Below are 72,089 nucleotides of genomic sequence, written 5' to 3' on the forward strand. Positions count from 1 at the left end.
GGAGTAGGCCATTCGGCCCTTAGAGCCTGCACCACCATTCAATATGATCATGGCTGATCAAGCAACTTCAGTACCCCTTTCCTGCTTTCTCTCCATACCCCTTGATTCCTTTAGCCATAAGAACCACATCTAACTCCCTTTGAATATATCCAATGAACTGGCCTCAACAACTTTCTGTGGAAGAGAATTCCACAGGTTCACAATTCACTGAGTGAAGAAGTTTCTCCTCATCTCGGTCCTAAATGGCTTACCTCTTATCCTTAGACTGTGACCCCTGGTTCTGGACTTCCTCAACATCGGGAACATTCTTCCTGCATCTAACCTGTCCAATCCCGTCAGAATTTTATATGTTTCAATGCGATCCCCTCTCATTCTTCTAAATTCCAGTGAATATAAGCTAGTCGATCCAGTCTTTCATATGTCATCCCGGGAATCAGTCTGGTGAACCTTCGCTGCACTCCCTCAGTAGCAAGAATGTCTTTCCTCAGATTAGGAGATCAAAACTGTACACAGTATTCAAGGTGTGGCCTTACCAAGGTCCTGTACAACTGCAGTAAGACCTCCCTGCTCCTATACTCAAATCCTTTCCTATCAACAGGAAAATGTTTAATTCAGTGCATGGAAGGAGACAAACTGGATCAGGTAAATTAGATATTTTCTAATCCGAATCCGGAGACCACAGGGTGGGAGCACAGCAAAGTAGCTAGGACCGAAAATGTAGGCTTCGCAGCGTAGCAAAGCAACATTTTTTAGCAGCCTATATTTTAACAGTTGCACATATACACTACAAATGCAAAACAAATGTGCATATATTTACTACAGATGTGATGTCACACTATTGAAGCGCATTCAGACACCTGACCCCTCCCACTCAGTGACTGAGGTCAGACATGACTCTTCCCTCAGTGACCGAGGTCATACCTAACCCCTCCCCTCCCCCAGTGACACAGGTCACACCTGTCCCTGCCCCCAGTGACCGAGGTCACACCTGATTCCTACCCTTCCCCCCCAAGTGACTGACGTCACACCTGACTCCTCCCCCAGTGACAGAGGTCACACCTGTCCCTGCCCCCAGTGACCGAGGTAACACCTGACCAATTTTCGTGATAAGGTACACGGCTGCGCAGTAATCTCAAAGGTCCCACGCAGGCCGCTCACTGGCTTCTCCATTGCAAATATGGCAAATGCACAAAAATTTAAAGGGACTGCGTATTAAAAGAAGCAGGCCGCGCGGAACGAAGCAATGCTTACAAGGAACATTGCACCTGACCCCCCCCTCCCCACAGTGTCTAGGATTAGCTCGCGCCCCCTACCACCGATAACTTTGACCAGGCCCTCCCCCATGGCCTCTCCCTCACCCACTCCGGTTGCAATGTTCCCAGGCACTTCCGACGCCAGTAATCCAATAACACGAGCCTGGCCGAAAACTCAGAAATAACAAATGGCAGCACCAAGGAGGTAGTATATCTACGGTGAATTCAAACCCAACAAAATAATCCAAGCAGTGACGTCACAGGATAACGGGTAGGTGATTGGTTGGTGAGCATTCACGTTTTTTCTCTCCAAGCTAGGACAGTGCTTTAAACTAGGACTGGGAAACTAGAACATACTTTATGAAATTAAAATCTTAACAAGATAAACGAATTAATATAACTATATATCTATCGTTGAATAAAGATTTTAACTAATTCAATAAATAAAACAAAGTTAGAGTAGGATATGACAGAGCAGGTTATGTGTCTGGACTGCAGTATGTGGGAATTTGCGGACAGCAAGACTGCCCCGAGCTAACATGTCTGCAGTAGATGATGTGGACCATGGCACTTTGGAGCAGGAGGCTATCCTAAAGGGAGGGGAAGGGTGGCGGGCAGGGGCAGGGGGCAGTGGTGGGGGAAGGAGGAGGAGAGAAAGCATAATGTGGCGGTCGTAGGGGATTCTATAATTAGCAGGACAATTATAGCAGCAAGATCGAGAGTCCCACATGTTATGTTGCCTACCTGGTGCCAGGGTGAGGGATATCTCGAACTGGCTTGAAAAGATATTGGAGAGGGAGGGGGAGGATCTAGTCATTGCAGTCCATGATGGGACCAACAACATAGGAAAGACGAGGCAAGAGGTCCTGTGTGGGGATTCTTGTGTATGGAGAAAGAGTCAGACTGAACACTGTGAGCTCAAAGTAAAGTGTGACCTTAGTATTTTATTGCCTATCTCCAGAGTGCCTCTCCAACCAGTGAAGCCAGTTGTCGCTCACCAGGACATTGGGTAAGCCGTGTGTGGCAAACATGGCCCGCAGGCTTTCAGTAGTGGCAGCGGACGTGCTAGCCAACATTATCTCACATTCAATCCACTTGAAGTATGCGTCTACAACCACAAGGGACATTTTACCCAAGAACGGGCCTGCATAGTCGACGTGTACCCTAGACCACGGTTTGGAGGGCCAAGACCATAAACTTAGCGGCGCCTCCCTGGGTATATTGCTTAACTGCGAGCATGTATTATATCTGTGAACACAGGACTCTAAGTCTGCATCGATACCGGGCAACCACACGTGGGATCTGGCTATCGCTTTCATCATTACGATGTCTGGGTGGGTACTGTGGAGGTCATTGATGAAGGTGTCTCTGCCTTTCTTGGGGACCACTACTCGATTGCCCCACAGAAGGCAGTCTACCTGTATAGACATTTCATCTTTGCGCCGCTAGAATGGCTTTCTCTCTTCCTGCATTTCCACTGGGACACTGGACCAGCTCCCGTGAAGCACATAGTTTTTGACTCGAGATAATAAGGGGTCCTGGCTTGTCCACATTTTGATCTGCCGGGCAGTGACGGATGATTGCTCACTCTCAAATGCTTTCATAACCATCACTAGATCTGCGGGCTGCGCTATTTCCACCCCCATGGTGGGAAATGGCAGCCTACTGAGAGCATCGACGCAGTATTCTGTGCCTGGCCTGTGGCGGATGGCATAGTTGTATGCAGACAACGTGAGCGCTCATCTCTGGATGCGGGCCAATGCGTTGATATTTATCCCTTTACTCTCGGAAAACAGGGATATAAGTGGCTTATGGTCAGTTTTCAATTTGAATTTTAGCCCAAACAGGTATTGATGCATCTTCTTTACCCCATAGACACACACTAATGCTTTTTCAATCATGCTGTATGCTCTCTCAGCCTTAGACAGACTCCTGGATGCATAAGCAACCAGTTGCAGTTTCTCGAAATCATTAGCTTGTTGCAATACACACCCAATGCCATATGACGACGCATCACATGCTAGTACCAAACGCTTACATGGATCATACAACACAAGCAATTTGAGCATAACAATTTTCTCGCTTTTATAAAGGCATTTTCTTGGCTGTTGCCCCAAACCTATTCGCCCCCTTTTCGTAGTAAGACATGTAGTGGTTCTAGCAGTGTACTGAGACCCGGTAAGAAGTTACCAAAGTAGTTCAAGAGTCCCAGAAATGACTGGAGTTCCCTCACGTTCTGTGGCCTCGGTGCATTCTCGATTGCCTCCGTCTTCACGTTGGTGGGCCTGATGCCGTCCTTCCCAAGAACTCCACTTCAGGCGCCAGGAAAGCGCACTTCGAGCATTTTAACCTGAGCCCCATGCGGTTGAATCGACTAAGAACCTCGTCCAGGTTCTGCAGGTGCTTGACTGTGTTCCGACCTGTGACCAAGATGTTGTCCTGGAAGACCACGGTGAGTGGGACCGACTTCAATAAACTTTCCATGTTTCTCTGGAATATCGCCGCCGCTGATCGGAGTCCAAATTGGCATCTGTTATAAAATAAAAGACCTTTGTGCGTGTTGATGCAGGTGAGGGCCTTCGATTATTTCTCCAGTTCCTGCGCCATGTAGGCTGAAGTCAGATCCAGCTTCATGAACGTCTTTCCTCCTGCCAGCGTTGCAAAGAGGTTGTCAGCCTTTGGTAGTGGGTATTGGTCCTGCAGGGAGAAACGATTGATAGTTACTTTGTAATCGCCACAGATTCCGACGGTGCTGCCTCCCTTGAGGACTGGGACAATAGGACTGGCCCACTCGCTGAACTCGATCGGGGAAATGATGCCCTCTCGTTGCAGCCGGTTTAGCTCGATCTCTACCCTTTCATCATGTATGGCACTGCACTCGCCTTGTGATGGATGGGTCACTCCCCCGGAATTAGGTGGATCTGCACTTTTGCTCCTTGGAATTTCCCGATGCCTGGTTCAAACAGTGAAGGAAATTTGTTTAAGACCTGGGCACACGAAGTGTCGTCAGCGGGCGATAGCGCTCGGACGTCATCCCGGTTCCAGCATATCTTTCCCAGCCAGCTCCTGCTGAGCAGCGTGGGACTATCGCTCGGTACCACCCAGAATGTTAGCTTGTGCATCGCTCCATCGTAGGAGACCTTTACGGTAGCACTGCCGATTACAGGAATTAGTTCTTTTGTGCAAGTTCTTCGTTTCGTGTGAACCGGTGTTAAGACTGGCCTCAAGGCCTTGTTGCACCACAACCTTTCGAAAGTCTTTTTGCCCATGATGGACTGGCTCACACCCGTGTCCATCTCCATTGACACCGGCAGTCCACTTAGTTCAACATTCAGCATTATCGGGGGACAATTCGTGGTGAATGTGTGCACCCCATGTACCTCTGCCTCCTCGATCTAAGGCTCTGATTTGTCGTGATCCTCCGTGGATCTGTCCTCCTCTGCAACATGGTGATTTGCAGGTTTAACAGGCTTTGCAGCTCGCCTGCACACTCGTTGGAGGTGTCCCATTGTTCCACAGCCTTTGCAAACGTACCTTTTGAATCGACATGAATGGAAACAATGTTCACCCCCGCAGCGCCAACAAGGTGTTAATGGCCTTGCATTCATCACCCTTGATGATGGACTCTGAGTCATCTGCGGACGTGCAGCTGCAGGTATGTGTGACCTGCCCTGTATGTTACATTTCGAAAACAACATCACTGTTCACAGTACTTGTAGCAGCACTTGTGTGCTGAGAGATTTGCTTCGTATTGTCACTGGTGGCTATCGCTAAGGCCTTACTCAAGGTTGGGGTCTTTACAGTCAAAATGTTGCGAATGCCAAGTACGAATAAGTCTCTGAGCATGTGCTCCAAATGTCCTTCAAATTCGCAATGTCCTGCAAGGCGTCTTAGCTCAGTGACATAACTCGCCACTTCCTGGCCTTCAGATCTTTTGTAGGTGTAGAACCGGTACCTCGCCATCAGAACGCTTTCCTTCGGGTTCAAATGCTCTTGGACCAGTGTGCACAAATCATCATACGATTTCTCCGTGGGTTTCATTGGAGTGAGCAGATTCTTCATGAGGCCATACATTGGTGTCCCACAGATTGCCCTTCATTTGGCAGCGCTCTCTTCTCCATCTAGCTCGTTGGCCACAAAGTATTGGTCGAGTCGCTCCACAAAAGTGTCCCAGTCATCTCCCTCCGAAAATTTCTCCAGGATGCCCACTGTTCTCTGCACCTTTTGGTTCGCTATCTGTATTTCGTCGTCAGTTGTTGTGTATGGAGAAAGAGTCAGACTAAACACTGTGAGCTCAAAGTAAAGTGTGACCGTAGTCTTTTATTGCAGGTCTCCAGAGTGCCCCTCCAACCTGTGAAGCCTTCTTAAATACCTGTGCTCCCAAGGGATTATGGGATCCCTTGGGACTCTGGGGGATGAGCCCTCTGGTGGCTTTACAGAGTAAATACAAGTATACATATATAACAGGGAGTACCAGGAACTGGGAGCTAAATTAAAGTGCAGGACCTCAAGGGTTATAATCTCTGGATTATTACCTGAACCATGTGTAAATTGGCATAGGGATAAGATGATTAGGGAATCACGTAGAATAGCACAGCAGAGAAGGAGGCCAATCGGCCCACTGGCCCATCAAATGTGCGCCAGCCCTCAAAGAAGAATCCAGTCAGTCTCACTCCCCCGCTTTTTCCCCATATCCCTGCAATTTTTTCTCCTTCAAGTATTTATCCAATTCCCTTTTGAATTTCCTCAAGCAATGCATTTCAAATCCTAAACATTCATTGCATAAAAAAGTTTTCCCTCAGGTTTGCTCTGGTTCTTTTGTCAATCACCTTAAATCTATGTCATCGCCTTATTGACCCTTCGGCCATTGGAAGCAGTTTCTCTTTATTTACTCTATCTAAACCCTTCATAATTTTGAACACCTCTATCAAATCTCCTCTTGCCTTCTCAGAAGTGAACAAAGTGGCTAAAGTAGTGGTGTGGGAAAGAGGGGTTCCATTTCATTGGGGCACTGACACCACTATTGGGACAGGAAGGAACTGTACCATTGGGACAGGCTCCACCTGAACTGCTCTGGGACCAAGGTCCTAGCAGAAAGGATACTTGGGTGGTCACAAGAACTTTAAACTCGTAAATGGAGGGGGCGGGATGGGGCGGAGGGTTCAGGTGGAAGTTGTAGTACAAATAGTAGTTCAAAAACAAATGGAAGGGAAGAGAGTAAAGTAACAGTCAGAAATTGCTTTAGGCACTACATGTAAAGGGAAAACTAAAAGATGGAAAGTGATTAAACCAGGAGAGAGAAATAAGAAACAAGTGAGTAACATATTAGAGCTGAAGGACAGGCCAGGGTGTGTGGCCCAAATAAGCGTTCTTTATACAATCGCACAGAGTATAAGGAATAAATTGAATGAACTGCAGGCGCAAATTTAAATTGGAAGGTATGACATGGAAGGTATGACATGGTAGCCATTAGTGAGACATGGCTGCTAGACGGTCAGGACTAGGAAATAAATAACCAGGTTATAAGGTCTACAGGAAGGGTAGGGAAAATGGCAGAGGAGGAGGAGTAGCCTTACTGGTTAAGAATGAAATCACTTCAACGATAAGAGAGGATATAATGAGAAGTAAGCAGGCAGTGGAGACTTTATGGGTTGAATTAAGAAATAGGAAAGGATTTAAGACTGTAGTGGGAGTTGTATATAGACCCCTGGTAACAACTGTGAAGTGAAGTGCAGAGATTATACAAATGTGTAGTAAAGGCAGAGTGGTTTTAATAGGGGATTTTAGCTTACATGTAGATTGGGATAAGCAGACTAGCACTTGTCAGAAAGGTAGTGAATTTCTTGAGAGTGTCCGGGATAGTTTTCAACAATATGTCCTAGAGGCAACCAGGGGGCAAGTCATATTAGATTTAGTAATGAATAATGAGCCAGATTTAGTTAACAGCCTAACTGTGCGTGAACATTTATCCGAGTTCAACGCAGCATTTGAAAGGGAGAAATGCGAAATAGCTACTAGGATTCTAGATTTGGGTAAGGCGGACTTCAGCGGGATGAGACAGAGGGGCAAAAATTGCCCTCCGTCCGAAACGGGGCGCACCTACCGATTTTTTTGTGTGCATTATCGCCCCAATGGATGGGGCGGACATTAGAGCAAAATTCGGGACTTAGAGCAAAAAAAAAGAGCAGGGTGGCGGGAATGGGCCCTTTACAGCGGTGTGGGGGCGGACTGACCGATTACACCTATTAATTCAGTTGATTCCCATTGAGTGATGACAAGGCAACTGCTCCGCGGCCTTCTTAAAGGGTAGGTTTTTCAGCTAGGCCCAGAGCATTGAGTTTGTCTTTGATGTTTCTGACGGAATGGCTAAATCAGGGAGGGTCAGCCGCTTCTCCGATGCAGAAATTGAAACCCTCATCCAAGCTGTGGAGGGAAGGTGGTGCATACTATATCCGGACACAGGAAGACCCAGTCGCACCGTGTTTGTCAATGCGTGGCGAGAGATAGTTGTCGAGGTGTCAGGGACCTCAGTTCATGACCACACCACCACCCAATGCTGCAAAAGGTTTAATGACATCATTCAAATGGTGAAAGTGAGTACATGTTCCTCCAACTCCTGACGTTCTATCTCGGAGCCTCTCATTCACCGACTCTTATTACCCACCTTCACTATATAGTCACTGAAGCATCATTTGATTGCTGAGGCATCTATATCGATGTGTGCATACTCACAATGGAGGGTCCCTTTCATTTGCGAGTCACCTGCATATAATGGACCAACACTTGCACTAATTGCCGAGGCCTCATTACACTGCTACTCAGCAACCCTTCTTTGCTTCCACCAGCCTGTCCTCGCCGCACAGCACTGCCCCCCCAGTCATCAAGATCCACGGCGCAGCCCTGGACAACGTGGACCATTTCCCATACCTCGGGAGCCTCTTATCAACAAGAACAGATATTGACAACGAGATTCAACACCGCCTCCAGTGCGCCAGTGCAACCTTCGGCCGCCTGAGGAAAAGAGTGTTCGACGTCCAGACTCTCAAATCTGTCACCAAGCTCATGGTCTACAGGGCTGTAGTAATACCCACCATCCTGTATGACTCAGAATCATGGACCATGTACAGTAGACACCTCAAGTCGCTGGAGAAATACCACCAACGATGTCTCCGCAAGATCCTACAAATCCCCTGGGAGGACAGATGCACTAACATTAGCATCCTCGGCCAGGCCAACATCCCCAGCACTGAAGCACTGACCACACTTGATCAGCTCCACTGGGCAGGCCACATAGTTCACATGCCAGACACGAGACTCCCAAAGCAAGAGCTCTGCTCGGAACTCCTTCACGGCAAACGAGCCAAAGGTGGGCAGAGGAAACGTTACAAGGACACTCTCAAAACCTCCCTGATAAAGTGCAACATCCTCACTGATACCTGGGAGTCCCTGGCTAAAGACCGCCCTAAGTGGAAGGGCGCTGAGTACCTCGAGTTTCATCGCCGAGAGCATGCAGAAATCAAGTGCAGGCAGCAGAAAGAGCGTGTGGCAAACCTGTTCCACCCACCCCTTTCCTCAATGACTATCTGTCCCACCTGTGACAGAGACTGTGGTTCTCATATTGGACTGTTCAGCCACCTAAGGACTCCTTTTAAGAGTGGAAGCAAGTCTTCCTCGATTCCGAGGGACTGCCTACGATGATGATGATTTGCTTTGCAGGCCAAGGTGTCACACAACCATTTGGAGCAAGAGAGAATTGGTGGGGGCGAGGCCAATATCCAGCAGCTCACTGACATTGAGGAGAGAGTGCATCAGATAGTAGGCCCACATGTTGTCTTCCCTGTGGCCGTAGGCTGTGTGGATCCTGCTGGGGGCAGCATCGGTAAGTGAAGGCCTTCCTTTAATGCCATCTCTCCCTGAAAGTCCAAACACCTACCAGTAACTTGGTGATGAATGTGTGCAAGTTGCTTGCTGGATGGTGCAATACGCTACCTCACCCTCACAGAACCCTTGTGCCATTTATGATTGCAGATGATACCCCAAGTGTGAGCCAGAGTCAGACCGAGAGCCTTGAGCCAAGTGCAGAGATTAGTGGCATGTCCACTGAGGGCGATGAAGAGGGGGACACTGCTGTGAGCACTGCGTCACTACTTCCTACACTCACATGCGCCAGCTCAGATATTGGGAGTGTGCATTCGTTGCCGTTAGATTTAGGAGAGGAGTCTGCACTGGGTGATGCACCGGGGCCTAGTGGGCTGCAGCATGGTGAAGGGCAAAGGCAACCTCGGATGCCAGCTCTCTGGGGGGTGAGGTCGCACACAAGTTTTGCTGGAGAGGACTCAGATAAGCCCATCGATGTGGCGGCTTTTGAAACAAGAGTGGAGGCCATGTATTCGCAGATGTTGGAAGCAATGGCAAGGATGCCCGAGACTCTGTCGTAAATAGTCCGGAGCGTGGAGGAGTTCGCCTCCCGCATTGTGGACAGCTCTGTGCACACCATGGAGCCCATCATTGCCAGCGTACAGACGATGGTAGACTCCCAGAGTGATCATGTGGATCTAGATGTGACGAGGTGTGTCGTGGCCAATGTGGCAGCTGCCAGTACAGCACAGGCGGAAGGGAACCAACATCTCAGTGCTGTATTGGAGAGGAAGGCTGCTGGACTGGAAGCTCAGAATGCTCTCACCCACTCTCAGCAACAGGCCATGGAGCATCTTACTGCTGTCGTGTCTGGTGGCATCAAGACTGTGTCTGCTCTCATGCTGGATGCCACGCGAGCTCTGATTGCAGCCATCGCGTCCACCACAGTTCACCAGGGACCTACTGGTGTCGCCCCACCCCACCGACCTGTGCTCCCTCAGATTGGTGGCGATGGTGAGGTGCTGCCCCAGGGGAGTGGCGTTGAGTCATTGGAGCAGGATCGTGGTGTGCTCTCTCACGATCACAACAATCCTGAGCCAAGACCTCCCACTCCGCCATTGCTGCCAACCATGGCTTCGCCCCAGCCGATCCAGACTGATGGTGCAGAGGAGGATGCAGCCCAATCGGCAGTCGGCAGTCGGCTGGTCGAGGGTGTCTTCGAAGGACATCTGTAGCTTCTACATCTGAAACATAGCAACCTTCCCAGTGCCATGATGCGGCCATAGGCGAAACACTGCGGCATAGGTGCAGAATAGGTAGGCGTAAGAGGGGTTGTAAGGAAATGCACAAGGGTGAGAATTGATAATGTGGATGTTTTTTTGCACTATTATTTCTTGTGTAATAAATCTTTATTTTGCGTTTGAATATCTGTGCAGGTCTCTCATTTCACTGTGGGGAACGATGTGTTAAAGGGCTCATTGGTTTGCCCATGGAGATGCACAGATGAAGGTTAAAGTGCGCATGAACTCAGCAGAAACGAGCAGCAATGAGAAGGTTTAGGACTTCCCTTGCAGGGTCCGGATGGTGACGTCGCCTCTTGCGTGGCCATCAACCCGCATCCTGGACCTCCTCCTACGCCTCCGCTTCATCCTGTGCATCGTGCTCCTGCGCCTTCTCCTCCTGCTTAGGTGGTACAGCTTCCTTGTTCTCCAATGGTTGTGCCCTCATTATTGCCAGGTTGTGAAGCATGCATCAGACGACGACAAATACGGACACCCGCTCAGGCGAGTACTGCAGCACTCGTCCTGAGCGATCCAGGCAACGGAACCTCTGTTTAAGGATTCCGACGGTCTGCTCAATGATGCACCTGGTGGCTGAATGACAGTTATTGTACGATTGCTGCGCGGCAGTCCTGGGGTGGCAAAGGGGAGTCAGCAGTCAAGTGCGGTGTGGGTAGCCCTCGTCTCCAAGGAGCCAGCCGCAATCTTGGTTTGGGGCAGTAAACACGCCTGGCACACAGGTCTGCCACAAGATGAAAGCATAGTGGCTGCTGCCAGGATACTGGGCATCAACTGCCAAGATTTTGCAGTTTCAGTCGCACACCAGCTGGACATTGAGGGAGTGGAATTCCTTGCAGTTATGCACCACCTCGGGATGGTTATGTGGTGCCCATAATGCGACGTGGGTGCAGTCTATGACGCCCTGAACCCCGGGGAAGCCCACAATCCTTACAAATCTGGTCTGCCGCTCCAACTGCTTCTTGCTGCTCATAGGAAAGGACATGTAGTCCCTCCTCTTATATAGAGCATCCGTCATCTGACGGATGGAGCTATGCACGGCAGATTGTGAAATGTTAGACATGTCTGCTGTTGCAGCTTGAAAAGATCCAATCACATAGAAATTTAGGGCAATGGTGACCTTTGATGCCACTGACAGAGCTGTCCTCAACGTTATTTGAGGCTGCAGGTCTGGCTGCAGGAGATTGCACAGCTCCGTGACGACGACTTTGCGGAATCGCAATCTCCGGAGACATAGGTCATCAGTCAGGTCCATTGTGATATATCCTTTACGACATCACTAACACACACATTCTTCGAGATGGCTCCAATACATCATCATGAGCCTTTTATTATAATATAACAGGAGTTGCATTACAACAGTAGTCCACTGGGTGGAGCAATAATCCACTAGGTGGTGCTCTATATTACACTTCATCCTCCTTAATGAAGAAGTAATCATAACAAAATAATAATTATAGATAACTTGCATGGTTATACACAACAAAAGATATTGACTTATTTTGACATATTTACAAATCAAACGTAACCAATGATATTCTGTTTCGAAGAGGATACCTTCGCTCTCGAACAGAACTTTCCAAACTTGGTGTCAAACTTAGACTCATTCTAGGCTGGATGAGCTGGAGGAGAGTTTTTCTCCAAGGGCAACCCTTGATCTACATTTGGAATCTCCATAACTTCAGACTGTTTGTCTGCCTGACTCGGACTCAGACTTAAATTCTGACTTTCTCTTGGACTTGTTTCTAGTACATCTGATGTAAGATTTGCTACTGGTAATCTACTTGTAACAAGATTATCTGACTCATCAGAAACAATTGAATCATTCCAACATTCAACTCCTTCCACATCTGCAGGTAAAATATGATCAATGTGAACAAACCTAACCTTTCCATGATCAAACATCTTGATCAAATCTGTACGAGGGCCACATATCTTCACCATTCTTCCTGGTAACCACTTTCACCAATTATGGTGATGGTTCTTCACTTTCACCTTCTGATTCAATTTCGCACTTCTTTCTCTTACTCTACCTCTATCATGATTCTCTTTCTGTCTTAATTATTTATCTTCTACTGACTATGCCAAGTTTAGCTTTAACAACGAGAACCTGGTTCGTGGTTGTCGTTTGAGAAACAACTCTGCTGGTGTTCTACCAGTTGTTGTGTGAGGAGTATTATGATAAGTAATTAGAAAATTTGCCAATTTGTGGTCCAACGATAACTGCTGGATTTGGATCCAACACTTGCTTTATGAGCGCACGTTTTACAATTTGTACTCTGCGCTCTGCTACACTATTTGAAGCAGGGTGGTACGGTGGAACTTTGGTATGATTCACACCATTTATGCTCATGAACTGTGCAAATTCTTCTGAACAAAATTGTGGCCTATTATCAGACACAATTTCTTCTGGGAGGCCGTAAGAAGAAAACAATCTTTGCAAATTGTCTAGTGTTTTTACTTGTTATTTTCCGCATCGGAAACATCTCTACCCACTTCGAATGGCTATCAATCACAATGAACAATTGTTGTCCTTCGAGCTCAGCAATATCTGTATGTAACCTTTGCCACACCCTGGGAAGCCATTTCCATGGCTGTAATGGTACTGATGGTGGTTTCTTGCTTACCGATTGACATGTTGTACACTGATTGACAATGTACTCTATATTTTTATCTAGACCTGGCCACCATAAGTAACAGTGCAAAACTCTTGGTCAAGACATTCCCAGATGCTGGTCATGAAGATCTCCTAATAGTTTGGACCTGAATTTATTTGGAATAACTACTCTTGCACCCCACATGATATAATCTTTATCCATTGATCATTCATTCCTACGAATGAAGTATGGATGAATATCTTCCTCTGATACCTGGTTTGGCCAGCCATTTGCTATGTAATCATACATCTTTGTCATAACTAGGTCATGTTTGGTTGCTCTCCCAATCTCTTCAGCTGTGACTGGCAGTTCATCAATGTATGAAAAATAGAACACTTCTTCTACCTTAGAGATAATGTTCTCAGTCTCTAGTCTTTTGAGTTCTTGCTCAACTTTCTCCTTGAGTGCATATGGTACGGGACGGGGCTTTCAGTAAACTGGTCTAGCATCCATCTGTACTCTGACACTCGCCTTGAAGCCTTGGATTGGACTGCCTGTTTCGCGGAATACCTTTGGATACTGCTCGATGACATCCTCATTTGACGCAAATTTAGTTTCTACATGAAAAATCTCATTCCAATCCAGCTTCAGTGATCCCAACCAATTTCTACCGATCAAAGCAGACTTGTCACCTGCCACTACTAAGAGAGGCAAGCTCTGAAACGCATCCTTGTATTTCACTGGTACGGTGATACGTCCTACCACAGCGATTTTCTCTCCTGAGTAGCCTCGCAGCTCTATCTTTGATTTCTCTATTGGAAAATCACTCAACTTGTTGAGATATAGCGATTCCGGTATGTATATCCTGGTTCCTGCAATGTCTACTTGGATGACGATACATTGTTAAATACTCTCATGCTCCTGATGATGTGTATCTCCAAAACCTCCTCATCCCATTGCGTTTCTTCAATGCTATGCAGTCTCTGGTGATTTCTACTTCCAGCATTGAACATCGGTTTATTCTTCAGTTGGCACGACTTCGCAAGATACCCTGTTTTCTTGCAGAAGAAACACTCAGCTTTCACATATGGACAGTTTTGAGAATGTGTTGTCCTAGGCACTGATAGCATGATTTCAATACACTGTTACCTTGGCCAGTTGCTGAGGCCTTGGGGCCCAACTGCCTTTTACTTCTAACCTGCAGGTGATTCACTTCAGTTGTCTGACGACTGAAAATGGTACGAAATTCTTGGGAGTACTGGTTGGCCATATCCATTGATATATCTGTTTGACAAGCTAAATCAAAAGTCAAATTAGGGGTTGTCAACAATTTTCTTCTGATTGCTTCATTTTTCATCCCACAAAAAGCGGCCATGCAATGCTCGGTCCTGAAAGTTTCCGAAATGACAGTGAATTAATAGCTTTTTTGAAACATAGAAACATAGAAACATAGAAACATAGAAAATAGGTGCAGGAGTAGGCCATTCGGCCCTTCTAGCCTGCACCGCCATTCAATGAGTTCATGGCTGAACATTCAACTTCAGTACCCCATTCCTGCTTTCTCGCCATACCCCTTGATCCCCCTAGTAGTAAGGACCTCATCTAACTCCTTTTTGAATATATTTAGTGAATTGGCCTCAACAACTTTCTGTGGTAGAGAATTCCACAGGTTCACCACTCTCTGGGTGAAGAAGTTCCTCCGCATCTCGGTCCTAAATGGCTTACCCCTTATCCTTAGACTGTGACCTCTGGTTCTGGACTTCCCCAACATTGGGAACATTCTTCCTGCATCTAACCTGTCTAACCCCGTCAGAATTTTAAATGTTTCTATGAGGTCCCCTCTCATTCTTCTGAACTCCAGTGAATACAAGCCCAGTTATCCAGTCTTTCTTGATAGGTCAGTCCCGCCATCCCGGGAATCAGTCTGGTGAACCTTCGCTGCACTCCCTCAACAGCAAGAATGTCCTTCCTCAGGTTAGGAGACCAAAACTGTACACAATACTCCAGGTGTGGCCTCACCAATGCCCTGTACAACTGTAGCAACACCTCCCTGCCCCTGTACTCAAATCCCCTTGCTATGAAGGCCAACATGCCATTTGCTTTCTTAACCGCCTGCTGCACCTGCATGCCAACCTTCAATGACTGATGTACCATGACACCCAGGTCTCTTTGCACCTGCCTTTTTCCTAATCTGTCACCATTCAGATAATAGTCTGTCTCTCTGTTTTTACCACCAAAGTGGATAACCTCACATTTATCCACATTATACTTCATCTGCCATGCATTTGCCCACTCACCTAACCTATCCAAGTCGCTCTGCAGCCTCACAGCATCCTCCTCGCAGCTCACACTGCCACCCAACTTAGTGTCATCCGCAAATTTGGAGATACTACATTTAATCCCCTCATCTAAATCATTAATGTACAATGTAAACAGCTGGGGCCCCAGCACAGAACCTTGCGGTACCCCACTAGTCACTGCCTGCCATTCTGAAAAGTACCCATTTACTCCTACTCTTTGCTTCCTGTCTGACAACCAGTTCTCAATCCATGTCAGTACACTACCCCCAATCCCATGTGCTCTAACTTTGCACATCAATCTCTTGTGTGGGACCTTGTCGAACGCCTTCTGAAAGTCCAAATATACCACATCAACTGGTTCTCCCTTATCCACTCTACTGGAAACATCCTCAAAAAATTCCAGAAGATTTGTCAAGCATGATTTCCCTTTCACAAATCCATGCTGACTTGGACCTATCATGTCACCTCTTTCCAAATGCACTGCTATGACATCCTTAATAATTGAATCCATCATTTTACCCACTACCGATGTCAGGCTGACCGGTCTATAATTCCCTGTTTTCTCTCTCCCTCCTTTTTTAAAAAGTGGGGTTACATTGGCTACCCTCCACTCCATAGGAACTGATCCAGAGTCAATGGAATATTGGAAAATGACTGTCAACGCATCCACTATTTCCAAGGCCACCTCCTTAAGTACTCTGGGATGCAGTCCATCAGGCCCTGGGGATTTATCGGCCTTCAATCCCATCAATTTCCCCAACACAATTTCCCGGCTAATAAGGATTTCCCTCAGTTCCTCCTCCTTACTCGACCCCCCGACCCCTTTTATAACCGGAAGGTTGTTCGTGTCCTCCTTCGTGAATACCGAACCAAAGTACTTGTTCAATTGGTCCGCCATTTCTTTGTTCCCCGTTATGACTTCCCCTGATTCTGACTGCAGGGGACCTACGTTTGTCTTTACTAACCTTTTTCTCTTTACATATCTATAGAAACTTTTGCAATCCGTCTTAATGTTCCCTGCAAGCTTCTTCTCATACTCCATTTTCCCTGCCCTAATCAAACCCTTTGTCCTCCTCTGCTGAGTTCTAAATTTCTCCCAGTCCCCAGGTTCGCTGCTATTTCTGGCCAATTTGTATGCCACTTCCTTGGCTTTAATACTATCCCTGATTTCCCTTGATAGCCACGGTTGAGCCACCTTCCCTTTTTTATTTCTATGCCAGACAGGAATGTACAATTGTTGTAGTTCATCCATGCGGTCTCTAAATGTCTGCCATTGCCCATCCACAGTCAACCCCTTAAGTATCATTCGCCAATCCATCCCAGCCAATTCACGCCTCATACCTTCAAAGTTAGCCTTCTTTAAGTTCTGGACCATGGTCTCTGAATTAACTGTTTCATTCTCCATCCCAATGCAGAATTCCACCATATTATGGTCACTCTTCCCCAAGGGGCCTCGCACAACGAGATTGCTAATTAATCCTCTCTCATTACATAACACCCAGTCTAAGATGGCCTCCCCCCTAGTTGGTTCCTCGACATATTGGTCTAAAAAACCATCCCTTATGCACTCCAGAAAATCCTCCTCCACCGTATTGCTTCCAGTTTGGTTAGCCCAATCTATGTGCATATTAAAGTCACCCATTATAACTGCTGCACCTTTATTGCACGCACCCCTAATTTCCTGTTTGATGCCCTCCCCAACATCACTACTACTGTTTGGAGGTCTGTACACAACTCCCACTAACGTTTTTTGCCCTTTGGTGTTCTGCAGCTCTACCCATATAGATTCCACATCATCCAAGCTAATGTCCTTCCTAACTATTGCCTTAATCTCCTCCTTAACCAGCAATGCTACCCCACCTCCTATGTACAATGTACTCACCGATACCCTCGTCATGTAATTGATCTCATTTTCCAAAATGATAACTTTCAGCAATTTCCAGGGCTCAGGACTGTAGTGCTGTCCTAACTTGGTTAGAACTTTCGTCAGTGGTGTGTCCTTTGGCTTGACGGGAACAAGCAAATTATTCAAGGTTTCATACACGTCTGGGCCTGCTTCAGTCAAGAAAATAGCCCGTTTCCTTTCTAATACTGCCCGGTTATGATTTTCATCATCGGGGACTTCGACAATACTATTTGTGGTGAAAAACATGTCTAGCCGCTCCACCTATGATCCGAATGTCTCTCGGTCATGATGGAACTCACCCAAGCACCCTAATATTCCCAGAGGCGCAGCCATCTGGACTTTGACAGTTCAGCCAAATGTGCTTGTAATTTACCTTGGATTTTTAGCTGTTCTGAAAAACAAAGAACCTCTCAAAGTCACTCTGTTGGTTGGCTGCAATCATCCACCAACAAAAATTTCAGCTAGAGAATCTGATTATCCCATCCTCATCGCCAATGTGATATATTCTTTATGACAGCACTAACACATACATTCTACAAGATGGCTCCAATACATCATGTGACTTGTCACATAACTCTTATTATTATTATACATCAGGTGTTGCATTACCACAGTAGTCCACTAGGTGGAGCAGTAGTCCACTAGGTGGAGGTCCATATTACATCCTTTGACAATAGGGCCGTCTGCCACCAAGGTTGTGTAAGCATCTTCCTCTCTCAGCTGTCTGATTGCCTTCTCCCTCCTGCACCCTCTGCAGCCTGGTGCTGACAAACATGTGCCTCCTGTTCATGCTGCCTCCTCTCCATCTGCCTCATTCTGTGGTGCTGCGGGTCTGCGTAGCTGACCCTTCTCCTAACGGCAGGCCCTTCCTGATGTCTTTTCTGGTGCACCTCTCTGTTTTGTGCATGATCGCTATTTCCATGGCCTTCAGCATCTTGCTCACCCATGTCATCTGCATCCCTTACCCGCTGCCAACCGTTGAAGCTGGCGCCGCCTTCTCCTGCGTGCCTCCCAGACTCAAACAATGTGCAGGAGGCGTTCTGCTGACAGCACTGACCCCATTTCTTTTACACAGCTTCAAGCATAGCCTCCTCAATCAGCGCTCAATGTTGTTGACTATGAGGGGCCTGGCCCACTACTGTTCAAATCCGGTCTCACCATGCAACTCTCAATGCTTTTATGTGTCAAAGAAAATCTGGCTAACAACAATGGTGGTAGCCGCACCATACCTTTAAATGCCGCTGGCGGTCTTCAGCCGGACCCAAAAACCTGTCGTTGGCCTCGCCAAGTGGCCGGAAGCCAATTTAAGGGCAATTTGGCTTCTGGGGCGGGTCCAAGGTGGTGCGCGCTTTGATTACATCGTTACCGACGCATACGCAGGAGTGGGGCAGAAGTGGGGGGAGCGGGGCGGTGACGTACACTGCCGTAAATATCACTGAGGGCAATGTCGCGAGCGTCGGTTAATCTGCACCGACTGGACGCTCAGTCCACACCGACCCGTGATCGCTGTTTTCAGGTGGCCACGGCTCTTATTGAAAGGGACAATTTCGGCCCCAGTGATTGTCCACAGTAACCTGGGCAAATCTGTTAATGGTTAAAACAACAGAAGATCAGTGGGAGATGTTCAAAAAAGAATTTAAGGTGATACAGTACCAGTTTATAGAGCAAGAACTCTACTTGTCAAAAAAAAACAGCCGTGGATGACTAAAGAGGTGAGGGGCAGCAGAAACCTAAAAGAAAAAGCATATAAAAATGCAAAACCGAACTGATATCCTGACGAATGGGAAAGATACAAAAAACAGCAAAGGATAACAAAATAGGCAGTAAGAGCTACAAGAAGTGAGTATGAAAAGAAACTTGCAAGGGATATCAAAATCAACACAAATAATTATTACAATTATATTAGGAAAAAGAGGGTAGTCATGAGCAATGTTGGCCCCTTAAAAACTTTTTAAAAAAGTCATTCATCAGATGTGGGCATCGCTGGCAAGGCCAGCATTTATTGCCCATCCCTAGTTGCCCTGGAATGGCTTGCTAGGCCATTTCAGTGGGCAGTTAAGAGTCAACCACATTGCTGTGGGTCTGGAGTCACGTATAGGCCAGACCAGGTAAGGACAGCAGATTTCCTTCCCTAAAGGACATTAGAAAACGGTAATATTGTCAATGATAATAAGGAAATGACGGACATGTTGAATAATTACTTTGCATCAGTATTTACAGCAGAGGAAGAGGATAGCATGGCAGAAATCCCAAGGAAACTAATATTGAATCAGAGACAGGGACTCAATAAAATTAACGAAAGTAGTGAAAAAATAATGGCACTAAAGAATGACAAATCCCCAGGACCAGATGGTTTCCATCCCAGGGTTTTAAAGGAAGTAGGTGAGAACATTGCAGATGCCCTAACTGTAATTTGCCAAAGTTCTCTCGATTCCTTTTGATTGGAAAATTGCGCATGTCACTCCGCTATTTAAGAATGGCGAGAGAGGGAAACCAGGGAATTATAGACCAGTTAGCATAACATTGGTTGTTGGGAAATTTCTGGAGTCTATAATTGAGGATAGGTTCACTGAACACCTCGAAAATTTTCAGTTGATCAGAGACGGCATAGATTTGTGAAAGGTAGGTCATGCCTTACTAACCTGACTGAATTTTTTGAGGATGTGACTAAAGTAGTGGACAGGGGAATGTCTATGGATATTATTTATATGGACTTCCAGGAGGCATTTGGTAAAGTCCCACATAGGAGACTGTTAACTAAGGTAGAAGCCCACGGAATTGAGGGCAAATTATTGACCTGGTTCGGACATTGGCTGAGCGGCAGGAGACAAACAGTAGGGATAATGGGTAGATAATCAAATTGGCAGGATTTGACTCGTGGTATCCTGTGTTGGGGCCTCAACTATTCACAGTATTTATTAATGACTTAGATGATGGCATAGAAAATCATATATCTAAGTTTGCCGATGACACAAAGATAGGTGGAATTGTAGGCAGTGTAGATGAAAGCATAAAGTTACAAAAGGATATTGACAGAATAAGTGAATGGGCAAAACTGTGGCAAATGAATTTCAATGTATGCAAATGTGAGGTCATCCACTTTGGACCTTAAAAGGATAGAACAGGGTACTTTCTAAATGGTGAAAAGCTAAAAACAGTGGAGGTCCAAAGAGACTTGGGGGTCCAGATAATAGATCATTAAAATGTCATGAACAGATAAAGGATATAATCAAAATGTTTAATGACCTTCTCTATCTAGAGGACTAGAATACAAGGAGGTGGAAGTTATGCTACAGCTATACAAAAACCCTCATTAGACCACATCTGGAGTACTGTGAGCAGTTCTGAACACCACACCTCAGGAAGGATACATTGGCCCTGGAGGGGATACAGCGTAGGTTCACCAGAATGATACCCGGACTTCAAGGGTTAAGTTACGAGGAGAGATAACACAAATTAGGGTTGTATTCCCGAGAATTTAGAAGAGTAAGGGGTGATCTGATCGTAGTTTTCAAGACATTAAAGGAAACAGATTTCTGCTGGTTGGGGATTCTAGAACTAGGGGGGATAGTCTAATAATTAGAGCCAAACCTTTCAGAAGTGAAATTGGGAAACACTTCTACACATAAAGGGTGGTAGAAGTTGGAACCCTCTTCCGCAAATGGCAATTAATGCAAGATCAATTGTTAATTTCAAATCGGAGATTGATAGCTTTTTGTTAACCAAAGGTATGGGCCAAAGGCAGTTATGGAGTTAAATCATAGATCAGCAATGATCTTATTGAATGGCAGAACAGGCTCTCAATGGCCTACTGTTCCTATGTTCCTATATTTCATAGCAAGGTCCCACAAACAGAATTGTGATAATTACTAGATAATGCTTTAGTGATGTTGGTTGAGGGATAAATATTGACCAGGACACTGGTGAGAACTCCTCTACTTCAAAATAGTACATCCACCTTAGAGGGCAGATGGGACCTTGGTTTAACATCTCATCTGAAAGACGGTACCTCTGACAGTGCAGCATTCCCTCAGTACTGTACTGGGAGTGTCAGTCTAAATTTTTGCACTCAAGTCTCCGGAATGGGACTTGTCTTGAACCCACAACCTTCTGAGGAGGGAGTACTACCCACTAAGCCACAGCTGACACCAAGGTCCCCTTTCCCAATCGTGATCCACTGACCCTTGCTAGATGGTACAAGTCAAGGACCCTGCGATGATGGAATCATGGATCGACAATTAAACAGCCTACTGATATTCAACAAGGCCCACCTGTGAAAAATTACCATTTGGGTTAAGTACTGCGAGAAATTCTTTCCTATCACCTAACATTTACACATGCACTTTGCAGCAGGAATCACCAGATAGCAATCAGGAGCAGGAACACTGACCAATCTTTCTTTTCCTCCCTGGGTAGCTTGTGGGTGCTGAGGTCGATTGTGGTGCTCCAAATCCTGCTTGGATGAGAGTTGCTAACTCACCATAGATTGAGCCTTGAATATGGAACCTTCTGATCAATTTTTTTTTTATTCGTTCACGGGATTTGGGCATCCTTGGCAAGGCCAGCATTTATTATCCATCCCTAAATGCCCTTGAGAAGGTGGCGGTAAGCGGCCTTCTTGAACCGCTGCAGTCCATGTGGTGAAGGTACTCTCACAATGCTGTTATACTTATTTGTAGCGGTTTGGTACAACTGAGTGACTCGCTCAGCCATTTCAGAGGGGAGGTTAAGAGTCAACCGCATTGCTGTGGGTCTGGAGTCACATATAGGCCAGACCAGGTAAGGATGGCAGATTTTCTTCCCTAACGGACATTAGAGAACCAGATGGGTTTTACAAATTACAAAATGATAGGCAAGGAATGAAAAGCTGCTCCATCGAGCCTGCCCCATACTCATGATGGCTGGAGCATCATGACTAGACACTACCCAATCCCACCCCTGTCCCTGCATCCTGCCTGCACCCATGTAAAAAACTCAGGGCCAAAAATTGAAAAAAAAAAATCTGGAAAATTCCTCTCTGACTCCCTCAGGTGATTAAAATCAGTCCTGGAGATTAAATGGACCAAGTAGTGCCACTTACATTCTATATGCTGCCATCTCTGCCCCAATCAAAACCGGTCCAGCTCTCTCTTGAAGGCATACAGTGAGTCACCACACCAGCAGGCAACAGTTGTTTGATAATGCACACAATCACGAGTTCATTAATTACTATTACTTAATTCTACCTTTGTATTATCCTGTTTACTAACCCGATTTAAAGGGCCTTTGTGTATTGGCTTGCCACCTGTCTGATTTTCAGTCAGACAGTCCATTATTTGAGGATGCTCCTTTTTTTTTGCACAGTTAGCTCAATTTTCATTAGGTTTTCCAGGGCCATACTGCACCTCCCCAAAGGAGCAGGATTGCGGCAGCATTCACCCCCACGTACCCATTATCCTTAGCCATGACACAGTGGTAGCAATCTGGCCTCTGAGTCAGCAGGTTGTGGGTTCAAGTCCCACTCCAGAAACTTGAGCACAAAATCTAGGAGGTGATGCCTTTCGGATGCGACGTTAAACTGAGGCCCCATCGCCCTCTCAGTTGGACGTAAAAGATCCCATGGCACTATTTTGAAGAAGAGCAGGGGTGTTCTCCCTGGTGTCATGGCTGTAAAGACCTTTGGGACAGCCAGAGGAAAGGTGCTGTAGTGTCAGCTGTGGCTCAGTGTTGCTCCACTCCAGGGACTTGAGCGCATAAATCTAGGCTGATACTCCAGTGCAGTGCTGAGGGAGCGCTGCATTGTCGGATATGCCATCTTTCGGATGAGACGTTAAATTGAGGCCCCGTCTGCTCTCTCGGGTGAACGTATTTTACTATAGCACATTCATCTCATCACTTTGTATCAAACAGAATAGTTAAAGGGTTTATGACAACCGAAAGCTTGTGGGGCCCCAAAGCAGTTCCTGAATCACCAGGATTGCTGCACTTTAGGAGGTGGACATAATAGATCCCACGACACTATTTCGAAGAAGAGCAGGGGAGTTATCCCCGGTGTCCTGACCAATATTTATCCCTCAACCAACATTATTGAAACAGATTATCACATTTCTGTTTGTGGGAGTTTGTTGTGCGCAAATTGGCGTTTCCTACATTACAACAGTGACTACACTTCAAAAGTACTTCAATGGCTGCCATCATATCATAGGCAGTCCCTCGAAATCGAGGAAGACTTGCTTCCACTCCTGAAGTGAGATCTTTGGTGGCTGAACAGTGCAATATGAGAGCCACAGTCTCTGTCAGGTGGGACAGATAGTCGTTGAGGGAAGGGGTGGGTGGGACAGATTTGCCGCACGCTCTGTCAGCTGCCTGCGCTTGATTTCTGCATGCTCTCGGCGTTGAGACTCTTAAGTGCTCAGCGCCCTCCAGGGTGCACTTTCTCTACTTAGGGCGGTCTTTGGCCAGGGACTCCCAGGTGTCAGTGGCTGTAAAGTGCTTTGAGACGTACGGTGTCGTGAAAGTCACTATATAACTATAAGTCTTTCTCTAAACATTCCTCGAAACACTAGAGGGGTGGGGAGGAGTAATTAATCCAACATTTAATCTGATCCAAGAATTTAAAATAAAAAACCACAGAGCATGAACTGTGCAGGAGATCTGAAGAGGGATGTGAATGAACAGCAAGCTGAAACCCCACCCCTGTGGGCTGGTGAGATTTGTAAAGCTGAAGAGACTCCTCCTTTAAAAGGGGGAGGGCGGGCTGATAACCTCTCTCCCACTGCAGGCCTCAGTGCAGCGTCAGCCTCCTTCCTCAGCGGCTGTCAGCCTCCTCTTCCCTTCTGACTGCGTCACTCCGGAGCCGCCTCAACCTCCAACTCCCGTTTGAATCCCTCCTTGCCTCGTACAGGCCCCACAGCCTGGGGACTCGCAGTGCAGCGCTCCCGGCCCGCAGGCCACTCGACTCCCGCCTGAAGGTCTGCACCTCGTGCCTTGAGCTGGGGACTTCTCACTCTCTGAGGGGAATTGTTCATTTTTCGCTCAGATTTACAATCCAAATTAGCAACATTTCGAATTTTAATTGCAGTTGATTTCTTTTAGCCAATAATAATTATAATTTTAATTAATTCTGGGGTCCACATGTACCCAGAACTGGTTGAATTTGGTAAAAACAAATAGGGATTGATTAAACCACGTATTGTAAGTTTGGATTTTTGGTCAATGGATAGAAGTTGAATAATATTTAATCATTTTACTTAATAGTTAAACATTTCAGTCTAAATGTGCATCAGTCAATGATTTCATCAAGATTTTTAAAGGGACATCATCACCTCAAGACAAAGACACATTATCTCCACAGATTTTGGTAAACTGCTTATTCTTAATGAAAGTAAATACATTTCTAGTGTGTCTTAAATAAAACCAAAAAATGCTGGAAACACTCAGCAGGTCACCAGCATCTGGGGAGAAAGAATCCAAGTTAACTTTAGCGCTCAATTCTGGCCTCCATTATTGTAAAATGGTGCAAAAAAGATTTACAAGGATAAAACCAGATCAAAGAGGTTATAACTATCAGGAAAGGCTGAACAGTTGTTTTTTTTTAGCTCTGATAAAGAGAAGGCTGAGGGGGTGACCTAATTGAATGATTTAAAATTATGAAGGGGTTCGTTGGAGTCGACGTAGAGAAGATAGTCACTGATAAAATCCAATCGGGAATTCAGGAAAAAAACTTTTTTTAAACCCAGAGAGTGGTTAAAATGGTGAACTGGTGACCAGAAGAAATAGTTGAGGCCACTAGCATAGATGCATTTAAAAGGAAGCTAGATAAACACATGAGAAAAGAATAAAAGGATATGCTGATAGGGTGAGATGAAGAGCTGGCTTGTGTGGAGCATAAATCAGGTTAGACTAGTTGGGCCCAATGGCCTGTTTCCGTGCTGTAAATTCTATATAATGTTAGAGATGAACAGTTTTTAAGAAATTGCAGATGCAGGAGCAAGGGCACGGAACGAACTAAATGGAAAGATCTGTGACAGGGTGGCGGGCAGGAGTGATTGAATGATAAAAGGGATGATGGTGCAAAGCAGAAGAGGGTGGTAATGGAACAAGTATAGAAACAAAAGATGGATCCAGGGGAGGTGCAAATGGTTACAGCAGAATAGCAGACAAGGAGGGAAGCATGGAAAATCTTGCTGTAACCTGGGAATGTGGTGGAAGATTTCCAGCATCCACATTATTTTGCTTTTGTTCTAATGTTTCTTGTGCATAAGCTTCTTTGCGCAGCTGTCTGGACGTCCCGCATACCTGGTTTCCGCTCCTGCCACAGTACTGAAACGACAAAAGTAAATCATCCCTTCTCGACCTGTCTGCAGCCTTTGATACGATTAACCACTCCATCCTCCTCCAACATCTCTCCACCATCGTCCAGCTAGGTGGGGCTGCACTCACCTGATTCCATTCTTATCTATCTAATCGTAGCCAGAAAATCACCTGCTATAGCTTCTCTTCCCACTCCCGCATCGTTACTTCTGGTGTCCCCCAAGGATCTATCCTTGGCCCCCTTCCTATTTCTTATTTATATGCAGCCCCTTGGGGATATCATCTGAAAACATGGCGTCAGTTTCCACATGTACACTGACGACACCCAGCTCTACCTCACCACCATTTCTCGCGACGACTCTATGCTCTCAAGTTGTCAGACTGCTTGTCTGACATCCAGTACTGGATGAGCAGAAATTTTCTCGAATTAAATATTGGCAAGACCGAAGTCATTGTCTTTGGTCCCGCCACAAACTGCGTTCCCTAGCCACCGACTCCAGCCCCCTCCCTAACATCTGTTTGAGGCTGAACCAGACTGTTCGCAACCTAAGTGTCATATTTGACCCTGAAATGAGCTTCTGGCCACATATTCGCAGCATAATTAAAACCACCTATTTCCATTTCCATAACATCGCCCGTCTCCACCTTTGCCTCAGCTCATCTGCTGCTGAAGCCCTCATCCATGCCTTTGTTACCTCTAGACTTGACTACTCCAACACACTCCTGGCTGGCCTCCTACATTCTGCTGTACGTAAACTTGAGTTCATCCAAAACTCAGAGCCCGTGTCCTAACTTGCACCAAGTCCCGCTCACCCATCAGCCCTGTGCTTGCTGACCTACATTGAACAGTGATCACACATCAAAAGTACTTAATTTACTGTGAACTGCTTTATGATGTCCTAAGGTCACGAAAGGCCAGTCTTTCTTACTTTTGTAGACTGCATGAAAGTCCAGGTTGGAAAATAATGGCTTTACTGCCGTATGATGGCGCCATGATACCAGAACTCCGGAAATTCCACGCGGCATCAGCAACTTTCCACTTTGCCAAGCGGGACATAGTGATCAGACAGGACTGGAAGCAGCTTGGGGTAGCAGCGGTTGTGTGGGATGCAGTAAGTATCAGACTATCATTTCACATCTCAATGAGTTTCCGAGGCCTCAACCAAGGAGGGGCCTGGTTTGGTAACTTCATTAACGATTTATCTTCAGTCTTAGCTTTCACTGATGTGAAACTGATATACAAAAAGAGTTGTATTTACATAGCGCCTTTCACCACCTAGATTATATGCTCAAGTCTCTGGAGTGGGATTTAAACCCACAATCTTCTGATTCCAAGGCGACGCACTGAGCCACAGCTGACACCATTATGCAAAGAAATACGAGCATGTTGGAGGACAGTGCCATGCCTCACCCAGGGTATATTTTGGACCTCATGATTGCTGCATTAAATAGGTGGAGGGTAGGTGAGGCTAATCATAACAGTAGAAAAAACATTATTTCAATACGACAGAAGCAAGAGAGAAGAGGTGTAAACCATAAAACAGGTTTGAAATTAAGGTTCAGCACAAAATATTAAAGAATCTGAATGAATATATCCTCCCCAGTATTCTCAAGGTAAGACATGAGCAACCTGCCCTCTCCAAACAAAGATATTCTAAGGAGAATCAATTACTTCATTATAAATGAGATGAAAGTTCTGGATAGGCTAATTGGACTCAAAACAATGGCATTTATCCCAGAGTGCTGAGAGAGACGAAGGAAGAGATTTGTGAGGCATTGGCAATCATTATGAGGGACTCGGTGGACACTGGGGAGGTGCCATTAGATTGGAACAGACAAATGTGGTGGTCACATGCAAAAAAGAAGCCAAAACTGACGCTGTCAACTGCAGATCCTATAAATCTTTTTTTCATTCCATGCAAAATAATGGAATCAATTATCAGGAATAAAGTTGAGGATCATCTGTACTACAATAACCTAGTTAACATCGACCGAGAAAGGGAAGATCCCACCTGATCTACCTCCTCACTTGTTTGAGACAGTGACAACCCAAGTGGAACCCAGCAGAAAGCCCGATGATATGGTGTTTGGAAAAGCAAAATTCGGTCAGGCAGAGTCAGCATGGATTTATGAAGGGGAAGTCATGTTTGGCAAATTTGCTGGAATTCTTTGAGGATGTAACAAACAGGGTGGATAAAGGGGAACCAGTGGATGTGGTGTATTTGGACTTCCAGAAGGCATTTGACAAGGTGCCACATAAAAGGTTACTGCACAAGATAAAAGTTCATGGGGTTGGGAGTAATTAGCATGGATAGAGGATTAGCTAACTAACAGAGAACAGAGAATTGGGATAAATGGGTCATTCTTGGGTTGGTAATTAGTGGAGTGCCGCAGGAATCAGTGCTGGGACCCCAACTATTTACAATCTATATTAACGACTTGGAAGAAGGGACTGAGTGTAATGTAGCCAAGTTTGCTGACGATATGAAGATGGGAGGAAAAGCAATGTGTGAGGAGGATACCCAAAAATCTGCAAAATTACATAGGCTAAGTGAGTGGGTGAAAATTTGGCAGATGGAGTATAATATTGGAAAGTGTGAGGTCATGCACTTTGGCAGAAAAAAATCGAAGAGCAAGTTATTATTTAAATGGAGAAAGATTGCAGAGTGCCGCAGTACAGTGGGACTTGGGGGTACTTGTGCATGAAACACAAAAGGAGAGTATGCAGGTACAGCAAGTGATCAGGAAGGCCAATGGAATCTTGGCCTTTATTGCAAAGGGGATGGAGTATAAAAGCAAGGAAGTCTTGCTACAGTTATACCTGGAATGCTACGTGCAGTTTTGGTTTCCATATTTACGAAAGGATATACTTGCTTTGGAGGCAGTTCAGAGAAGGTTCACTAGGTTGATTCTGAAGATGAGGGGGTTGACTTATGAGGAAAGGTTGAATAGGTTGGGCCTCTACTCATTGGAATTCAGAAGAATGAGAGGTGATCTTATCAAAACGTATAAGATTATGAGAGGGCTTGACAAGGTGGATGCAGAGAGAATATTTCCACTGATGGGGGAGACTAGAACTAGAGGGTATGATCTTAGAATAAGGGGCCGTCCATTTAAAACTGAGATGAGGAGAAATTTCTTCTCTCAGACAGTTGTAAATCTGTGGAATTCGCTGCTTCAGAGAGCTGTGGAAGCTGGGACATTGAATAAATTTAAGACAGAAATAGACAGTTTCTTAAAGGATAAGAGAATAAAGGAATTATGGTGAGTGGGCAGGGAAGTGGACCTGAGTCCATGATCGGATCAGCCATGATCGTATTAAAGAGCGGAGCAGGCTCGAGGGACCATATGGCCTACTCCTGCTCCTATATCTTATGTTCTTATGTAATCGAGAGAGAGCTCACACCGACCAAGAGAGAGAGACCGACACACACCGATCGAGAGTGAGAAAGCAAAGCGAGAAAGAGCTGCACACGTCCGAGAGCGAGAGAGAGACACACCGACAGAGAGAGAGAAGGAGTGACCTAGACGGAAAGAGTGACCAACACACCAACTGAGAAAGAAGAGCGAAAGAGACTGACACACCGCAAAGTTGAAGCCTGTGGACTAAAAGGGACAGTGGCAGCATGGATAAGAAATTGACTAAGTGACAGGAAACAGAGAGTAGTGGTGAACGGTTGTTTATCAGACTGGAAGAAGGTATACAGTGGTGTTCCCCAGGGGTCATTACAAGGACCACTACTTTTCTTAATATATATTAATGACTTAGACTTGGGTGTACAGGACACAATTTCAAAATTTGCAGAGGATACAAAACTTGGAAGTATAGTGAACAGTGAGGAGGATAGTGATAGACTTCAAGAAGACATATAGACAGGCTGGTGGAATGGGTGGGCACATGGCAGATGAAATTTAACACAGAAACATGCAAAGTGATACATTTTGGTAGGAAGAATGAGGAGAGGCAATATAAACTAAAGAGTACAATTCTAAAGGGGGTGCATGAACAGAGAGTCCTGGGTATATATGTGCACAAATCATTGGTGGCAGGGCATGTTGAGAAAGCGGTAAAAAAAGCATACGGCATCCTGGGCTTCATCAATAGAAGCATAGAGTACAAAAGCAATGAAGTTATGGTGAACTTGTATAATGACATGTTGGCCTTCATAGCTAGGGGATTTGAGTATAGGAGCAGGGAAGTCTTACTGCAGCTGTACAGGGCCTTGGTGAGGCCTCACCTGGAATATTGTGTTCAATTTTGGTCTCCTAATCTGAGGAAGGACGTTCTTGCTATTGAGGGAGTGCAGCGAAGGTTCACCAGACTGATTCCCAGGACTGACATATGAGGAGAGACTGGATCGACTGGGCCTGTATTCATTGGAGTTTAGAAGAATGAGAGGGGATCTCATAGAAACGTATAAAATTATGATGGGACTGGACAGGTTAGATGCAGGAAGAATGTTCCCGATGTTGGGGGAGTCCAGAACCAGGGGTCACAGTCTAAGGATAAGGGGTAAGCCATTTAGGACCGAGATGAGGAGAAACTTCTTCACTCAGAGAATTGTGAACCTGTGGAATTCTCTACCGCAGAGAGTTGTTGATGCCAGTTCGTTAGATATATTCAAGAGGGAGTTAGATATGGCCCTTACGGCAAAAGAGATCAAGGGGTATGGAGAGAAAGCAGGAAAAGGGTACTGAAGTGAATGATCAGCCATGATCTTATTGAATGGTGGTGCAGGCTCGAAGGGCCGAATGGCCTACTCCTGCACCTATTTTCTATGTTTCTAAAACACTGGTTCGGCCTCAACTGGATTATTGTGTCCAGTTCTGGGCATTGCACTTTAGGAAAGTTGTGAAGGTCTTAGAGAAGGTGCAAAAAAGATTTACAAGAATGGTTTCAGGGATGAGGAATTTCAGTTATGTGGATAGAATGGAGAAGCTGGGGTTGTTCACCTTAGAGCAGAGAAGGTTGAGAGATTTGATAGAGGTGTTCAAAATCATGAGGAGTCTAAACAGAGTAGATAGAGAGAAAGTGTTTCCATTGGCGGAATAGTCGAGAACCAGAGGACACAGGTGATTGGCAGAAGAGCTAAAGGCGACATGAGGAAAAACTTTTTTACATAGCGAGTGGTTAGGATCTGGAATGCACTGCCTGAAGGGATGGTGGAGGCAGATTCAATCGTGGCTTTTAAAAGGGAGTTGGATAAGTACCGGAAGTGAAAAAAATTGCAGGGCTATGGGGAAAGGGCGGGAGAGTGGGACTAGCTGACGTGCTCATGCAGAGAGCCGGCTGTAACCATTCTATGATTCTATGACTTCCAAAAGGCTTTTGATAAAGTACCACATGAAAGGCTATTAATTAAAGTCAAAGCTGTATAATTAAGGGGAAACCATGGGACTGGATAAGAAGCTCTCTGATGGGTAGGAAAGCAACAAATTATCATTAGAGGAGTTTTGTCGGCGTGGACAGGAGCAGGGGAGGGGAAATACTGAGTGGGTTGTATCAGGGCTCGGTTCTGGGACCAACACTTTCTAATTTACATAAATGACCTGGATTCATAAATTCAATGCACAGTGATCAAATCTGTACAAGACACCAACCTAGGAGGGACAGTGAACTAGGAGTAGGCAACTCAGAAATTAGAGTTGGACAAAATGTGTAAAATGGACAGAACAATAGCAAATGTAATTTAATGCAGAAAAGTGTTAAGTGCCACACAAGGGAAGGAAAAACAAATGGTACACGTGCTGCATGTATGGTGTTCTAATAGCTCAGGATCAAGCTGAAAGAGATCGAGGAGTCTTATGGATTTAACACAAAATATGTCTAACTGATATAGAGCAACAATCAACAAAGCCAAAAGGATGTTGAACTGCATCACCAAAACAGTAGAATATAATTGGGAAGAAGTAAACGAAAAATTGCAAGACTGTATGACACAACCGCATAAACTGCAGTTGAGGCTAAGAGAAGCCTTTCCTTTTGTGTTTCAGGCCATTGTACTTTGCACGTATCTTGAACTGGGAGCAATCCAGCTACAAGACCGCACCGTGATAGAGTTGGGAGCGGGAACCGGATTGGTCGGAATAGTTGCAACACTGCTAGGTAGGTGCTGGGTTAGCGATCTTCATTACCACTGCGTTACTGAAAGCACTTTGTGTTGTGTATGGAGAAACAGTCAGACTGAACATTGTAAGCTCAAAGTAAAGTGTGACCGTAGTCTTTTATTGCAGGTCTCCAGAGTGCCTCTCCAACCTTTGAAGCTTCCTTAAATACCTGTGCTCCCAAGGGATTTTGGGATCCCTTGGGACTCGAGGGGATGAGCCCTCTGGTGGCTGTACTGAGTAAATATAAGTATACATATATAACAACACTGCCCCCCCCCCAAAGTCAATAGTGTAACTATTTACAATGTGAGTCGATCTAGAACCCTCCTTGTCCTGGTTGATTGTCTCGGTGTGAAAGCTGGTGTTGTTGAATCATTTGTTGGGCCCTCGCTGGACTGCTGTGTAGCTGGCCTTGCTGGGCTGCCTGGTGTGTTGGGTCCTGCTGGGCTGCTGTGGATGATGGGTTCTGCTTCGTGGTCAACCGTGGTGCCAGTTGCCACTGGTGTGTATGTTGGAGGATCAAAAAAGGTAAGGTCCAAGGTGGGATGCTCTGGATAGTCCGTGAATCTGAGTTAGATTTGGTCCAAGTGTTTCCGGTGAATGAGTCCATTTGCAAGTTTGACACGAAACACCCTGCTTCCCTCTTTGGCCATGACAGTGCCGGGAAGCCACTTCGGACCTTGTCTATAATTTAATACAAATACAGGATCATTGATTTCAATCTCGCATGACACATTTGCGCTATCATGGTATGCACTTTGTTGAAGCCGCCTCTACCTGTTCATGTAGATCAGGGTGAACTAACGAGAGCCTTGTCTGAAGTGCTCTTTTCATGAGCAGTTCAGCAGGTGGGATCTCAGTGAGTGAGTGGGGTCTCATGCGGTAGCTAAGCAGGATTCGGGATAGGCGAGTCTGCAGTGAGCCTTCAACTACCCTCTTCAAGCCTTGCTTGATGGTTTGCGCTGCTCTCTGTCTGACCATTGGACGCTGGCTTAAACGGGGCAGATATGACATGTTTGATCGCGTTACGGGTCATGAATTCTTTGAATTCAGCACTGGTAAAACATGGCCCGTTGTCGCTCACCAGGACATCGGGTAGGCCGTGTGTGGCAAACATGGCCCGCAGGCTTTCAGTAGTAGCAGCAGACGTGCTAGCCGACATTATCTCACATTCAATCCACTTGGAGTACGCGTCTTCAACCACAAGGAACATTTTACCCAAGTACGGGCCTGCATAGTCCACGTGTACCCTAGACCATGGTTTGGAGGGCCAAGACCATAAACTTAGCGGCGCCTCCCTGGGTGCATTGCTTAACTGCGAGCATGTATTACATCTGTGAACACAGGACTCTTTAAGTCCGCATCGACAACGGGCCACCACACGTGAGATCTGGCTATCGCTTTCATCATTACGATGCCTGGGTGGGTACTGTGGAGGTCATTGATGAAGGTGTCTCTGCCCTTCTTGGGGACCATTACCCCACAGAAGGCAGTCTGCCTGTATAGACATTTCACCTTTGCGCCGCTAGAACGGCTTTATCGTTTCCTGCATTTCCACTGGGACACTGGACCAGATCCCGTGAAGCACACAGCTTTTGACTAGAGATAATGGGCCCAAGTTTCCACATGATTTGCGCCTGATTTTTAGGAGCAACTGGTGGAGAACGGACTATCTTAGAAATCGCAATTCTCCACATTTTTCTTTCTGCAGTTCTAGTCAGGTAGAACAGTTCTACTTTGGAACAGAATTTTTTCTTCAAAAGGGAGAGTGTCCGGCCACTGACGCCTGATTTGAAAGTTTCCACAGTGAAAACGTACTCCAAACTAAAGTAGAATGGAGCAAGTGAAGATTTTTGTAGAACTGAAAAAACCTGTTCTACACATTAAAAAATCAGGCACAGGTTACAAATTAGGCGTCCAGAACAAGGTGGGGGGGGGAAGGGAAGTCATTAAATTCTATAATAAATCCTTATTTATACTTATACAAATATTATACAAATAAATCCAACCTGAATAAACATTTATAAGCAAAGAAAAGATTAAATAAACCATTTTCCTACCTGTGTGAAAGTGCTTCAGGCAGGCCTTTCGGGACCGAAGGCTGAATGGGCTGGCCCGAGACTTCGGGCAGGGCCCGTCCCCAGCACCAGATTTACAGGTAGGTGGCGTTGGGTTGGGTCGGGTCGGGGAGGTTCGGTTCGGGGGGGGGGGGGGGGAGAGGGGGGGGAGAGGGAGGGAGAGGGGGGGGAGAGGAGGGAGAGGGGGGAGAGGGAGGGAGAGGGAGGGAGAGGGGGGAGAGGGAGGGAGGGGGAGGGGAGGGGGGAGAGGGAGGGAGGGAGAGGGGGAGGGGGAGAGGGGGGAGGGAGGGAGCAAGAGGGGGGGGAGGGAGGTCAGGTCGGATCCAGTCCAGGAGCGGGAGTCGGGTCGGGTCGGGTCCAGTGAGGGGTCGGGGCGGGAGCGCGGGGCGGGTCGGGTCCAGTCGGGGGGGGGCGGGGAGCGGGAACAGGAGCGCGGGTCGGGTTGGGTCCAGTCGGGGGGGCGGGGAGCGGGAACAGGAGCGTGGGTCGGGTCAGGTCCAGTCGGGGCGGTGGAGCGGGAACAGGTGCTCGGGTCGGGTCGGGTCCAGTCGGGGGGGGCGGGGAACGGGAACAGGAGCGCGGGTCGGGTCCAGTCGGGGGGGGGGCAGAGCGGGAACAGGAGCGCGGGTCAGGTCGGATCTAGTCGGGGGTGGGGGGGGGGGGCGCGGAGCGGGAACAGGAGCTCGGGTCGGGTCGGGTCCAGTCGGGGGTGGGGGGGGGGGCGGAGCGGGAACAGGAGCGCGGGTCAGGTCGGGTCTAGTCGGGGGTGGGGGGGGGGCGCGGAGCGGGAACAGGAGCTCGGGTCGGGTCGGGTCGAGTCGGGGGTGGGGGGGGGGGGGCGGAGCGGGAACAGGAGCGCGGGTCAGGTCGGGTCTAGTCGGGGGTGGGGGGGGGGGCGCGGAGCGGGAACAGGAGCTCGGGTCGGGTCGGGTCCAGTCGGGGGTGGGGGGGGGGGGGGCGGAGCGGGAACAGGAGCACGGGTCGGGTCCAGTCGGGGGGTGGAGCGGGAACAGGAGCGCGGGTCGGGTCCAGTCGGGGGTGGGGGGGGGGGGGCGGAGCGGGAACAGGAGCGCGGGTCAGGTCGGGTCTAGTCGGGGGTGGGGGGGGGGCGCGGAGCGGGAACAGGAGCTCGGGTCGGGTCGGGTCCAGTCGGGGGTGGGGGGGGGGGGGGGGCGGAGCGGGAACAGGAGCACGGGTCGGGTCCAGTCGGGGGGTGGAGCGGGAACAGGAGCGCGGGTCGGGTCAGTCGGGGGGCGGGGGGGGGGGCGGGTGTCGGGTCTGGTCCGGAGGCGGGGGGGGGGGGGGGAAGGGGGGGAAGCAGGTGTCGGGTCTGGTCCGGAAGCAGGGGGGGGGCGGGGAGCGGGTGTCGGGTCTGGTCGGGGGGGGGGGGAGCAGGAGCTGGCCGTGGGAGGAGCCTCATTCACGCAGCCCCAGTGAGGCCATTCAGCCAGGGCTAGGGGCTGCGTGCTTCGGGCCCCTCCCATACAGTTCGGCGCCTGGAGCTACTGCACTTGCGTGCCCACTGTAGCGCGCATGTGCAGAGGTCCCGGCACTGTTTTCAGCGCAGGGACCTGGCTCCGCCCTCCCACAGCTCGTGCTGGCTGCGCCGAGGGCCAGAGGACCTGCAGGTAGGTGGAGAATACGGAGGATTTTTTTAGGCGCACTTTGTGGCGCGAAAAACTGGCGTCCAGGTCGGGACTGCGCCGTTCTAGGCGCGTGTGGAAACTTGGGCCCAATAAGGGGTCCTGGTTTGTCCAGATTTTGATCTGCCGGGCAGTGACAGCTCATTCTCAAATGCTTCCATAACCATGGCTAGATCTGCGGCCTGCGCCATTTCCACCCCTGTGGTGGGCAATGGCAGCCTACTGAGGGCATCGGCGCAGTTTTCTGTGTCTGGCCTGTGGCGGATGGCGTAGTTGTATGCGGACAACGTGAGTGCCCATCTCTGGATGCGGGCCGATGCGTTGGTATTTATCCCTTTACTCTCGGAGAACAGGGATATAAGTGGGTTATGGTCAGTTTCCAATTCGAATTTTAACCCAAACAAGTATTGATGCATTTTCTTTACCACATAGACACACGCTAACGCTTCTTTCTCAATCATGCTGTAGCTTCTCTCAGCATTAGACAGACTCCTGGATGCATAAGCAACCGGTTGCAGTTTCCCGAAATCATTAGCTTATTGCAATACACACCCGACACCATATGACGACGCATCACATGCTAATACCAAACGCTTACATGGATCATACAACACAAGCAATTTATTTGAGCAGAACAATTTTCTAACTTTTACAAAGGCATTTTCTTGGCTTTTGCCCCAAACCCATTCATCCCCTTTTCGTAGTAAGACATGTAGTGGTTCTAACAGGGTGCTGAGACCCGGTAAGAAGTTACCAAAGTAGATCAGGAGTCCCAGAAACGACTGCAGCTCCGTCACGTTCTGTGGTCCCGGTGCGTTTTTGATTGCCTCCGTCTTCGCATTAGTGGGCCTGATGTCATCCGCCGCAATCCTCGTTCCCAGGAACTCCAATTCAGTCGGCAGGAAAAGGCACTTCGAGCGTTTTAACCTGAGCCCCACCCGGTTGAGTCGAGTACGAACCACCTCCAGCTTCTGCAGATGTTCGACTGTGTTCCGACCTGTGACCAAGATGTCGTCCTGGAAGACTACGGTGTGCGCGACCGACTTCAGTAAGCTTTCCATGTTTCTCTGGAATATCACCACCGCTGATCGTATTCCAAATGGACATCTGTCATAAATAAAAAGACCTTTGTGCATGTTGATGCAGGTGAGGCCCTTCGATGATTCCTCCAGTTCCTGCGTCATGTAGGCTGAAGTCAGATCCAGCTTCGTGAACATCTTTCCTCCCGCCAGCGTTGCAAAGCGGTCGTCGGCCTTTGGTAGTGGGTATTGGTCCTGCAGGGAGAAACGATTGATAGTTACTTTGTAAACGCCACAAATTCTGACAGTGCCGTCTCCCTTGAGGACTGGGACAATAGGACTGGCCCACTCGTTGAACTCGATCGGGGAAATGATGCCCTCTCTTTGTAGCCGGTCTAGCTCGATCTCTATCCTATCATCATGTATGGTACTGCTCTCACCTTGTGATGGATGTGTCACGCCCCCGGAATTAGGTGGATCTGCACTTTTGCTCCTTGGAATTTCCCGATGCCTGGTTCGAACAGCGAAGGAAATTTGTTTAAGACCTGGGCACACGAAGTGTCGTCAGCGAGCGATAATGCTCGGACGTCGTCCCAGTTCCAGCATATCTTTCCAGCCAGCTCCTGCCGAGCAGCGTGGGACCATCGCCCAGTTCCACCCAGAGTGGTAGCTTGTGTACCGCTCCATCGTAGGAGATCTTTACAGTAGCACTGCCGATTATAGGAATCAGTTCTTTCATGTAAGTTCTTAGTTTTGTGCGAACTGGAGTTCAGACTGGCCTTGAGGCCTTGTTGCACCACAACCTTTCAAAAGTCTTTTTGCCCATGCTGGACTGGCTCGCGCCCATGTCCAGCTCCATTGACACCGGGAGTCCATTTAGTTCAGCATTCAGTATTATCGGGGGACAATTCGTGGTGAATGTGTGCACCCCATGTACCTCTGCCTCCTCAATCTGAGGCTCTGGTTCATCGTGATCCTCCATGGATCTGTCCTCCTCTGCAACATGGTGGTTTGCAGGTTTAAGAGGCTTAGCAGCTCGCCTGCACACTCGTTGGTGTTGTCCCATTGTTCCACAGCCCTTGCAAACGTACTCTTTGAATCGGCATGAATGGAAACGATGATCACCCCTGCAGCACCAACAACGTGTTAATGGCCTTGCATTCATCACCCTTGACGGTGGACTCTCAGACATCCGCGGACGCGTAGCTGTAGATATGTGTGACCTGCCCTGTACGTTAAGATTCTAAAACAACATCACTTTGTTCACAGTACTTGTAGCAGCACTTGTGTGCTGAGAGATTTGCTTCGTATTGTCACTGGTGGCAGTGAACGCCTGGGCTATTGCTATGACCTTACAACAGGTTGGGGTCTCTACAGTCAAAAGTTTGCGAAGTATGGTGTCGTGGCCAATGCCAAGTACGAAAAAGTCTCTGAGCATGTGCTCCAAATGTCCTTCAAATTCGCAATGTCCTGCAAGGTGTCTTAGCTCAATGACATAACTCGCCACTTCCTGGCCCTCAGACCTTTTGTAGGTGTAGAACCGGTACCTTGCCATCAGAACACTTTCCTTCGGGTTCAAATGCTCTCGGACCAGCGTGCACAAATCGTCGTACGATTTCTCTGTGGGTTTCGCTGGAGTGAGCAGATTCTTCATGAGGCCATACGTTGGTGTCCCACAGACAGTGAGAAGGAATGCCCTTCATTTGGCAGTGCTCTCTTCTCCATCTAGCTCGTTGGCCGCGAAGTATTGGTTGAGTCGCTCCACAAAAGTTTCCAATCATTTCCCTCTGAGAATTTACCCAGGATGCCCACTGTTCTCTGCACCTTTGGGTTTGCTATCGTCGCCAGTTGTTGTGTATGGAGAAAGAGTCAGACTGAACACTGTGAGCTCAAAGTAAAGTGTGACCTTAGTCTTTTATTGCAGGTCTCCAGAGTGCCTCTCCAACCTGTGAAGCCTCCTTAAATACCTGTGCTCCCAAGGGATTATGGGATCCCTTGGAACTCTAGGGGATGAGCCCGCTGGTGGCTGTACAGCGTAAATACAAGTCCACATATATAACACTTTGCACTCTCAGTATTGAATGAAGGTAGCCGTGAAAGCACAGGATACGGGCTCAGTTCCGCCGTTACTGATTTAAATTCAGTCTTTTGAAGAGCAATCCAGTTAGATCCACTCCCCTGCTCTTTCCCTATATCCCTGCAACTTTTTCTCCTTCAAGTATTTATCCAATTCCCTTTGAAGGCTACTATTGAATCTGTATCGACCACCCTATCAGGCAGTGCATTCCAGATCCTAACCACGCGTTGAGTAAAATGGTTTTTCCTCATGTCACCTCTGGTTCTTTTGTCAATCACCTTAAATCTGTGTCCTCTCATTATCGACTCTTCAGCTGTTGGAAACAGATTCTCTTTATTTACTCTATCTAAACCTTTCATGATGTTCAACACTCTATATTAAATCTCCTCTTAGCCTTCTCTGCTCCCAGGAGAACAACCCCAGGTTCTCTAGTTCATCCATGTAACTGTATTCACTCATCCTTGCAAGCATTCTAATAAATCTCTTCTGTACCCTCTCCAAAGCCTTTACTTCCTTCCTAAAGTGTGGGGCCCAGAATTGGACACAATACTCCAGCTGGGATCGAACTCATGATTTATATAGGTAAGGCAGAGACATGGCAATGATATTAAATGAGTACTTTGCATCTGTCTTCACAAATAAAGCAGATGATGTGATGTTTGGACTAAAAAAGGAAGGAAGTTTTGGACCAGGATAATAATAGTTAGAAAAGACGTACTAAAAAGATTAGCATTACTGAAAGGTGGTAAGTCACCTGGTCCAGGTGGAATGCATTCTAGGTTGCTGAAAGAAGCAAAAGCAGATGCATTGTCACAATCTTTCAATCCTCATTGGATACAGGAGTAGAGCCAGAGGACTGGAGAATTGCTAATGTTGTACTATTCAAGAAAGGGGAGAGGGCTAAACCAGGAAACCACAGGCTAGTTAGCTTAACACCAGTGGTAGGGAAGTTATTGGAAACCGTGGTCAGGGACAAAATAAACTTTCATTTGGAAAGGCATGGGTTAATCAAGGAGAGGCAGCATGGATTTGTTAAAGGAAAATTGGTGACTCATTTGATTGAATTCTTTGATGAGGTAACAGAGAAAATTGATCAAGATAGTGCAATAGCTGCTGTATTTCTGGACTTTCAGAAGGCATTCGACAAAGTGCCATACAGGAGGCTTATTAAGAAAACGGAAGGCCATGGAATTAAGGGAAAGTGACGGTCTGGATACAAAATTGACTCAGTGACAGGAAGCAAAGGGCAATGGTGGATGGATGGATTTCAGACTGGGAAGTGGGGTGCAGTGGTGTTTCCCAAGGATCAGTTTTGGGTCCATTACTCTTTACGATTTTTATAAACGACCTAGACTCGGGTGTAGGGAGCAACATTATAATGTATGCAAATAATACAAAACTTGGCAAAATAGTAGTTCATGAGGAGGATAGTTATAGGCTTCAGGGTGACATAGACAAGATGGTGAGATGGGCAGAAGCATAGCAGATAGAGATGAATGGGGAGAAATGTGAAGTGATGTACTTTGGAAGGACTAATATGGAAAGACAGTATACTATAAATGGCACAATTAAAAAAGTGTAGAGGAGCAGAGAGACCTTGGTGTCCCTATACACAAATCCTTAAAGGTGCATGGCAAGTTGATAAGGTGCTTAAAGTAGTATATGGGTTACTTGGGTTTATAAATAGAGGACTAGAATATAAAAGCCAAGAGATCATGCTAGAACTTTATAAACCACTCGTTCGGACTCAGCTGGAGTATTGTGGAGAGTTCTGGGCACCACTCTTCAGGGAAGATGTAAAGGCCTCAGAAAGAGTGCAGAGAAGGTTTACCAGGATGTTACCAGGGATGAGGGACTTTAGTTATGAGGCGAGGTTGGAAAACCTCTGTTCACTTTGGAACAGAGAAGGCTAAGAGGTGACTTAATACAAGTTTTCAAGAAGATGAGAGGTTTTGATAGAATAAATAGGGAAGAAATATTCCCTCTGGTGAGTGGGTCAATAACCAAAGGTCATTGGCAACAGAGTTAGAGGGGAGATTAGATTTTTTTTTCACTGTGCATTGTCGGGGTCTGGAACGCTCTGCCTGAAAAGGTGGTGGAAGCTGATTCCGTAAATAATTTTAAACGGGAGTTGGACAGCTACTTGAGGATGAGGAACTTACAGGATCATGGACAAAAAATGGGGATGTGGGTTTAAGCATGACTGCTCTTTCAAAGTGCCAGCACAGGCATGATAGGCTGAATGGCCCCTTGTCTGTGCTGTAAGTTTCTACGATTCTGTGATATAAATGCAAGCTGGTGATGTATACTGGAAAAACATATATATTTTAACACAATTTTGTTTCCATGTTGACCTTAAAACAGGTGGCGATGTAACAGTCACTGACAGGGAAGTGGCGCTACAGTTCTTGGAGTCTAATCTCCGAGAAAACATTCCACCTGACCTGCAGACCAGGGCACGGGCCACGGAACTGAGCTGGGGGGTGAACCTATGTCGCTTTGACCCGGGTAGTTATGATGTGGTCCTGGGTGCGGACGTGGTTTACCTGCAGGAGACCTTCCCAGCCCTGCTGGAGACGTTGGAACATCTCAGCTCCGAGCGCACTGTGATCCTGCTGTCCTGCCGCATCCGGTACGAGCGAGACCGGAACTTCTTGAAGATGCTCGGGAGCCGCTTCGTGGTGGAAAAAGTCCATTACGACACCGAGAAAGATGTTTACATTTACAAGGCACAGAAAAGAACAGTAAAGGAAGATCTCTAAGGAAGGAAAAGGCATTCTAACCAGAATGTAACTACTGTTTAGGGTTAGAACATAAGGTTAGGATTAGGGTCTACCCGCCTTGGTTCTGTATCCCTTAATACCGTTGCCGAACAAAAATCTACCCATCTCAGTTTTGAAATTTTCAATTGACCCCCCCCCCACAGCTTTTTGAGGGAGAGAGTTCCAGATTTCCACAACCCTGTGTGTGAAGTGCTTCCTGACATCACCCCTGAATGGCTTAGCTCTAATTGTAAGGCTATGCCCCCTTGTTCTGGACTCCCCAGGAAATAATTTATTTCTATTTACCCTATCAAATCCTTTCATCATCTTAAATACCTAAATCATCTCTACTCAAGGGAATACAAGCCTAGTCAATGCAATTTGTCCTAATTTTACCCTCTTTGTTCTGGTGAATCTGCACTGAACCCCCTCCAAGGCCAATATATCCTTCCTGAGGTGCAGTGCCCATAATTAAATGCAGTACTCCAGATGCATCCTGACCAGAGCTCTGTATATCTGTAAAATAACTTCCATATCTTTGTATTCTAGCCCCTTTCACATGAAGGCCAACATTCCATTAGCCTTTTAAATTATTTTTTGTACCGGTCCACTAGTTTTTAGTGATTTCTGTACTCAGATCCCTAAATCTCTCTGCTCCTCCACAGTTCCTAGCTTCTCACCATTTAGAAAATACTTTGGTTTATCTTTCTTGAGTCCAAAATGGATGACATCACACTTTTGAGATCTAATCTCAACATTTGTGTCCAAGGAGTTCCACATGAGCAAGTCTAATAAAAGTAGTTTTGTTTAAGATGATGTTTTACCTGTGTGGATCTATTTTTTAACTGCATGGTTTTTACATCTACATGAGGCATCAGCTGTGGCTCAGTGGTAACACGCCCGCCTCTGAGTCAAAAGGTTGTGGATTCAAGTCCCATTCCAGAGACTTGAGCACAAAATCCTGGCTGGCAGTCCCAGTGCAGTACTGAGGGAGTGCTGCATTGTTGGAGGTGCTGTCATTCAGATGAGACGTTAAATCAAGGCTTGTTTGACCTCACAGGTGGGCGTAAAAGATCCCATGGCACTATTTCAAAGAAGAGCAGGGGAGTTGTCCCCGGTATGCTGGCCAATATTTATCCCTCAATCAGCATAACAAAAACAGATTATCTGGTAATTTATTACAATGCTGTCTGTGGATCCTTGCTGCTTGCAAATTGACTGCCGCATTTCCTACATTACAACAGTGACTACAATTCAAAAGTACTTCATTGGCTGTAAAGCGCTTTGGGACGTCCTAAGGTCGCGAAAGGCACTATATAAGAACGTAATAAGAATTAAGAACAGGAGTAGGCCATGCGGCCCTTCATGCCTGCTCCGCCATTCAATAAGATCATGGCTGATCTTCAACCTCAACTCTAGACAAATCTGTCATTTCTACCCCTGCTGTGTTTTGAGAAAAAAATTGGCATCTTTACAACTACAGTACCACTAAGTAACCTTGGTTGGCAAGTGGAGCAAAATTGGTCATTCACAGTGATGCATGCTACAAAGTGCATGTGTTGGGAAGAGACAGGATTGGGTTCAGTTATGATATCTTCATGATTAAATGTTCAAATCTGTCCAGGGCCTTGCTCCTCCCTCTCTGTAATCTCTTCAAATCCCTACAACTCTCCGGGATTTCTGCGCTCCTTCAATTCTGGTCCCTTGCGCATTCCCGATTTCCTTCGCCGCACCATTGGTGGCCGGGCCTTCAGCTGCCTAGGCCCTATGTTCTGGAATTCCCTCATTAAACCTCTCTGCCTATCCTCCTTTAAGACTCCTTAAAAAATTACCTCCTTCACCTCTCTTAATAATTCATGTAACTCAGTGTCAAATCTTTGTCTGATAATGCTCCTGTGAAGCACCTTGGGATGTTTTACTACGTTAAAGGCGCTGTACAAGCCCAAGTTATTGTTGTTGTAGCATACTGGGCTGATACATGAAGGACAGCCACTTGTGTGAGATAGCAGAGGATGCTTGGCACAGGTGGAAATATAGTTCAGCAAGACTCTGCACCTTCAAGTGAGAGGAGGGGAGAAACAAAATAAATATTGAAGAACAAATTTCTATTTAAATATCACCGTGGGATTGGGGGGGGGGGGGAGTTAATAATAAAGGAATTAGCCCGTTGCAAATTGTGCCTTACTGTCTCATTCATTTTCATTTGTGAGATGTCTAAGCAATTTGTGTAGAGTGCTGTGACCGACAGTTTAAATAACGGAACGCGTGAAGAGTGATGGTCACAAAGAGCTGCCATCATCCACGCTCCATGACCAGCACAAACACCCCTAAATCCCAGAGCAATAAAGGCAGGCACTAAATATTCACTCGCGTATTTCTTTTCTAATCTCTGCACAACACTTAGAATTGCGACTGTATTAAGCAAGAAACCTGACCACTTAACTGTTAATTATCCAGCTGCAATTTCACTTGCACTGCATTCGATTTTTATGGCAGGTGTGTGTGCTTTGATATAATTGATTGATCCATAAGAACAATGAACAAGAAAACACTAATATCGTAACACTTTCTTGTTTTTACATTTTTTTTAAATATTCTGCGTTATATACTTGTAGCACCCCTTCTGATTAAATAAAGGGATGACACAACTGCACACATTAGCCTGTTCAAATGGACAATCGCTCTTTTCAAATTCTCAGTATAAATAATAAAGGGTAAGTGCTGTAACCATTTAAAATAGAAATTAGGGCTAGAAATTGGCCAGTCTTGCAACCATTTTTTCGGCGATATTTTGCCTTTTTTGACATTAAAAGGTGCTCATCTAAATTGGCCAAAGTTGTGTGCCGGTGGTTGTGAAATACCGCCGTCGTGCAACGCCAAAAAAAGCAATATAGCTTTAAATTGGCCGTTCGGCGCACCTGTATTCTGCGCGAAAAAAAGGCAGGTAAAAAGCTGCGTTGCAGTCCCAGAAACAGCGGTCAATACGAAGTCCTGCAAAAAAGGTAAGTTAAAGTTTTTATTTTTTTATTCTTTTGCAGCGATTACTTAGTTAAGGGTCTTGTAAATGTTTTGTGATTTTTAGTTTTTTGCAATTTTTTTGTGTATTTTCCCCCCTCCAAGTGCTTGTCTTATTAGCGGTAATCAGCCTCGGACTTAAGTTGGTGAGGATCACGGTTTCCACGGCAAATCCTCTTGCAACGCCGATTTTTACCGTCGGGCGCATTTTGTTGCCAATTTTACCCCTTTTAAAAAATAGCGGTATTTGTAATGGCATTTTTGTGCAAAAATGCCCCAAAAATACCGTTATAGCCAAAAGACCAATTTCTATGCTGAGTTTCGCCCTGTCATGTGCTATATTTGTCTCTTCCCCTCCCATCCTTGTTCACACATTATTTTTGTCTCTCTCTGCTCTTCTGTCTCCCTCTGAGTTTCTCAACTTTCCTGAAATAAAAAAGGCTAAGTACACAAAAATAGGTATTTGTCAAACCTATTAGGTTCTAAAGTTTATGCTTTCCCTCATTTCACAGCCGTATGGAAAAACAAATGTGTAGTTACTGTTATAGTCTAAGGAAATACATGTTTTGAGTTGTGTCCAATTTCCAGAATCATTCTAGGGGATTGCTCCATGGTGCAAACACTTGGACTGTGGTATGCTGGGAATTTGGGTGTCAGCCATGGCTCAGTGGGTAGCACTCTCGCCTCTGAGTCAGAAGGTTGTGGGTTCAAGTCCCACACCAGAGACCTGAGCACAATATCGAGGCTGACCCTCCAGAGCAGTGCTGAGGGAGTGCTGCACTGTCAGAGGTTCTGTCTTTTGGATGAGATGTTAAACCGAGGCCCGTTTGCCTCCTTGGGTAGGTGTGAAAGATCCCATTGCACTATTTCAAAGAAGGGCAAGTGAGTTCTCTCTGGTGTCCTGGCCAATATTTAGCCCTCAACCAATGTCACTAAAACAGATTATCTGGTCATTTATCACATTGCTGTTTGTGGGAGCTTGCTGTGCACAAATTGACTGTTGTGTTTCCTACATTACAACAGTTGACTACATTTCAAAAAAAGTACTTCATTGACTGTGAAGTGATTTGGGACATCCTGAGGTTGTGAAAGGTGCTATAGAAATTCAAGTCTGTCTTTCTTTGGGGAGAAGAGTAGGAAGGGGAAGAACTCCACAAATTCAAGCTGCCAATTTGCTGAAAACTCAGTTGTACTGCAGCCTCCCACTTTTATGAAAGCCTATCATAGATGAAGTAATTGAGACAGAGCTGGGAGTCTACTGGCCTGCCAGAACCAATCAGTCAAACCATTTACTACAATAAGAATCATTGTGAGGCAATGTGTCGCGGTTGAACACACAGTCCCTTTTAAATAAGAAGTGATGCCTTTGCATACACCGAGGGATTCCGCAGCAGCACTTCATCCATTAATGCTGCCATTTCATCTGGTTATCCTAAACCAACCATTTAATCTTCTGTTTCAAAGCAGTCACATTTTAATGCTATATTAATAAGTACAAGATATACACACTTATCCAAAAAGCCTGAATTTGTAGTTGTCAAGGTGACAATGTTCCTGCTTGGGAAGGGGAAACGTTCTGTATTAGCAGATGTCAGCAGTTGCTCAGTGAATAACACTCCCGTCTCAGAGTCAGAAAGTTGTGGGTTCAACTCCCAATCCAAAGACTTAGGCCAGGATTTTCTGGGATGTTAGCAGGTGGGATTGGTGGCGGGTCAGGTGGGCAAGTGTTTTTTTTTGATAGCGGGTCAGGAACCCGCTGCAACACGTCTTTTCCAATGTCAGGTCTGTCAGCGCTGAGCAGACCCAACAGGCAGCGGCAGGCAACCCAATGAAACTCACTATAATGTACTTAACAGACCCTTAACAGGCTTTTTATACTTTTTAACTTTAAATTCATGGCCACAGGAACCACCACTGGCCACCTGAGACGGGAGTTCAGTGGCCATTGCTCCAGCTGATTACCTGGCAACTTCGAATGTACAGTAAAAGCTCCCACCTGACAGATCATCGCATTCCTCAGCCACAAGCTGTTTCTCAATTCATTTCCAGAATAGATTCTCTCTCCATCCACTATCACCTGATTGGAAAAATTCTCTCACCATTGATAGAATGTTTCTGTCATCTGTACTTCACCTGCCATTTATACTGTCTCACCTTGGTCCTCAGAATCTGACCACAATCAGTCCCATCACCAGCAACGCCAGGCATACCAGCGGCACCAACAACACCAACCTCTGCAATCACTTAATGCTGCATAGGACACAAGGCATTGGCACCCGAGCACATTGCTGCCCGGGAGGCCAGAGCTCACCACAGCTAGATTTAGTTCACTTGATGTACAACCCAGATGCCACGTGGTGTGCCAGGTTGGCACCACTCCACACCAGCACTATAAAGCATCCCTACAATAACCAAGCCATTCCTTTCACACTCATCACCATTGCGGGGGGTACTGTTATACCTCACCATTCATTGCAACTTAGTAAGCCACTTCCAAAGGTGCACACAAATCTGTCCAAGACCGAAAAAGTGTTGAAAATAAAGATTTCAATGTTTGACAGCACATTAATAGAAACTTTACATAAATATTGGATAGAAAACCCAAGTGGCTACCCTTGTGTGTTGGTCGTTGGTATGATTGCACTGGGATGAACGGGTGAGTGTGAGGAATGGCTAGTGAGATGGGGATGTGATAATGTAGATAGAGATGGATGGGTGGAGGTGCAAGGTAAGTTGCTATGAGTAAGGATGTGCAGGAGTAGGGTAGGGAAGGCAGAATGATAGGGATGTGATGAGTGGCACAGCAGGATGAAGGTGAGTGTGGCATTGTACTAATGTTTCATGATCTAATGAGATAATTGAAAAGTTTGCACCACTGTACCCAGGTTCTCCTGACGACATCGCTGCTTGTAACCTCTGCAATGTGTAACAAGGCTGTGTTGGTCTGGAGAGGTCTCTTCTGCCCATGGGAAAGGAAGAGGACCTCTCCGCATGCTGTGACTATGGAGGGAGTCATGGGAGAACTTGGGTGCAGCCCTGCACCTCTGTGCAGTGATTGTCAGTGTTTGCAGAACTTCAATGCTGTAGAACACTGACAGCACAAACGTTAAATGTAAGGTGGCCATGGTCCCTTTAAGGAAACTGGCTGATGACGCGTCATGAATGATGTCACCAGACCCACTTCCTCTAATTGGACCGGGAAACTTGCTGGGTGGGCTTACCAAGCCCTATCAATGTAAATTTTAGGCAGCGGGATGGAGTCAACAAATGGGCCTCGACCCACCACTGACATCACCTGCCCTGGACCCGCCAAGGTGAGCAAAATCCCGGCCTTAAGCACAAAATCTAGGCTGGCACTCCAGTGCAGTACTGAGAGAGTGCTGCACTGATGCAGGTGCCATCATTTGGGTGAGACGTTAAACTGAGGCCCATCACTTAAACAGATTATCTGGTAATCACTCGTGGCCTCGCTATTCCTATCGTGTCATTTGCGAACAAGGCCTTCTCTGACCATTTCCTTGTATCGCTCACCACCCACATCCCCCTTCCACCCCACCCAACCCTACTTCCTTCTGCTTCTGCCCCTGGAAAAAAACTCTATAAACTCTCTTACAACTGCACTTATCTACTCCAAACTGTTCAGCAATTGGCCCTTCTTTCACACTGACATTTCTGCAGCCACCGATCTGCTCAACCACACCCTCCCCACCACCTCTGATGCCCTAGTCCCTATTAAAACCATTACTCTCTTACCCTGGCTGTTCCCCCTGGTACGGCCCTCATCTTCGCTCCCTCAACTCCAAGGGGCACAGACTTGAGCGGATGTGGCGGACAACCGGTTTAGCCATTCACCGCCAGATCTAGCTGGACCACATAAAGCCTTATCGGGTCCTACTCTTGTCTGCAAAAACTGTTCACTATTCCAGGATCATTCTGGAATGCAAAGATAAACCCCGACTACTATTCTCTACTGCTAACCGTCTTCTTAAACCCCTCTCCCCAGTCTCCACCACACTCACCTCCAACAACAAGTGCAAGGAGCTCATGGACTTCTTTGTCTCGAAGACTGAGACCATCCGATCAGTTGCCTCTACGAGTTCCCTTCCTTCCCCTAGCCCACTGGGCCAAACCTCCTCTGAGGTTCCCCCCTGTCCCTAGTCCTGAACTCCAGTTTCTCTCTGATCTCCCCTCTTGACCTCTCCATGCTCATCTTGTTCATGAGACCCACTTCCTGCTCCATTGACCCTATTCCCACTAAACTGCTGTCATCCAACTTCCTTTTCTGGCTCCCATGTTAGTTGGCATTGTTAACGGTTCTCTTTCCTCAGGTATTGAACCCCTCTCCTTCAAATCTGACGTCATCACCCCTCTCCTCAAAAAAACAGCCCTTGACCCCACTGTGCTTGCTAGCTACCGCCCCATCTCCAACCGCCCTTTCCTCTCCAAAGTCCTTGAACGTGTTGTCGCCTCCCAAATCCGTGCCCATCTTTCCCGCAACTCAATGTTTGAATCCCTTCAATCTGGTTTCCACCCCTGCCAGAGTACCGAAACAGCTCTCATCAAAGTCACAAATGGCATCCTTTGTGACTGTAACAAAGGTAAACTATCCCTCCTCATCCTTCTCAACCTGTCTGCAGTCTTTGACACAGTTGAGTACTCCATCCTCCTCCAATGCCTCTCCGCATCATCCAGCTGGGTGGGACTGCACTCGCCTGGTTCCATTCTTATCTACCTAATCGTAGCCAAAAAGTTACCTGCAATGGCTTCTCTTCCCACTCCCACATCGTTACCTCTGGTGTCCTCCAAGGATCTATACTTGGCCCCCTCCTATTTCTCATCTATATGCTGCCCCTTGCTGACATCATCCGAAAACACGGCATCAGTTTCGACATATATGCTGACGACACCCAGTTCTACCTCACTACCACTTCTCTCGACTTCCTCCATGGTCTCTAAATTGTCAGACTGCTTGTCCGACATCCAGTAGTGGATGAGTGGAAATTTTCTCCAATTAAATATTGGCAAGACCGAAGCCATTGTCTTTGGTCCCCGCCACAAACTGTGTTCCCTAGCCACTGACTCCATCCCTCCCCCTAGCATCTGCCTGAGGCTGAACCAGACTGTTGGCAACCTCGGTGTCATATTTGACCCTGAAATGAGGTCACATATCCGTGCCATAACTAAAACCGCCTAGGTGGACATAAACGATCTCATGGCAGTGTTTCAAAGAAGAGCAGGGCAGTTCTCCCTAGTATCCTAATATTTATCTCTTAATCAACATCACCAAAACAGATTATCTAGTCATTATTACTTTGCTGTGTGCAAATTACCTGCCGTATTTCCTACATTATAACAGTGACTATACTTCAAAAGTACTTTATTGTCTGTAAAGCGCTTTGGGACATCCTGAGGACACAAAAGGCGCAGCCACAAACTCCGTTCCCTAGCCACTGACTCCATCCCTCTCCCCAACTCTGTCTGAGCCTGAACCAGACCGTTCACAACCTTGGTGTCATATTTGACCCTGAAATGAGCTTTCGACCATATATCCGCAGCAAAACTAAGACCGCCTATTTCCACCTCCGTAACCTCGCCCGTCTCCACCCTTGCCTCAGCTCATCCGCTGCTGAAGTCCTTATCCATGCTTTTGTTACCTCTGGACTTGACTGTTGCAACGCACTCCTTGCTGGCCTCCCACATTCTACCCTATGTAAACTAGAGATGATCCAAAACTCGGCTGCCCGAGACCTAACTCGTACCAAGTCCCGCTCACCCACCACTCCTGTGCTCGCTGAGCTACATTGGCTCCCGGTTAAGCAACATCTCGATTTTAAAATTCTCATCCTTATTTACAAATCCCTCCATGGCCTTGCCCTTCCCGATCTCTGTAATCTCCTTCAGCCTCTCAACCCCGAGATGTCTGCGCTCCTCAAATTCTGCCTTCTTGAGCATCCCTGATTATAACTGCTCAACCATTGGTGGCCGTGCCTTCAGCTGTCTAGGCCCCAGGCTCAGGATCTCCCTCCCTAAACCTCTCTATCTCTTTCCTCCTTTTTAAGACGCTCCTTAAAACCTACCACTTTGACCAAGCTTTTGGTCATCTGCCGTAATTTCTCCTTATGTGGCTCGGTGTCAAATTTATTTGTTTTGTCTTGTAATACTCCTGTGAAGCGCCTTTGGAAGTTTTACTATGTTAAAGGTGCTATATAAATACAAGTTGTTCTATTATTATATTGCTGTTTGTGAGACCTTGCTGTGCGCAAATTGACTGCTAGGTTTCCTACATTATAACAGCGACATATTTCAAAAGTACTTCATTTTTTGTAAAGTGCTTTGGGATGTCCTGATGTATAAATGGCCATATTGACCCTGAATTTGCGGTCGCAGAGTTTGCCGTCATACCACCTTTGAAACTGACCACAACTTCGGGATTTGTTGCATGCGGAAATCCTGAAGTTGCGGTCTGTCAATGACAGCTCCGAAACAGGCTGCCCTGTGCGCCCCCGCCACACAGAGCCAGCAATCTGTGTAATCAGCCAAATTAGGGAAACTGATGAAAACTTCGGCTCGTCCACAGTAAGTACGTTGTTGAGCTCACCACTAAAAGTTAGATCCAAAGGGATTAGGTACAACTGGGGTTTTTAACAGCGTTATTACTGCTAAACAAAGGTTAAGGGCCTGGAAAACTAATTTTAATTTTGTGCAGTATGAAATTTGTCCATTTTAATAAAAATTTAAATTAAAAAAAATATTTTCATAAATATTTAAAAAAAATTATTTTTAAGTTTGTGCATCTTTATTTTAGGTTTGCTTTTTCCCCATGTGAGACCCTCAATCTTTCTTTTGCTCTCTCTAACTATTTTTAAAAGTTAGAATTTTTTAAGTGTTCACGCACTTCCTTAATCACTGTCTGAGAATTCTGCCTTTTGTTTGCTGCTTAGACAGCTTGTTGACGTCACAGCATTTCTCACAAGGTGGTCCCCATTAAGTTCCGTTGAATTGAATTCAAGGTCGGAAAACACAATGTTCTTGACACAGGGATTGCGAGATCTCAGTGCAGAGCTTACTTCGGGGCCAGCAGTCAACTGACCTCAAATTCAGGGCCATTATATTTTGCTACAGTGCAGTTGTCACAATAATATTAACAAGTACAACAGTACCATCTGTCGACAGTGAAATGACACTGCACAACAAAAATTCCTGGTGTTTTTTCTGTCACTCCGACTTCAGAAGGCAATAACTGCTTCTTCGATGGATTACAAATTCACAGGTATTGGTTAAATAGCCATTATCCCTGTGTGAGCATTGACAATAAATATTCGGCTGTGTGATATGTTAGCGTCATTAAAACCCATGGGATTAAAGGGATAGTCGCAGTGTGGATACAAAGTTGGCTAAGGGGCGGAAAGCAGAGAGTAGTGAATGACAGTGGAGGTGGCGGCTCAAAGGAAGCAGTGGGGAAGGCCCAGGACATAGCATGGAGCTGAGCGGAAATGGAGGAAGCGGACGCGGTGGCTTAAAGGGAGCTGAGCGGTGATTTAGAAACAAAAAAAGCAAAAACTGATGTCACAGGACAGAACGTAGGTGACTGGTTGGTGAGTATTACAGCTCTTTTGCTCTCTAGGTTATTGAAGTGGATTAAATTCAGAACTGGGAGAGTATTAACTACTATAACTTTATTAAATTAATAACTTTAAAACTAAATTAACGAATTAAAACTAAAAATAATCTAATAACAAAATAAGTGGTCAGCCATTTAGGACTGAGATGAGGAGAAATTTCTTCACTCAGAGGGTGGTGAATCTTTGGAATTCTCTACCCCAGAGCACTCAGTCGTTGAGTGTATTCAAGACAGAGGTTGATAGATTTTTGAATATTAAGGGAATCAAGGGATATGGGAATAGTGTGAGAAGATGGATTTGAGATAGAAGATCAGCATGATCTTATTGAATGGCGGAGCAGGCTCGAAGGGCCAAATGGCCCATTCCAGCTCCCATTTCTTATGTTCTTATGGTTGTTTTTCTGACTGGAGGGAAGTATCTCAGAGGTCGGTATTAGGACCACTGCTCTTTTTGATATATTCTCATGGCCTGGACTTGGGTTTGCAGGGCATAATTTCAAAGTTTGCAAATGACACGAAACTTGGAAACGTAGTAAACAATGAGGAGGAGAGTAACAGACTTCAGAAGGACATAGACAGACTGGTAAAACGGGCAGACACATGGCAGATGAAATTTAACGCAGAGAAGTGTGAAGTGATAATTTTTGGTAGGAAGAATGAGGTGAGGTAATATGAACTAAATGGTACAATTTTAAAAAGGGTGCGGGAACAAAGAGACCTGGGGATATTTGTACACAAATCCTTCAAGGTGGCAGTACAAGTTGAGAAGATTGTTAAAAAAGCATATGGGATCCTTGGCTTTATTAATAAAGGAATAGAGAACAAAAGCAAGGAAATTATGCAAAAACGTTATAAAATACTGGTTAGGCCTCAGCTGGAGTGTTATGTTCAATTCTAGGCACATCACTTTAGAAAGGATGTCAAGGCCTTGGAGAGGGTTTAGAAGAGATTTACTGGAATGGTACCAGGGATGAAGGCCCAGGACACAGCGCAGACCTGAGCGGGAGCAGCGGCAGCAGCAACGAAGGTGGTGGCTTAAAGGGAGGGATGAAGGACTTCAGATATGTGGATAGACTGGAGAAGCTGGTTTTGTTCTCCTTGGAGCAGAGAAGGTTAAGAGGAGATTTGACAGAGGTTTTCAAAATCATGAATGGTTTTGATAGAGTGAATAAGGAGAAATTGTTTCCAGTGACAGAGGGTCGGTAAGTAGAGGACACAGATTTAAGGTGTTTGCCAAACAAACCAGAGGTGACATGAGGAAAAAAATGTTCACACAGCGAGTTGCTGTGATCTGCAATGCACTGCCTGAAATGGTGGTGGAAGCACATTCAATAGTAATATTGAAAAGGGATTTGGATATATACTTGAAGATAAAAAAAATAACAGGGCTATGGGGAAAGAGCAGGGGAGTGGGACTAATTGGAGAGCTCTTTCAAAGGCATCGTGGGCTGAATGGCCTCCTCCTGTGGTGTATAACTCTATGATGGGAGGAGAAGGGGGTGGGTTGGTGGGGGGGGGAAGGAGGAAAGAAGAGGCCTCACAGCCAACCCCGAGTCTGTCCCCACCCAGGCAGCATATATCAGTTGGATGAACCCCTTCCCTAACCCAGGGGACTGAGGCCAATTGTGATACCCAGCTGCAAATAGGTGGTGTGGAGAATAATCAACACTTAGAATAGACTTCCAAGCAGAAAGGCAGGTGAAAACCCCTGGAATCTATCTTCAAAGGACAACACACAACTAGATGCAGGGATGGGCAGAATTTATGGCTGTTCTGGATGGGACGAACGGTCTTCCTCATCCAAAAGTATCTTATGGTCCTAGCAGAGCAGAAATTGGGCCTAATATTTTCCTGGTTGGGGAATCTAGGACTAGGGGGCATAGTCTGAAAATTAGAGCCAGACCTTATCAGACAAATTTGACACCAAGCCACATAAGGAGATATTAGGACACGTGACCAAACGCTTGGTCATAGGAATATGTTTTAAGGAGCATCTTAAAGGAGGAGAAACAAGAGGCTAAGGGAGAGAATTCCAGTGATAAGAGCCTAGACAGCTGAAAGCACCACCGCCAATGGTAGGGTGATAGAAATCAGGGCTGCACAAGAGGCCAGAATTGGAGGAGTGCAGAGTTTACAGAAGGTTGTAGGGCTGGAGGAGGTTCCAGAGAGGGAAGGGGGAAGGCCATGGAGGTATTTTAACACAAGGGTGAATATTTTAAAATCAGGGCGTTGCTGGATCAGGAGCCAATGTAGGTAGGTCAGTGAGCATAGAGGTAATGGCTGAATGGGGATGGAAATCCTTCACTGAACGAAAGCTGTACAATTCACAGGTGTTGTCTTTGTAAATGCCATGTTTGTTTGGAATCTCAACTATAGTCCAGGGTGCTGGGACACTGTACCAAGGCATCAGCCGTGGTCACTGGTAACACTCTTACCTTGAAATCAGAAGGTCATGGGTTCAAGTCCCACTCGAGAGAATTCAGCTCATAATCCAGGCTAACACTCCAGTGCAATACTGAGGGAGTGCTGCACTGTCGGAGGTGCCGTCTTTCAGGTGAGATGTTAAACCGAGGTCCCGTCTTCCACCTCAGGTGGACGTAAAAGATACCATGGCACTATTTCAAAGAAGAGCAAGGGAGTTTTTCCTGTTGTCCTGGGCAATATGTACCACTCAACTAACATCACCAGAACAGATTATCTGGTCATTTATCACATTGCTGTTTGTGGGACCTTGCTGTGCACAAATTGGCTGCAGCATATTCTACATTATAACAGTGACTACACTTCAAAATATACTTAATTGGTTGTAAAGTGCTTTAGGATGGCCTGAGGTCAGGAAATGCGCTATAATAAATGTAAGTCTTTCTTTCCTGAGCCACCTTTACTTTCTCCACTATCCCTCCTACTCACATTGATGAGCTGGAGAGGGAGGAGAGCTCTAACTGCTTCCACTCAAGGAAGATGCGCTGTTAAGTCACAAATCAGGGAAAGGCCTGGAGGTTGCTTGTGTTCTCCATTTTTGCAATTGGAAGGGCGGGTGGGTAGGGGGAAGAGAACAACAAGCAGTCTTCACCTCCCACCCCGGCCCCTCATCACTTATTGGAATACAGTTCCGTACATTCCCAAAGGTGCCAGGAGTAGTAACCCTGAATTATTTCCCGCTCCCCACCGTGCCCGCCATCCCAGGAATGCTAGACACCAATTGAAACATCACAACTGCTGCTCTCGCTGCCATCAGTTAACTCAGCACAAGCCAAGAGTTGAACCTGCGACTTTCCTGATCTGCGTGGCTCTGTTGTACCCCAGGGCAATGCGTTCGTTCATTAATCTCGTGCACAGGTTTATCTCAATCTGGGCCTTTCTTCATTTAGTGCAGGTGTAATTGCAAATGATAAGAATGCTTTTTTCCATGTCTTTTCTCCCAAACTCCTTTTATGTACAGATGGAAATGAAACGTTGTACCTCTGCAGAAACTGAATCTGTTGCATTTGTGGAGGGAGGTTTACGGGGCTGCAAGTAACCACCTGACTCGGCCCCAGATAGTTTCTTTGAAAAGCAAGTGTGAGATTTATGACAGTAGCAAACTCCTATTTTAATCTGGACATCCTGACATCAAACAGTAGAGAGCAGTTCTATAGCATCTTTCACAATCACAGGATGTCGCGACATGATTTGAAGCCAATGAAATACTTTTATGAAGTGTAGTCACTGTTGTAATGTAGGAAACACGGCAGCCAATTTGTGCAACCCAATCCCACAAACAGCAGAGTACTGAACAGATAATCTGATTTTTAGTGATGTTGGTTGCGGGATAAATATTGATCAGATCACCAGGGAGACCTATCTGCTCTTCTTTGAAATAGTGTCTTGAAATATTTAACATTCACCTGGCAGGCCAGACATTTAATGTCTCAGACAGTGCAGCACTCCCCCAGTGCCAGCCTAGATTTTGCGCTCAAGTCTCTGGGTTGGGACATGAACCCACAACCTTCTGACTCAGAGGTTAGGGTGCTACCCACTGAGCCACAACTGACACAGCAGCAGAACTCAAGACTCCCAAGCTAGCAAAATCAATTAAGGTTGTGGCTCGACAGAAAACTGCACTCGTACCTCAAGCACCAGCCCTATTTCTGGTTGGAGAGATAGTGAGAGCAATAAACCTTCCCTTCACCTCCCCTCACACAAAAAAAACCTTGAAAAGACAGCAAAATCCACAACCATAATCGATGTTTTTGATACAAAACTTTGATACAGTGCATGATTCATTTACGAACATACGAACAATGACGGACAGGTAAAAACCCTCTGATCCATCGAGCCTGTACCACACAATTACGATACATTGTGTATCACAGTAAGTCCGACTGCGGTAACTATGGGGGCATCTCACTGCTATCAGCCACTGGGAAAGTTGTCGCTTGAGTTCTCCTCAATCGTCTTCTCCCTGTGGCCGAGGAGCTCCTCCCGGAATCACAATGCGGATTTCGTCCCCTACGGGGCACAACAGACATGATCTTTGCTGCGCGACAGTTGCAGTAAAAAATGCAGGGAGCAGCGCCAGCCCTTATACATGGCCTTTTTCAATCTTACCTTTAACACTGTCAACCGTGAGGGTCTATGGAGTGTCCTCCTCCGTTTCGGATTCCCCCAAAAGTTTGTCAACATCCTTCGCCTGCTTTACGATGACATGCAGGCTGTGATCCTTACCTACGATCCATTACAGACCCAATCCACATCCGGACCGGGGTCAAACAGGGCTGCGTCATCGCTCCAACCCTCTTCTCAATCTTCCTCGCCGCCATGCTCCACCTCACAAACAACAAGCTCCCCACTGGAGTGGAACTAAACTACAGAACCAGTGGGAAGCTGTTTAACCTACGCCGCCTCCAGGCCAGGTCCAAGATCACCCCAACCTCTGTCATTGAGCTGCAGTATGAGGACGATGCCTGCGTCTGTGCACATTCAGAGGCTGAACTCCAGGACATAGTCAATGTATTCACTGAGGCATATGAAAGCATGGGCCTTACGCTTAACATCCGTAAGACAAAGGTCCTCCACCAGCCTGTCACCACTGCACAGCACTACCCTCCAATCATCAAGATTCACGGTGCGGCCCTGGACAACATGGACCATTTCCCATATCTCAGGAGCCTCTTATCAACAAAGGCAGACATTGATGCGGAGATTCAGCATCGCCTCCAGTGCGCCATTTGGCCATCTGAGGAAAAGAGTGTTTGAAGACCAGGCCCTCAAATCTACCACCAAGCTCATGGTCTACAGGGTAGTAATACCCGCCCTCCTGTATGGATCTGAGGCATGGACAGTGTACAGAAGGCACCTCAAGTCATTGGAGACATATCATCAACGATGTCTCTGCAAGATCCTGTAAATCCCCTGGGAGGACAGGTGCACCAAAATCAGTGTCCTCGACCAGGCTAACATCCCTAGTATTGAAGCACTGACCACATTCGATCAGCTTCGCTGGGCAGGCCACATAGTTCTTCTCCCTATTGTGTATCTGTAAAGCATGCACTCCCATGTTCCGCCACCAGGGAGCTCATCCCCTGAAGTCCCAAGGGATCCCAGCATCCCTTGGGAGCACTGTATATAAGCCGGCCCCTAAGGCCTGTTCCTCACTCTGGAATGTCTTAATAAAGACTGAGGTCACTGTTACTTTAACCTCCCTGTGTGCAGTCTCATCTGTGTTAGGAACACAATAACTGGCGATGAGTATACGAATCCAACGCAAAGATGCAGCAAACTGTGGGCATCCTGGAGAAGTTCTCAGAGGGTGAGGACTGGGAAGCCTATGCCGAATGGCTAGATCAGTACTTTGTAGCCAAGGAGCTGGACGGAGAAGGGAGCGCTGCAAAAAGGAGAGCGGTCCTCCTCACAGTCTGCGGGGCACCAACCTACAGCCTCATGAAGAAGTTTCTGGCTCTGGTGAAACGCACAGAAAAGTTGTATGAGGAGCTGTGTACACTGGTTCGGGAGCATCTTAACCCGAGGGAGAGCGTGCTGATGGCGAGGTATCGGTTCTACACGTGCCAGTGATCTGAAGGTCAGGAAGTGGTGAGCTACGTCGCCGAGCTAAGGCGACTTGCAGGGCAATGTGAGTTTGATGGCTACCTGGAGCAAATGCTCAGAGACTTTTTTGTACTGGGCATTGGCCACGAGACAATCCTACGAAAACTTTTCACTGTAAAGACACTGACCCTCAGTAAGGCCATTGCGATAGCACAGGCGTTTATGTCCACCAGTGATAACACCAAACAAATCTCTCAGCACACAATGTTCATAAATTAACTGGAACTGTGTTTGCGAGCAGAAATGTACAGGGTAGAAACCACGAGTCTGCATCTGCCAGCAGGCCTCAGGTGACCCAGCTGACTCAGAGTCCGCAACAAAGGATGAATGCAAGGCAATTCACACCTTGTTGGCGTTGTGGAGGCTTCCATTCAGCCGATTCATGCTGCTTCAAAGGGTATGTTTGCAAGAGCTGTGGAACAATGGGGCACCTCCAACGAGCTTGCAGACAAGCTGCAAGCTCTGCAAAACCAGCTAACCACCACGTGGCAGAGGAAGATCGGTCCATGGTGGATCAAAGCAATTTCAAGCCTCAGAGAGAGGAGGCTGATGCTGAAGTACACGGGGTGCACACATTTCTGACGAAATGTCCACCTATAATGCTAAATGTAAAATTGAATGGCTTACCCGTAGCCATGGAACTGGACACTGGCACTAGCCAATCCATCATGAGTAAAAAGATGTTTGAGAGATTATGGTGCAACAAGGTACTCAGACCAGCCCTGAGCCCCATCCACATGAAACTGAGAACGTATACCAAAGAGCTCATCACTGTCCTGGGCAGCGCCATGGTCAAGGTCACCTACAAGGGCACGGTGCACGAACTGCAACTCTGGATTGTCCCGGGAGATGGCCCCACACTGATTGGAAGGAGCTGGCTGGACAAAATCCGCTGGAACTGGGATGACATCTGAGCGCTATCACATGTCGATGAGGCCTCATGTAGCCAGGTTCTGAACAAATTTCCTTCCCTTTTTGAGCCAGGCATTGGAAACTTTTCCGGGTGAAGGTGCGGATCTACTTGGTCCCAGAGGCACGACTCATTCACCACAAGGCGCGAGCGGTACCTCACATGATGAGGGAGAGAGTGGAAATCGAGCTGGACAGGCTGCAACGCGAGGGCATCATCTCCCCAGTGGAATTCAGCGAGTGGGCCAGCCCGATTGTTCCAGTACTCAAAAGTGATGGCACGGTCAGGATTTGTGGCGATTATAAAGTAACTATTAATCATTTCTCGCTACAGGACCAATACCCGTTACCTAAGGCAGACGACCTATTTGCAACGTTGGCAGGAGGCAAAACATTCACCAAGCTCGACCTGACTTCGGCCTGCATGACACAGGAGCTGGAGGAGTCTTCAAGGGCCTCACCTGCATCAACAAGCACAAGGGACTGTTCATCTACAACAGATGCCCATTTGGAATTCGGTCGGCTGCAGCGATCTTCCAGAAACACATGGAGAGCCTACTCAAGTCGGTACCACGAACGGTGGTTTTTCAGGATGATATATTAGTCACGGGTCGGGACACCGTCGAGCACCTACAAAACCTGGAGGAGGTCCTCCAGCGACTGGATCGTGTAGGCCTGCAGCTGAAGAGGTTGAAATCCGACTTCATGGCAACAGAAGTGGAGTTTTTGGGGAGAAAGATCGCAGCGGACGGCATTCGGCCCACAGACACCAAGACAGAGGCTATCAGGAATGCGCCCAGGCCACAGAACATCACGGAGCTGCAGTCATTCCTGGGACTCCTCAACTATTTTGGTAACTTCCTCCCGGGGTTAAGCACCCTCTTAGAGCCCCTACATGTGTTATTGCATAAAGGTGAGAACTGGGTATGGGGAAAAAACCAAGTAATTGCTTTTGAGAAAGCCAGAAACATTTTATGCTCCAACAAGCTGCTTGTAATGTATAACTCGTATAAAAGACTTGTGCTAGAATGTGATGCGTCGTCATACGGAGCCGGTGTGTATTACAACAAGCTAACGTTGCGGGGAAGTTGCAACCTGTCGCCTATGCCTCCAGGAGCTTGTCTAAGGTCGAGCAGGCCTACAGCATGATTGAGAAAGAGGCATTAGCGTAGGTGTTTGGGGTAAAGAAAATGCATCAGTATCTGTTTGGCCTCAAATTTGAGCTGGAAACCGATCACCAGCCCCTCATATCCCTGTTCGCTGAAAACAAGAGGATAAATACTAATGCCTCAACCCACATACAACGGTGGGCACTCGCGCTTTCAGCGTATAACTATACCATCCGCCACAGGCCAGGCACCGAGAACTGTGCGGATGCTCTCAGTCTGCTACCATTGCCCACCACGGGGGTGGAAATAGCGCAGCCTGCAAACTTGTTGATGATGGCGCAGCCCGCAGACTTGTTGATGGTCATGGAAGCATTTGAAAATGATAAATCACCTATCACGGCCCGCCAGATTATGACTTGGACTAGCCAAGCTCCTCTGCTGTCCCTAGTAAAAAACTGTGTACTGCATGGGAGCAGGGCCAACATCCCCATTGAAATGCAAGAGCTAATCAAGCCATTCCAGCGGTGAAAGGACGAGCTGTCCATTCAGGCAGACTGCCTGTTGTGGGGTAACCGCGTAGTGCTACCCAAAAAGGGCAGGGAGACGTTCATCTCGGATCTCCACAGCACACACCTAGGTATAGTAATGATGAAAGCGATAGCCAGATCCCACGTGTGGTGGCCCGGTATCAACTCTGACTTAGAGTCCTCTGTACGGCAATGCCGCGTGTGTGCTCAGTTGAGCAACGCGCCCAGAGAGGCACCACTAAGTTTATGGTCCTGGCCCTTCAGACCACGATCAAGGATCCATGTCGACTATGCGGGCCCGTTTCTCGGTAAAATGTTCCTGGTGGTGGCGGATGCTTTTTCAAAATGTATTGAATGTGAAATAATGTCGGGAAGCACCGCCACCGCCACCATTGAAAGCCTGAGGGCCATGTTTGCCACCCATGGCCTGCCTGATATAATGGTCAGTGACAACGGGCCATGTTTCACCAGTGCCGAATTTAAAGAATTCATGACCCGCAATGGGATCAAACATGTCACCTCGGCCCCGTTTAAACCAGCCTCCAATGGGCAGGCAGAGCAGGCAGTACAAACAATCAAACAGAGCCTTAAACGAATCACAGAAGGCTCACTCCAAACCCGCCTGTCCCGAGTACTGCTCAGCTACCGCACAAGACCCCACTCGCTCACAGGGGTGCCCCCGGCTGAGCTACTCATGAAAAGGACACTTAAAACCAAACTCTCGCTGGTTCACCCCAACCTGCGTGATCAGGTAGAGAGTAGGCGGCAACAACAAAATGTAAACGATGGTCGCACCACTGTGTCACGGGAAATTGATCTGAATGACCCTGTGTATGTGCTAAACTATGGACATGGTCCCAAGTGGATCGCGGGCACGGTGATAGCTAAAGAAGGGAGTAGGGTGTTTGTAGTCAAGCTAGACAATGGACAAATTTGCAGAAAGCACCTGGACCAAACGAGGCTGCGGTTCACAGACTGCCCTGAACAACCCACAGCAGACACCACCTTTATCGAGCCCACAACACACACCCAAAGGATCAACGCCCCGGACCAGGAAATCGGACCCATCATGCCCAACAGCCCAGCAAGGCCAGGATCACCCAGCAACGCTGCAGGGCCAACAACACGCCAGCCCAGCGAGGGCACAGCTAACACACCAGAACAGACATTTGTACCAAGGCAGTCCACCAGGAAAAGAAAGGCTCCCGACCGCCTCACCTTGTAACTAGTTTTCACTTTGAATTTGGGGGTGATGTTGTGTATCTGTAAAGCATGCACTCCCATGTTCCGCCACCAGGGAGTGCATCCCCTGAAGTCCCAAGGGATCCCAGCGTCCCTTGGGAGCACTGTATATAACCAGCCCCTAAGGCCTGTTCCTCACTCTGGTGTGTCTTAATAAAGACTGAGGTCACTGTTTACTTTAACCTCCCTGTGTGCAGTTTGATCTGTGTTAGAAACACAATAGTTCGCATGCCAGATACGAGACTCCCTAAGCAAATGCTTTATGTGGAGCTTCTTCATGGTAAACGAGCCAAAGGAGGACAGCTGAAACGTTATAAGGTCACCTTCAAAGCCTCCCTGGTAAAGTGCGACATCACCACTGACACTTGGGAGACCCTGACTGAAGACCGCCCGAGGTGGAGAAAGTAAATCCGGAGGACATTGAGCTCTTCGAGTCTCAACGCGAAGAGCATAAAGAGGCCAAGTGCAGGCAGCAGAAGGAGTGCGCGGCAAACCCCTTCCCTCGACAAATGTCTGTCCCACCTGTAATGCTCTGTGGCTCTCGTATTGGACTGTTCAGTCATCAAAGAACTCACTTCGGGAGTGGAAGCAAGTCCTCCTCAATTCCGAGGGACTGCCTATGATGATGATGATCACAACATATACACTCCCTCGCACCTGAAACCATGTGATCTCCTGGGAGAGGCAAAAAAAGATTAAAAAACCAAGGCCAATTTCGGAAAGAAAATCTGAGAAATTCCTCTCCGACCCATCTAGGCAATCGAAACAAGTCCAAGAGATCACTCTGGCCCTGAATTCCCTGCAGTACCTACTTTCTGTAAGTTCTCCGCTGCAGTCAGAAACAAACCAGTTCTCGCTTGAAGGAATTCAGTGAGTCCGCGTCCGCCGCATTAAATGGCAGCTTGATCCAGAGGTCCACTATTCTCTGTGAAAAGAACCACCTCCGGATATAACCGAGATCTAGCCTTATACAACTTAAATTTGTGACCCCTGGCCTGCCTAACCTATTTAATTGAAATAAACGGTCAGCCGGAACACAATCTATTCCCTTCATTATCTTATACACCTCAATCATATCCCCCCCTAAGTCTACACTTCTCTAATGTATAGAGTCCCAACTCTTTTAGCCCACCTTGATAACTAAGATGCTTCAGTCTGGGAATTAGTCTAGTGGCCCTCCTCTGTACCCTTTCCAAAGCCTCAATATCATCTACCATGTAAGGAGACTGGGCTGGATTTTAAGCTTTTGCCGAAAATAGTAGTTTTATGCCAAAATTACCATTTCCACTGCGCTACCGTTTTTAGGCCTAACTTTCAGCCTTTACATCGGTAACATTGGCGTTGCACGAGGATTCGCGGCACAAACCGCGAGTTTCGGCAACTTTAATCTGAGGCTGGTAGTGCTACAAGAGAGGCCTTGGGGTGGGGGGATGTGGGGGGGGGAAATTGCAAAAAGCATTCAAAAACATTCACAAAACCCTTACCTACTAAATTGCTGAAAAATAATTAAAATATAAAAACTTTTACTTACCTTTTTGGCAGGTCTTCATACTTACCGCTGTTGGCAGGGCTGTATCCTGGGCATGAGGAGAAACCAGGCTCCCTACCCACCCCTTCCCACAACGACTATCTGTCCCACCTGCGACAGAGACTGTGGTTCCCGTATTGGATTGTACAGCCACCAAAGAACTCATGCTAAGAGCGGAAGCAAGTCTTCCTCGATCCCGAGGGACTGCCTATGACGATGATTCTGGGCATGGCAGAGAGTGCCGAAAGTACGACGGTGACACAATCTTTGCAGGTCGACGCACCTCTCCCCGGCAGTACTTGAAAGCGCTGCCGCAAAGAGGTACCGAAAGATCCCGCCGACCGGGTTTTTGCCACAGAGGGTCAAATCACAGCAAAAACCCAGTCGCAAACCTGGTGAAAATCCAGCCCCGAAACTGGACACAGTATTCCAAATGCGGTCTGACTAAGGTCTTGTATAAGGAGTATGCCTCGTCTTGTATTCAATTGTCCTTTGAATACACCCCAACACCCTATTTGTTCTAGCTATTGCTATATGCCATTGCATATATCTTTGAGGTACAACGCAATGTAGCTTACCTCATAGGCTGCTCATAAGAACATAAGAAATAGGAGCAGGAGTAGGCCACCTGGCCCTTCGAGCCTGCTCTGGCATTTAATAAGATCTTGGCTGATCTGATCATGGACTCAGCTCCACTTCCCTGCCTGTTCCCCATAACCCTTTATTCTATTATCATTAAGAAATCTGTCTATCTCCACCTTAAACATATTCAGTGACCCAGCCTCCACAGCTCTGGGGCAGAGAATCCCATAGATTTACAACCCTCTGAGAGAAGAAATTCCTTCTCATCTCAGTTTTAAATGGGTGGCCCCTTATTAAAAATATTTTGTTTTCAAACTGTGCCAGTTGAAAAAAAGTTTCAGCAAAGAAAAATACTGCCCGACCGAATGTGAAACTACAGCTCCCTCCACATAAACGCACCATAATGGGGAAATGATTTGTGTTAATAGAATGATACAAAATGATAGACTGATACAGCACAGGAGGAGGCCATTGTAGCTGTACTGAGGGTTGAGGAAACAGTCATTTGTTTTGCTTTTCCCACCCATTTTTTCTCCAAACAGCGGGCAACTCCTTGGTTCCCGTAACTTTAGAGCTCTGACAGTTGATTAGTGGGCAGCTTCTTGCTACCTGGTTTTCACCATTTCCTCAGATAGTTATTTAAGTAGTAGTCGCAAAGTGGTGATTCCTGCCTCACTCCGCTAGATTTGAAGCCCAGTGGTTAAGACTTGGAAGGTTTATTTACGCTCTTGTGACTGGTTACAAAAAGTTCTGTGGGTGATGAACTTGGTAACTAGATACCATGGAAGGAAGTAACCATGCCGCTTGCTACCTTCAAGGATACTTACCTAGGAAGCTCAACTGATATATAAAGGATTTGACAGGATAGATAGGGAGAAACTGTTTCCTCTGGTGGAGGGTGGGGTGGGGTGGCGCGTCCAGAACAAGGAGGCATAATCTTAAAATTAGAGCTAGGCCGTTCAGGAGTAATGTCAGGAAACATTTCTTCATACAAAGAGGTGGAAATCTGGAACTCTCTCCAGCAAAAGCTGTTGAGGCTGGGGGTCAATTGAAAATTTCAAAACTGGGATTAGAAACATAGAAACATAGAAAATAGGTGCAGGAGTAGGCCATTCAGCCCTTCTAGCCTGCACCGCCATTCAATGAGTTCATGGCTGAACATGCACTTCAGTACCCCCTTCCTGCTTTCTCGCCATACCCCTTGATCCCCCGAGTAGTAAGGACTTCATCTAACTCCCTTTTGAATATATTTAGTGAATTGGCCTCAACTACTTTCTGTGGTAGAGAATTCCACAGGTTCACCACTCTCTGGGTGAAGAAGTTTCTCCTCATCTCGGTCCTAAATGGCTTACCCCTTATCCTTAGACTGTGACCCCTGGTTCTGGACTTCCCCAACATTGGGAACATTCTTCCTGCATCTAACCTGTCTAAACCCGTCAGAATTTTAAACGTTTCTATGAGGTCCCCTCTCATTCTTCTGAACTCCAGTGAACACAAGCCCAGTTGATCCAGTCTTTCTTGATAGGTCAGTCTCACCATCCCGGGAATCAGTCTGGTGAATCTTCGCTGCACTCCCTCAATAGCAAGAATGTCCTTCCTCAAGTTAGGAGACCAAAACTGTACACAATACTCCACGTGTGGCCTCACCAAGGCCCTGTACAACTGTAGCAACACCTCCCTGCCCCTGTACTCAAATCCCCTCGCTATGAAGGTAAGGTAAGGGTATTTTGTTTTATTCCTTCATGGAATGTGGGCATCGCTAGCCAGGCCAGCATTTATTGCCCATCCCTTATTGCCCTTTGGAAGGTAGTATGAGCCACCTTCTTGAACCGCTGCAGTTCATGAGGTGAAAATACTCCCACAGTGCTGTTAGGAAGGAAGTTGCAGGATTTTGGCGTAGCAACGATGAAGGAATGGTGATACATTTCCACATCAGGATGGTGTGTGATGTGGAGGGGAACTTGCAGGTGATGGTATTCCCGTGGACCTGCTGTCCTTGTCCTTCTAGATTGTAAACGTCGTGGTTTGGGAGGTGCTGCCGAAGAAGCTTTGGTGAGTTGCTGCAATGCATCTTGTAGATGGTACACACTGCAGCCATGGGATATGGAATCAAGTCGATGGAGCTAAGGTACAAATCAGCCATGATCTCATTGAATGACAAAACAGACTCGAGGGGCTGAATGGCCGACACCTTTTCTTATATTCAGGTTAAGTATTACCCTGAGAGCTTGCACTCTCCTCATCTAAGGAGGAGAGAGAGGTGGCAGAGTGGTATCAACCAAGATTGGTGGCTGGGACATTTCTCTGTCTTGGACCAATGCACAACATGGATGCAGGAAGGGGAAAATGGGGAAGCAAACTGAAATTGTAAAGTAAAATAAATAAAAAATTGACACCAAAAAATAAAATACAGCAATCATACACCTGTGTATGTGTCAGCTGTGGCTCAGTGGTTAGCACTCTCGGTGAGTCAGAAGGTCATGAGTTCAAGTCCCACTCCAGGAACTTGAGCACGTAAATCTAAGCTGACACTCCAGTGCAGTGCTGAGGGAGTGCTGCACTGTCGGAGATGCCATTTTTCGGATGAAACGTTAAACTGAGATCCCGTCTGCCCTCTCAGGTGGATGTAAAAGATCCCGTGGCACTATTTTGAAGAAGAGCAGGGGAGTAATCCCCAGTGTCCCGACCAATATTTATCCCTCAATCCTGTGGCTAACTAAAGAAGTTAAGGATAACATTAGATTGAAAGAAGCAGCTTATAATGTTGTGAAGAACAGTAGTAAGCCTGAGGATTGAGAGAGTTTCAGAAACCAGCAAAGGATGACCAAAAAATGTATAAAAAGGGAAAAAATAGACTATGAGAGAAAACTAGCAAGAAATATAAAAACTGATTGTAAGAGCTTCTACAAGTATGTAAAAAGAGAGTAGCAAAAGTAAACATTGGTCCCTTAGAGGCTGAGGCAGGAGACATTATTATGGGGAATAAGGAAAAGGCAGAAACGTTAAACAAATATTTTGTATCTTTCTTCACAGTAGATGACACAAAAAGCATACTTAAAATGGTGGGGAACCAAGGGTCTAATGAGGGTGAGGAACTTAATGTAATTAATATAAGTAGAGAAAAAGTACTAGAGAAACTAATGGGACTAAAAGCCGACAAATCCCCTGGATCTGACGGCCGACATCCTCGGATTCTAAAAGAGATGGCTGCAAAGATAGTGGATGCATTGGTTTTGATCTTTCAAAATTCCCCAGATTCTAGAATGGTCCCAGTGGATTGGAAGGTAGCAAATGTAACAGCACTATTCAAGAAAGGAGGGAGAGAGAAAACAGGGAACTACAGGCCAGTTAGCCTGACATCAGTTGTCGGGAAAATGCTGGAACCCATTGTTAAGGGAAGGGTATCAGGGCACTTAGAAAATCATAACATGATTAATCAGAGTCAACATGGTTTTATGCAAGGGAAATTGCGTTTAATAAATTTATTAGAGTTTTTTGAGGATATAACTAGCAGGGTAGATAAAAGGGGAATCAGTGGATGTAGTATATTTAAATTTCCAAAAGGCATTCGATAAGGTGCCACATAAAAGGTTATTACACAAGATAAGAGCTTATGGGATTGGAGGTAATGTATTAGCATGGATAGAGCATTGGTTAATGGACAGAAAACAGAGAGTAGGGATAAACGGGTCTTTTTCAGGTTGGCAGGCTGTAACTAGTGGGGTGCCACAAGGATCAGTACTGGAGCTTCAGTTGTTTACACTCTATATTAATGACCCAGATGAAGGGACCGAGTGTAATGTATCCTAGTTTACTGATACAAAGCTAGGTGGGACAGTAAGCTGTGAAGAGAACGCAAGCTGTCTGCAAAGGGATCTATATAGTCTAAGTGAGTGGGCAGTAAGGTGGCAGATGGAGTATAATGTAGCGAAATGTGAGGTTATTCATTTTGGTAGGAAGAATAGAAAAACAGAATATATTTTAAATGGTGAAAAACTTTTAAATGTTGGTGTTCAGAGAGATTTGCGTGTCCTTGTGCAAGAAACACAGAAAGCTAGCATGCAGGTACAGCAAGCAATAAGGAAGACAAATGGCATGTTGTCCTTTATTGCAAGGGTGTTGGAGTATAAGAGTAAGGAAGTCTTGCTAGAAATGTACAGGGCATTGGTGAGACCACATCTGGAGTACTGTGCATAGTTTTGGTCTCCTTATCTAAGGAAGGATATATCTACCTTGGAGGCGGTGCAATGGAGGTTCACTAGATTGATTCCTGGGATGAGAGGGCTGTCTTATGATGAAAAATTGTATAGAAAGGGCCAATACTCTCTGGACTTTAGAAGAATGAGAGGTGCTCTCAATGAAACACACAAGATTCTGAAGAGGATTGACAGGGTAGATGCTTTGAGGTTGTTTTCCCTGACTGGAGTGTCTAGAACTAGGGGGCACAGTCTCAAGATAAGGGGATAAGACAGAGATGAGGAGGAATTTCTTCACTCAGAGGATTGTGAAGCTTTAGAAATATCTTCCCCAGAGGGCGGTGGATACTGAGTCTCTGAATATATTCAAGGCTGAGATAGATTGATTTTTCGAGTCTGGTGGAATCAAGGGATATGAAGATCAGGTGGGAAAGTGGAGTTGAGGTTGATGATCAGCCATGCTCTTATTGAATGGTGGAGCAGGATCGAGGGGCTGTATGGCCTTCTCCTGCTCCTATTTCTTATGTTCTTATTGTAATATAGAACTCCACCTAGTGCTCTATTGTGGTAATGCAACTGCTGGTGTAAATTCAATAAAAGCATCATGTGACAAGGTCACATGACAAGTTCCTGTAGAATCACCTTGTATGTATGTGTTTGTAATATCGTAAAGAATATATCACATTTGGCCAATGACCTTAGGATAATCGGATTCCCTAGCTGAAATTTTTGTTGGTGGATGATTCTGCCAACCGACAGCTACAAATCAAAGGTAAATTACAAGCACACATGGCTGAACTATCAGAATCCAGATGGCTGCATTTATGAGAAAAATAGGGTGCTTGGGTGAGTTCCATCATGACCGAGAGACTTTCGGAGTGTATTTGGAGCAGCTCGAAATGTTTTTCACTGTGAATAGTATTGCAGATGTCTCCGATGATGAAAATCATAACCGGGTGGTGTCAGAAAGGAATCAGCCTATTTTCCTGACTGTAGCAGGCCCTGAGGTGTATGAAACCCTGAAAAATGTGCTTGTTCCCATCAAACCAAAGGACATGCCACTGAGGGAGAGTTAGAACAGTATTACAGTCTTGAGCCCCTGGTAATCGCTGAAAGTTATTGTTATGGAAAATGAGATCAGTTACACGATGAGAATATCAGTGAGTACATTGTAGCTTTAAAAAAGCTATCCATTCACTGTCATTTTGAAAGCTTTCAGAACCGAGCATTACAAGAGTGCTTTGTTTGTGGGATGAAAAATGAAGCAATCAGAAGAAAGTTGTTCACAACTCCTAACTTGACTTTAGATTTAGCTTGTCAGACAGCTATGTTGATGGATATGGCCAACCAATACTCTTGAGAATTTCGCACCATTTCCAGTTGTCAGCCAACCAAGGTGAATTGCCTGCAGGTTAAAAGTAAAAGGTAGTTGCGCCTCAAAGGCCTCAGCAACTGGCCAAGGTAACAGTGCATTGAAGTCGTGCAATCTGTGCCTGGGAGAACACATCGCTCAAAGTTGTCCGTATGTGAAGGCAGTGTGTTTCTTCTGCAAGAAAACTGGGCATCTTGCGTGGGCATGCTGACTGAAGAGTAAACCAACTTTCAATGGTATAAGTAGAAATTGCCAATATTGAAGAGAAACAATAGGATGAGGAGGTTCTGGAGATACATGTCATCAGGAGCACAAGGGTACCTAACAACAATGCGCGAAGTATTGTGAGATCTAACTTTGAGAAGATCTGACCACCTGTCAGCATAGTGAACAAATCTTCGACATTTTGCAATGTTTTGGGTAGATTACCCTCCAGAACTTGGTTTACGGTTACTTTATAATCACCACACAACCTTACCTTACCATCTGACTTAGGTACACCAACATTAATATGGGTATCCTGGTTCCTGCAACGTCATCCAAGTAGACGTTGCAGGAACCAGGATACCCATATTAATCGACACTGGTGCATCCATGAGCGTAGTACCTGAATCGCTATATCTCAACAAGTTGAGTGATTTTTCCACTGGAAAAGTCAAAGATAGAGCTGCGAGGCTACTCAGGAGAGCAAATCCCTGTGGTAGGATATATCACCGTACCGGTGAAATATAAGGATCAGTTTCAGAGCTTGCCTCTCTTAGTAGTGTCAGGGGACAAGCCTGTCTTAATAGGTAGAAATTGCTTGGGATCACTAAAGCTGGATTGGAATGAGATTTTTTGTGTTGAAATGAGATTTGCATCAAAGGATGATGTCATCAAACAGTATCCAAAGGTGTTCCATGAAACAGGCAGTCTGATCCAAGGTTTCAAGGTGAATGTCAGAATACAGAAGGACACTAAACCAGTTTACTGCAAGCCATGTTCTGTACCATACGCACTCGAGGAGAAAGTTGAGCAAGAACTCAAAAGACTAGAAATTGAGAACATAATCTCTAAGGTAGATCTAAGTAATTGGGCTACACCCATTGTTGGTGTACCTAAGTCAGATGGTAAGGTAAGGTTGTGTGGTGATTATAAAGTAACCGTAAACCAAGTTCTGGAGGGTAATCTACCCAAAACATTGAAAAATGTAGAAGATTTGTTCACTATGCTGACAGGTGGTCAGATCTTCTCAAAGTTAGATCTCACAAATGTCGATTTACAACTTGAGCTAGATGAGGAGTCCAATTTATGCTTGATTATAAATACTCATCTAGGTCTATATAAGTTTAATAGGCTACCATTTGGAGTGTCTTCCGTCCCCGCCATATTCCAGATTTTGCAAGGCATTGAAGAGATAGTATGTTATTTAATGACATACTCATTTCAGCACCAAACAGGCAAATCCATAATAACATATTGAATGATGTCCTCAAACGGCTAGAGAAGCACAGAGTATGAGTGACTGCTCGCAAGTGTGAGTTATTTCAAAACTCCGTGGAGTACTTAGGGTACAGAGTAGACAAAGATGGTTTACATCCAACCAAGGGAAAGCTGGATGCAATCAGAAATGCACCTACTCCCAAGAATGTCACTGAATTTCGATCATTTTGGGGTCTTCCTACCAAATTTGGCTACAGTGTTACTTCTACTGAATGAGCTGTTGAAAAAACAGGTCCAGTGGAAGTGGTCAGAAGAATGTGACACAGCATTCAACGAGTGTAAAAGCAAATTGGTAGAGAGCACCATGTTAGTTCACTATGACATATCTAAGGAGATCAAGCTAGCATGTGATACCTCTTTGTATGGAGTTGGGACAGTGATCTCTCATGTACTACATAGTGGGGAGGAGAGACCAATTGCTTTTGCTTCATACACTCTCAGTGCCAGTGAGCGTAATTATGCGCAGATTGAAAGGGAAGCTTTGGCATTGATTTTTGGGATCAAGAAATTCCAAAAATACTTGTATGGTCGTAAGTTTACCATTGTTACTGACCATAAGCCTCTGACAGCAACCCTCCATCCAAAGTCCCTAGTTCCAACCTTAGCTGCAGCCCGAATGCAGAGATGGACTTTGATTTTGTCAGCATATACATATGGCATTGAGTATAGACAATCAGCTGATCACAGTAATGCTGATGCTATGTCCAGGTTGCCATCCCCATCACAAGTTACACCCAATAGATAAGAAGTGTTCTATTTTTCATACGTTGATGACCTGCCTGTCACAGCTGAAGAGATTAGTAGAGCAACCAAACGTGACCCAGTTATGTCAAAAGGTGTATGATTACATAGCATATGGCTGGCCAAACCAAGTATCAGATAAAGATATTCATCCATACTGCATTCATAGGAATGAATTATCAGAGGATAAAGATTGTATCATGTGGGGTGAAAGAGTAGTTATTCCAAATAAGTTCAGGTCCAAATTGTTGGGAGATCTTCATGACCAGCACCTGGGAATGTGCTTGACTAAGAGTTTTGCACGCAGTTACTTATGGTGGCCAGGTCCTGATAAAGATATAGAGTACATCGTGAGTCAGTGTACAACATGTCAATCGGTAAGCAAGAAACTACCATAAGTACCATTAAAGCCATGGAAATGGCCTCCTAGGGTGTGGCAAAGGCTACACAGATTTTGCTGAGCTAGAAGGACAATAATTGTTCATTGT

General features: G+C 46.3%; 1 protein-coding gene across 3 annotated transcripts; it reads left to right on the plus strand.

The window, feature by feature from the left end:
• The first annotated feature begins 23,914 nt into the window (after positions 1-23,914).
• On the plus strand, positions 23,915-42,001 carry mettl21a (methyltransferase 21A, HSPA lysine). 3 transcript variants are annotated; one of them, XM_070876187.1, is made up of 5 exons: positions 23,915-24,161; positions 24,448-24,550; positions 26,441-26,615; positions 31,498-31,609; positions 40,793-42,001. In XM_070876187.1, exons 3-5 carry the CDS (start codon positions 26,469-26,471, stop codon positions 41,188-41,190), a joined length of 657 nt encoding a protein of 218 aa, XP_070732288.1. In that variant the 5' UTR covers positions 23,915-24,161; positions 24,448-24,550; positions 26,441-26,468; the 3' UTR covers positions 41,191-42,001. The 3 variants fall into 3 exon arrangements, with proteins under 3 accessions (XP_070732288.1, XP_070732286.1, XP_070732289.1); XM_070876185.1 differs by lacking the exon at positions 24,448-24,550; XM_070876188.1 differs by lacking the exons at positions 23,915-24,161; positions 24,448-24,550 and adding an exon at positions 24,168-24,384.
• Positions 42,002-72,089: the final 30,088 nt, after the last annotated feature.

This window comes from Pristiophorus japonicus, chromosome 3 (genome assembly GCF_044704955.1).
Source record: "Pristiophorus japonicus isolate sPriJap1 chromosome 3, sPriJap1.hap1, whole genome shotgun sequence".
NCBI classification, from domain to species: Eukaryota; Metazoa; Chordata; class Chondrichthyes; family Pristiophoridae; genus Pristiophorus; species Pristiophorus japonicus.

Coding starts and splice junctions, on each gene's coding strand:
- mettl21a (XM_070876187.1), top strand. CDS start 26,469: ATGGCTTTACTGCCGTATGATGGCGCCATGATACCAGAACTCCGGAAA. Junction 26,616..31,497: donor CAGCGGTTGTGTGGGATGCA/GTAAGTATCAGA, acceptor TTTGTGTTTCAG/GCCATTGTACTTTGCACGTA. Junction 31,610..40,792: donor AATAGTTGCAACACTGCTAG/GTAGGTGCTGGG, acceptor ACCTTAAAACAG/GTGGCGATGTAACAGTCACT.